This window comes from Armigeres subalbatus, chromosome 1 (assembly GCF_024139115.2).
Source record: "Armigeres subalbatus isolate Guangzhou_Male chromosome 1, GZ_Asu_2, whole genome shotgun sequence".
Lineage (NCBI taxonomy): Eukaryota > Metazoa > Arthropoda > Insecta > Diptera > Culicidae > Armigeres > Armigeres subalbatus.
The window spans coordinates 289415916-289488004 of NC_085139.1; the positions used below are offsets into that span (position 1 = coordinate 289415916).

General features: G+C 43.0%; 1 long non-coding RNA gene across 1 annotated transcript; it reads right to left on the reverse strand.

The window, feature by feature from the left end:
- Positions 1-33805: 33805 nt before the first annotated feature.
- On the reverse strand, positions 33806-34481 carry LOC134215518 (uncharacterized). Its single transcript, XR_009980201.1, has 3 exons — positions 34197-34481; positions 34005-34107; positions 33806-33934 (listed from the first exon to the last, which is right to left on the reverse strand). It is a non-coding gene; the product is annotated as an uncharacterized LOC134215518 (long non-coding RNA).
- Between the last annotated feature and the right edge of the window lie 37608 nt (positions 34482-72089).

Here is a 72089-nt window from a genome sequence, read left to right on the forward strand (position 1 = left end):
TTCTTTTACCTGAGAGCGCTCGGTTCGTGACTTTTGCTGATATCTCAGCTGAAAAGCAATTTGTTTACAACGGCTCTCAAAGGAGGCGCCGTAATCATACGTCCATTCAGTTGATATTTCAGCTAATGAACCTTAACTGAGATTTGCACAGCCGAGATCGGTGTAAAATTTTAAGTGTGTAGGTTTTATTTCAATTGAAATGAGATTCTTGAATTCTGAAAAGATGAGGTAAGAAGACGAAAGACAGTATCGAACCAAGCGTGCCAAGCTTTTTTATGGACACCTAAAATGAGTAGAAGAAATGAAAATATGTTTAAATGGAACAAATGATTGAAGATCAATCCATTTTCAGGGACATGTTCGAATTTTGAACAAAATTATGACAGTTTAATGCTTTCATTGAAAATTTTAACTAGTCACAGTTAGCAATCTGTTTGATCCATTTCTTAAAATTATAGTGGACACAGCATATGTCAAAAGGGGTGATTCAAAGCATTTATAGCACTGTCGCGTAAAAAGCTGGATATTGAGATCTGTACTCAAGGACTGCTTGGAGTATCGTAGATATTGAAAAAGTTCTGGACAGGCGCAGAATTTTATCATTAAGCATTTCAATTTCAATTATTTAACAAGAATATGGTAAGGTATGGTGTCGATTCCTGTGAACATAAAAATTACAACTCAAGTATATATATGTACTCTAGTATGGATGCTCTAGATTATCGTAGTGTCCGTAACCTGACCTGTGCAATATTTTTCCTGGATGGAGCAGTTAATTTTGAACATTTTTGCTGGAGAAAGCAAGGCTCTATCTCTTAAAACTGATTTTTGACAGCTGATTTTCGTTTTGGGTCATATATGACCCATCCGTATTGAATCGGTAAGTATGCTGGTGAGTCGGGAGCGCATTCAAAATATCAGGCACTGCGTACGAATGGCTGCCAATGGTGATCCAATGGGTTTCCCTTATTCTTATAGAACAAGTTGACTCGTATTTTAAAACACATGAAAAAACCGAAAAAACAAACAAGCAAATGAGGAAACATCGGCAAAATTCCACCCTTGATACATATTACATTGAGGAAATGATGTCCGGTCGATATCACTTACATAAAATGTGAAAACAAGGCTACCGCATTACGGGTGATTATGGTCTCCTACACAGGACCAGCAAACTCACCCGAGAGTTATCTTAATTCCAACGATTCGACGCGGAGCCTAGGCCTCCCTGTAGAGTCTGCGTTATCCGAATGTATTCGTTCCGCTTCGGATCCGAACAAATGGGATCATGCAAACATTCGAAATAAATATGTCGAACCGGGCACTCGCCTCCCTGTCCCTGCAGTCTGCAGTCAGCCAATACGGCGAAATGGATGCTCTCCAATTTGCCTTATCGGTTGGTTCTTTTTATGTCTCGGGGTTTTTATGTTTGTTCTCCATTAGACCGGATATCCATCTCTCTCTCCGGCCGATGGTGGTTTACCTATTCGAGTGTCTTGTCCGTGCCTCGAGTCATCGTCGGATGCAATTGTCGTGTTTGCAGATGATGGAACCACATCCCAATGAATGTCACGCGGTGCAACGATCGGAGAAAAGGTAATTTATTGTTTGCTTTTCGGATTTTTGACATAACTTTGCGGTCGTTGTCGGTGCTCCAGTGTCGAAATTCTAGGGCAGAGGAAGCGTACATTTTGAATGAACGAATAATGATTCATACCGGTGAGTCACTCCGCTATTGTAACGCGAAGTAGTTTAAAGAGGTTTTGGATATGCCTAGCTTGTAACTTTCCTAGGATTGTAACTTTCGTGTACTCACGGTTTTTACAAAAGAATTAAAAGAATAAACTCCAATTTAATACATTTATCACAACGTCTTTCTATATTGCTTGGCAGAAACCTCATGGCACAAACAAGTGACAAAGAATTAAAATTCGAAACGCACATGTTCCAAATCCCGTTGCATCCCATTCGAGCAACGGAAACTCCATAAAGTCAGAACGCACAGAGCAATCAACATTAATTTTAAGATCAGACAGAGGAAAGGATCACAATAAAAGAAGCAGAAAAATGTGGCAAAAAGTTGTAGTAAGAAAAAATACTACAACCTGAACGCGTGCCACGATCGGGAGTCGCATCAGCTGATGGTTGTTCGTTGAAGGTAAAAAAAATAACAAAATAACGATGATCTTCTGCGCCGGAAAGGTGAAGATCGCGGCGATCAAACAGGCTGCTGCTGCAGCAGACGATGGATGGGGAGACAGACAAAAAAAAAGTGAAAAGAACCTTAACCGAAGCAGGTGGTTTTCCCGTCAATAAGCTTCAGAAGCTGCGGCACAATGATGAGCGCGTGCTCGCGGTCTGGCGATTCTCCCCGGTCGTCATGTGTGATTTCGATAGGAAAATCTGAATCAAGAGGAAGGAAATTTGGGCTGAGAAAAAGACAATTATTGGACAAAGTAGCCGCAGCTGATCGAAGTAAGCCGGAAATTGTTGTGTCAATGGTGAAGCTTAATCCGCAGTGAATAAAAACTAAATGTAATGATAAAATATGTGTCAGAACAATATTTTTCATCCAACAAATTTAGAGGGGCTGTTATTCGTTATTAGCTAGACTAAGATGACGAGACCATCTCCTCTTTCCTGCCTCTTGACACGATGTTGTCTCGGGCAGATTCTCTCGCAGTAGTAAAATACCCCAAAAGGAGAATGACCGCACAACTCTCCTGCTGAAAAGGCAGACGCGCTGTATCCTTGAAGCGAAGCTATACACAAACGCTCAGTTCCCCTCTTCATCGCATCACATCCTATCGGCCAAACGACGAGAGCTCATTTATAAGCGCAGCCGGCTGCTGTCGCCGCCGGATCTTTTCCTGATCCGGACCCCTTCGACGCGTCGCGTCGCCCCCGGAAACTCCGAATGAGAACACCAAATTAAAGATGAATAAATTTTGTTACAAAATATAATCATTAGCTATTATCGCGGGCAGTCAACCAGCGCAGCAACGCAACATAAAGGGGAACTCCGAGAAGAGAGAAGATCAATCCTGATGGTATTGAAGAACGAAAAAAAAGTTGTATGCTGCTGGATAGCACCTGACGACTATCGGAAGACAGGAGCTCGCGCACGCTGCGCTGTTTCGGCCGGCGATCAATGAATCGACTGCTTTGAGCGTGCTTACAGCGGCACACTAGGAGTTAACTTTCTGAAATCAGTATGGCGAAAGGCATCTAAGGTTCGATTTCTCGAAATTAAGCACTTTAATCGAAAAACATTTGGTAGGCGTTGTAGCGGACACCATCCCTCATAACCGGTACCAAATAGTTTTTCATGAAAAGTTCCTAATTTTAAGAAAACCAGCGTTAGATGTATTTCGCCATACAAATTTCTGGCGGTTAACTCTTGCTGGCTATTTTGTGCATATACTATAGCGCCTGGATGTGGCTGCGGTGGGTAGAAAATCAGCCACTGCCAATAATTCATTAAGACAGTTTGTGTGCGGTTTCTCAATCAACCTGCCGACGATCAGCAGCGTCTTCCTCATTTCAAATTCATTGACATCGTTTGACACAGTCGTTTTACTTGTCGTTGTCATCATCATCGTTTTTTGAGTGTGACAAAGCTAATGAAACATGACATTTTTTCTGGCGTTTGGGCTTTGATGAAACTTGTTTGATCAAATAATTTTATGCAGATTGGAAAATTGGCCGTTTTGGCACGTGCATTTCAGCAGTGCAGAAAATAATTAACGTGTTTGCTTTTTCAGCTGTGGAGTTCATATAAATATTGATTCTACAATGATGTAATAGATATTTTGGAATACAAATTACATATTTTATGTTTTATCATTTTATTCATGAAAAATGATCAAACCGCTCTTACACAATTCTGTCTGACGCACCTTAAGTAAGCAGAATACATTAGTCCTGTCTATTTTTGGTATCCATTCAACCATTCCAACCTACTTCGAGTCCGTTTGTGTTTGTGTTAACTTCGCTCGAAACAGATTGGAAGTTGGAGGAGCTGTCAGTTTGAGTGGAAAAATAAAAACATTGTCGTCCATTAACGAAAGAACCTGAAATAGCTTGAATTCACTTGACTGCTCTTTCCCAGTCAACACAAAATCGTATATGATGCAACATAAGATGCTAAAGTGGAGGCGATATACGTACATATTGTATGGGGAAGTACCTATATGGCCTCCACTTTAGCATCTTATGTGACATCATATACATCTTATGTTGGCTGGGTTGTTACTTTGTTACTTCGAGTCATTAGACAGCACTAATGTTTGAACCGGCTACTCTCGGATAGTCCCAGACGTAACAAACAGGATGTTCAGCTTTTACCACACTGAAGAACGTATCGCCGTCGTGTTTGCAATGAAAGTAAAAATGTAAATCTTTCGTCAGGTTATGGGTTCAGATTATAACGGATCGGTTGCTGCTAGAGGACAGCCAGCTTCCGCTTCCGCGAAACAGTGTGCACGCGAACGATGTATATAATGTACTCAAAGGTTACCAACAGAAGACCACCCCCTCGATTCTCGTATTACTGCTGAAAATACTATGCCAGATAATTTGTGTGATAAGGTCATGCAGAAAACATTTTCAAGAGTTTGACGACATTTTCCGATCGACTGTTATTCATACGCAGATTTTTATGCTGCTTCGGAGCCTTCCTATACCCTTCAATTGCGTAGTCGTTATATATGAAAGAAACAATATTCTTATAGGTATTATTATACGCCGCCGCCAGTCTCTTCAATGTATCTTGATAAGGAGAAACCTTCACAGCACATGCGTGGTGGCTTCAGCATATGATCGTCGACCGAAGTGACGCGCTCTACAGTAGCGCGATCTATCAAGCGCCTTTTATTACATTGTATATTCCGCTACGAATAGAAAAACTAACACCTAGTGGCTTCTGCATACTGATGATCATGTTCCATTAACGCATACTGTAGAAGAATGATCAATCAGACACTATTTTTAAGCTACAGAATAAAAATAGTCGACTACTTAGAGGGAAAGGTGGAGTTTCAAGGAAGAAAGTTGGTTATATGTGCTATAGTGATGACAAGCTTAGCTGGGTAGCGCGAATTTGCCACTTTTGCTAGAAAAAGGGACACATTAAACAGGATTGCGGGAAGTGTTTATAGCACAGAAGAGCGGAAGCTTCTCACGGCAAGAATCAAGCGGCCATTCGAGGGCCAAAGCGGCGCAGAGTGTCGCATTCGTTGTTGACGAGAAAAGTTCGGTGAGCTGGCCAAAGCGCCATTTCCGGTCAAAAATTGTATCTCGTTTTATTGGCTCAGTCGATTCTTTGTCAACTTTGTCAAAGAACCCATATTTTAAAGCCTCTAACTATTTTAAAAATCGAAAACAAAACTCAAAAAAGTGCTGCGCGTGTGAACCGGCCTGAAAAATTCACCCGATGTTTGTTCAAAGTTGGGCAAATGTTGGGTCAATCTAAAAAACATCTCTTGTTCGATTTTTTGTTTAAAATTTCAAAAATACTTAGAGGCGTAAAAAAATATGGGTTCTTTGGAAAAGTTGACCTTAAATAAAATAAAGAATCGATCGCTTATAAAATTCATCTAACCAACCATAATTCGTTAATTCGGCCGAAAATTTAATTTAAACCAAATGGTCATACGACCTAATATCAATTCGACGCAATGTCCGTCCGACCAAGTGTCATTCGACGAAACATTCACCAAAGTCAATATCCTGACGGGAATATCTAGCGTTCTCCTATCATTTATTATTTTATGAACTCTTCACTCTTTGGACAATATTGGAACAATAATCATTATGCTTTTTGAAATACTGCAATAAATAATTTGTTTTTTTTTAAATTATTATTGACTATTCCTGTCTTCCAAATATTAATTTGACGGAACGGCGTTCGACTAAATTTAGCATGATTATTCATTCCAAAATCAACTTTCGACCTCATGTTCATTCGACCAAATGTCCAAATGTACGAAGATTCTTTATTCTAAAATCTGATTTCGGCTAAATGTCCATTCGACGTAGTGTCCTTTCAACCAAACGTCATTCGCCCAAATGTCCTACGCCTTTAATGGACTAAAAATCAACATGAAGGTCTTCGATGTCTGAACTATTTTCATGAGTTGGACTCTTGTAAGTTAGAGTTTAGCTTAAGTAGGAATATAGAACATGCGACACACCTTTGGACTCATCCCAGGGGCAATCTAGCTTTCCTAGCCGAGTGGAAATTTCTACATTGGGAGAAGGGCTTCTCCTTTCTGCCGCCTGCCGTTGTAACCGTGTCACTCCGCACTATCGATTAAACTCGACCCGTTCACGTGTTTCTTCCTTGGACGAGGAGGTATTCCGACAACGGGAGAACACGAAATTTCACAATTCCACAACAGTTTTGCACTACGGGAGATGTATAGGGAAATTTTCACTCGTGAATGTTATCCAGTATTTTGCGCTCGGTAATGGCGGCCAAGTGAGTGCCCTTTTGACATTCAAGAGGTAGAAAATATTTACATATTGCAATCAATGTAGGCCTCGATTACATGAAAAATATTGGCACTCATCATGTCTGCCTTGAACGGATTATTTTGTTTACCATCATAAGTCAAAAATTTCCTTTTTTGATTTGTTTGTTATTTTTTTATTCGCTTGAAATCTATCCTGTTTTTAATTATGCATTTTTATTTTCCAGCATTAGAATTCGATATATAGGCATACTTTATTGCTTCGTATTTAGCCTGTTCTCCTTGTATGTTGCAGCGAATTGCAGCCGTAACTGAAAACTGAAGATGCAGCCGTCAGACGGACTAGATGTTCTTAACGGACGGACCAAACTTCGAACACCCGAAAACCTGGGAGAGCTTGACGAACATTAGGCTTTATTTGTATTCGATGATTTTCGTTCAACGGACTTGCACATGCTTGTACAGGCAAGAACAACATAAACTTTCTCAAAACTCAATTTTAAGTTCGCGATTTAAAAAAGTATTTTTCATTAAAACTACAGAATCTACATACAGTCATGCAGAATCAATACTTTGGGCAAGTGAATTCAGCATTGCTATTTCAAAAAATAATTGTCCTTCAAGCTCTGGTGTCTATTGATAAAAGGGAATCCATAAACTCGCCTGTATCTGTGTTATTTGTGTCCGTTGTATTCAAATAAATGACCATCATTTTAGAAAGAACCAGCAGTGCCAATAATCTACGTCATGGCAGGTGTTACTACATCAGGGTACACCATGTGCCTAGATTCAACAAAGATTTTATTACTATAGGAATTATTATTTTAATATAAGAAACAAAAAAACATAATAAAACGGATATATTTAAGAGAGAACAAAAGCACTTAGCGTAACTTGAACAAATAAGATTATGTACTAGACAAAATTGAAATGAATTTCACCTCTCTAAATATCTACAGATACCATTTCTTTTTATTTTCAGATTATATAGTGAATTTATACTGAAAGTGGTTGTATTCTTGCAGCTTCTATTTATGAAACACGATTCTCACAAATTATTATGTTTTGCTTAGTAGTATTGAACAATACTGACTCTCCAAGTTTTCTGCTAGTTGTTTTTTAGTTGTGGGTGCATTTCACTGCTACTGTGAGTTCAGGTTCAGACAAAACAAAGGGAGTTCGGCTGCATATTGCTTGTGGTTAACGAATTCTTCAACTAGAAAAGATGAATATTGAAATTAGAATCCTGGCGAATGAGGGAAACAAACATATCAAGGAAGTTTTTTGACGTTTAGGGAAACAAATTGTTGATTGTTGAGCGGATGAGTGCCAATAGTTTTCATTGAATCGAAGCCTACCTTGATTAAAATAGGTAAATATTTTCTACCTCTTGAATGTCAAAAAGGCACTCACTTGGCCGCCATTACCGAGCGCAAAATACTGGATAGTGATTTTTGGCACTGCCTCGTGGATCTTCAACCACGCCCTATGGACCAGTCTCTTCCACGATCGCGTGGGGGTTTTTGCGTTAGTCACTACACTCGTCTGATAAAACCCCTGGTTTTGTACAATTCGCGAATAAGAGGGCTCTTCACTTGTAGGAAACACCACGTCGGTCACGAAACGGAACGATCTCACCAGCAACTTTTTGTCCTACTGGTCTCCGAATGGTGAAGGGGGGGTTTGGGGGTGGATAATAAAAAATAATATTAAAATGAATTGTAATTAATTTCCACTCCGGGTAGCTTAATACCCGGCATATAGGCAATTAACTTTGAATGTACTGATCTCGAGTGGCGATCTCTCTTCGCTTGTGTGGTCGTGTCGGGATCTGACGACCAAACTGGCACAACCTCACACAACCCTACTTCATTGAGCGCCGTTGCTGATGAAGCAAGTGTGTAGGAGCCGGACAATACTAAATACTCATCCTACTTGGTTGACATGTGTACAAAAATACATTTGAGAGAGTTAGTTCTGAAAATGTATTGCGAGAGATCGGCTGGTACCTGGTGCTGGGAATTTGGTTTCATCAGTACCCGCTAAGCTGCGGTGGACGACGGAGGTCCTTCGTAGCTTAGTAGGGAAAGCACCTGTCATGCGAACTGGGGTCGTGGGATCAAACCCCACCGAAGGGCGGTTACCCTCCAATACCTTTTCCGAACTAAATCCATCACATGTTGTACATATGCATAATAAAGTTTCAGACATAGTAATTAAAATGAAAAAAAATCAAAAAACTCCTCGAATTTGTTAAGGTGGTTATACAACAAAGCCACAAATCAGCCATCTTGGAAACCACGTGCTTTTTCTAGTGATTTTTCAAGAGCACATATTGAGAGAACAACGACGCCCATGGGGATCACAACATCTGTAGATCGTTTGATTACTAATGCTAAGCAATCGACTTTAATTTCAGCATTGTACAAAAAATATTACGCTGGTTTTGAACTTTTGATAATAGGAGTAGAAAACCGTGTGGTGAATTTGAAATTCACCACATGGTTTGATTGTATAATCACCTTAAGGTGATTATACAATAAAGCCAAAACCAGCCATCTTGGAAACCACGTGCGTTTCCAATGATTTTTCAAGATCACGAGCTGGGAGAACCCTATCACGCATTAGGCTGAAAAAAATTGTAGATTATTTGCTTACTCATGCTGAGCAATCGACTTAAATTTCAGCACTCTGAGAAAAATATTAAGTCCTAAATGGGCTTTTAGAAATAAGAGTAAAAACATGTGGTGAATATAAAATTCACCACGGGATCCATTGTATAATCACCTTAAAGAATATTTTGAAAATCCTCAAAATAATCCGAATTTTATTTTGTTGCCCTCTCAAAATATTATTTTTTGGCAAAAAATCCGAAGGGGGAAAGACAAAATAGATTTTAACTATTTGTTTCCGCCTAATAGGTTTTAGATAATTTTAAGTTTGTTATTATGGGACATTTGTTGAAATGTAGCAAGCTCCAAGGAACTTCATTACACCATTAAATACACATTACAGAATTCGATGAACATGTACGACACTCCAAACTGTCCTCAGATCCTTACATTCAAATCGATCAACAAGAAGATGGACATTTTTTCGAAAATTAACTTTTAGTCCATTATAGACGTAGGACATTTGGTCGAATGGACATTTAGTCGAAATCAAATTGTAGCATGAAGAACAATCGTACATTTGTGCGAATAATGTTTGGCCGAATAAAATTTGGTTAAAAGCGGATTTTCGAATGAATAATTGAGCATGAGCATGATGACCCTGCCATTCGTAGTTGCTACTCCGTGATCGACCAGAACAATCGCAATTGCACAGGGAACCAATGGATGGAAGCATGGGTTTTTGTTCTCCACTCCAACAGTCCACAGTCCGAGAGGTCTAGTATTTTTTTTTTTTTGGAAGGTCGATAACGGGCGCTGGCCACGTCCTCATGGTCATCGGGGATGGGAAGGAATTAATGATGCAGTTACTAGCCCACTGCAAGCCGAGAACACCTTTGCACTCGCCACGAGTTCATGCGGAGTTTTATTGGAATCTGGGGATTAGGTTTTATGGCAGAGGTTCGTCTTGGTTAACGGGTTGCTAATGTTTTGCTCATTTGGAATTCTAACAGTTACCTGCTAGAACTAATCATGTTGTAGGTATATGGATAGAAGATGGAAACGGTATGAAAGCCCATTTCCAGTTCTAGCGATTGCTAGAACATGAGAAATATATGAAAAGATACAAAATAGGAGGAATGGAATGGGCCTGGGATTGAACCCACGACCTCCTGCGTATGAGGCAGGATTTTTGAATGAATATTTTTGATACATTTAGACGAATGACGTTTCGTCGAATGGATATTTGAAAACCCAGATTAATCCACCTAGCGGTGATGGTGCCTTTCTCGCGCAAATAGGTAATAAATGCAGCCTTTACGCTTACTCCTCGATGATGTACGAGAAAATAGGTCCGCAACGCCAAAGCTCCGCAAGAACGTGGTAAGGGAACGCTAAACTTGGGGGAGGGGGCGCCCAGGTACCCCACATGCTCCGTTAGCGGCCTGCTATTTATTTCACCCCTTGGCACGGGTCGTTTGATACCGTAGGATTAGGGGTTAGGGGACGTCATATCATTAGCTTATTTTTGAAAGTAATTTGAAGGATATTTAGCCATTCTTCCGGGCAGAGAACAGCATTTACTCGCGGAAGGTTCATGTAGTCCTTAAATATCTTCACAGCTGTAGGGACTCCAAAGGTTACCCTCGTTATCGTCCTTTCTTGGATTCCTGGAGATATAGTCTCCAGTTCTTCGTTATTTACATCTCCCTTTTTATAAAAATTTGGTCACTAAAATAATTTAAAGGTTTTCCGTCATTTGTATGTAACCTGTATAGTCGGATGTTGCCGAGTGGACTGTTTCATTATCGCTCTCGTCATTTTCATCACCAGAAGATGATGAGGTTTCTTGTTGTTGTTGTTCATTTGCATTTATCTCAGGTTTCATTCATTTATTTAGTTTACATCTAAACAGATAACACTGAATCGACAATTTTACGCCACAATACACTGTTCGAGGCCGCATCTCTCCATCCTCGGATACGCCCCACGCTCGCCAAGTCGTTTTGCACCTGGTCTGCCCATCTCGCTCGCTGCGCTCCACGCCGTCTCGTACCTGCCGGATTGGAAGCGAACACCATCTTTGCAGGGTTGCTATCCGGCATTCTTGCAACATGTCCTGCCCATCGTACCCTTCCGGCTTTAGCTACCTTCTGGATACTGGGTTCGCCGTAGAGTTGGGCGAGCTCGTGGTTCATTCTTCGCCGCCACTCGAATACTCCGAGTGCTTGCAAGTCCTCCTCGAGCATTGTCCATGTTTCATGTCCGTAGAGGACAATCGGTCTTATTAGCGTCTTGTACATGACACATTTGGTGCGGTGGCGAATCTTTTTCGACCGCAGTTTCTTCTGGAGCCCGTAGTAGGCCCGACTTCCACAGATGATGCGCCTTCGTATTTCACGGCTAACGTTGTTGTCAGCCGTTAGCAAGGATCCGACGTAAACGAAATCCTCGACCACCTCGAAGGCATCCCCGTCTATCGTAACACTGCTTCCCAGGCGGGCCCTGTCGCGCTCGGTTCCGCCCACAAGCATGTACTTTGTCTTTGACGCATTCACCACCAGTCCAACTGTTGTTGATAAGAAAATTATTTTGAGCTTTTTAGTGGAATGTCTTCACTTGTCCTAAGACGAGTTTATACCATCCCATTGTATCTTGACAGATACGTATTTCGACCTCAACAGTAAGGTCTTCAGTGTCTCGTACCTGACTCGACTTGAAGTAAATGATCGCAGCTTACACTATTCATACTATGCGTAGGTATAATAATTTATCTAGGTACTTATCTAGTTACATTTACTACGGTACGGTGCTTACTTCTACTCGCTTGTTGCGCTTAATGCTTAGGTATAAACTTGAAGAGCCAGGAGCTACCATTTCCTTGATCTTTATTCAACAACCGCGTTTGCACCTGTCAGTAGATTTTTCAAACTCTCAGCTACATCAAGTTTCCATGACGAAGAGACATTTCTTAAAATTTTAATGTTTGATGTCGTAATTGAATGATTTTCTTGATATACATGTTCAGCTACCTTAGACCTAAACTCATAATTCAATCCCTTATCAGTTTCCCTCTTAGCCTTACTTACTTCTGCAATATGTTCTTTGAACCTTACATCTAACGATCTTTTTGTTTGACCTACATATACTTTATCACACCGTGAACAATTAATTTGATAAACCCCGGCCTTATTTAACATTTCTACTCTATCCTTTGTAGAGCCCAAAAGTTGCTTCAGTTGATTGCTTCTGCTGGAGAATACTAAATCGATGCCGAATTTCCTCAGACGATGGCGTAGCTGGTGGGTGATGTGTCGGTCATAGGGGACCGATACTCTCTTCAGCGGTTCATCGATCGGTGTCAGTGTTGTCAGTTCGTTTTTCCGTAGGTTCCTCTGCTTTTTGTTGATGATTGCTTGTATTGTTCTTTCCTTGTATCCGTTGATCCTCGCTGTTTCCAAGATGTGTTGTAGCTCCTTCGTTTTTCCTTCTTCGCTCAGGGGAATCGTCTGCATCCTGTGGATCATGTGATGAAAAGCTGCCATTTTATGCTGATACGAATGATTTGATGTGTATGGGATGACTCTCATGGTGTTGGTGGGCTTCCTGTAGATTTCGAAGTCTAATGTTGCATTTGTTCCCTTGATGGCCAGTAGATCCAAGAAAGGTAATTTACCTTTCTTTTCCTCCTTGTGGGTGAATTTGATGTCCTTATGCACGTTGTTTATCGCTTCCAAAATCCTGGGTAGATCTTTCCGGTTGATGATGCTGAAAATGTCGTCCACGTATCTCCACCATTTCTCGGGTAGTACTCCTTGTTCCTCTAGGTTGTCCTCCAAATTCGCCATGAATAATTCGCACAAAAACGGTGATAACGGATTTCCCATAGGTGCACCCTTCGTTTGTTTGTAGAAGCTTCCACGGAATGTAAAGTAGTTCTCATTCATACATAATCTTGCAAGCTTGAGATACATCTTTACTTTTTCTCGCCCTGCTGTATCCGTCCGTTGTTCTAACAGCCAATCCTCCAAAAGGTTCAGAGCATCCTTCGCTGGAACGCTTGGGAACAATGCCGCTACGTCGAATGATACCATGATGTCCTCATCTCCGATGTTTCCTGACTCCAATATCCTTTTGGTGAACTCGGCATCGATTTAGTATTCTCCAGCAGAAGCAATCAACTGAAGACACTTTTGGGCTCTACAGAGGATAGAGTAGAAATGTTAAATAAGGCCGGGGTTTATCAAATTAATTGTTCACGGTGTGATAAAGTATATGTAGGTCAAACAAAAGATCGTTAGATGTAAGGTTCAAAGAACATATTGCAGAAGTAAGTAAGGCTAAGAGGGAAACTGATAAGGGATTAAATTATGAGTTTAGGTCTAAGGTAGCTGAACATGTATATCAAGAAAATCATTCAATTACGACATCAAACATTAAAATTTTAAGAAATGTCTCTTCTCCGTGGAAACTTGATGTTGCTGAGAGCTTGGAAATCTACCGACAGGTACAAACGCGGTTGTTGAATAAAGATCAAGGAAATGGTAGCTCCTGGCTCTTCAAGTTTATACCTAAGCATTAAGCGCAACAAGCGAGTAGAAGTAAGCACCGTACCGTAGTAAATGTAACTAGATAAGTACCGTCAACTGGGGGGAAGATGATCATTGAGGTGGAGATGATCATTTGATGTGTCAGTCAAAAGTGCCAAATTTTTAATGAAACGGTAGTCAACAATATTCTCCGTTCAAGTAATGTTACCGCTAGGTAGAAATCCGAGTTTTTCGATTATAATCATGAAAATGTATTTTGTGGAAGAAAGAGAGAGATAGTCATAAATGACGCTATTTTCGTTTCAAATATTGACTTCTTAGACTTCTTTACGTAGTAAATTCAACATTCATACAAATAACCTAGTGTATTTTGACTACTAGGTCATAATGGTTTTAGTAGAGCTGTCTTGATCAACTTCACCCCAAACCAGATTATTCAAAAAATGTGTGATAATTTAATTTATTTTAATAAATGCGAACGCATTTCAGAAAACTAAAGTTGTTGATTATTGCAACGTATAGCAGTACATGTTTTAAAAATATTTGTTTCGATTTAAAATGTAAACACACATTGTTATTGCATGTTTTGTCTTAAAAATGATCATCTTCCCCCCAGTTGACGGTACCTAGATAAATTATTATACCTACGCATAGTATAAATAGTGTAAGCTGCGATCATTTTCTTCAAGTCGAGTCAAGTACGAGACACTGAAGACGGCCTTACTGTTGAGGTCGAAATACGTATCTGTCAAGATACAATTAAGTGGTGGAATTCAATGGGATGGTATAAACTCGTCTTAGGACAAGCAACTTTTGTTGCTTCACGTTTCAGGCGGGTGTACAGTTCGGCCGACAATGTCCATGTCATCCGCGAAGCAAATAAATTGACTGGATCTGTTGAAAATCGTACCCCGGCTGTTACACCTGGCTCTCCGCATGACACCTTCTAGCGCAATGTTGAACAACAGGCACGAAAGTCCATCACCTTGTCTTAGTCCCCGGCGCGATTCGAACGAACTGGAGTGTTCGCCCGAAATCTTCACACAGTTTTGCACACCATCCACCGTTGCATTGATCAGTCTGGTAAGCTTCCCAGGGAAGCTGTTCTCGTCCATAATTTTCCATAGCTCTACGCGGTCTATACTGTCGTATGCCGCCTTGAAATCAACGAACAGATGGTGCGTTGGGACCTGGTATTCACGGCATTTTTGAAGGATTTGCCGTACAGTAAAGATCTGGTCCGTTGTCGAGCGGCCGTCAACGAAGCCGGCTTGATAACTTCCCACGAACTCGTTAACGAATGGTGACAGACGACGGAAGATAATCTGGTATCACTTTGTAGACGGCATTAAGGATGGTGATCGCTCGAAAGTTCTCACACTCCAGTTTGTCGCCTTTCTTGTAGATGGGGCATATAACCCCTTCCTTCCACTCCTCCGGTAGTTGTTCGGTTTCCCGATTATGACTATCAGTTTGTGCAGGAAAGTGGCCAGCTTTTCCGGGGCCATCTTGATGACCTCAGCTCCGATACCATCCTTACCATCTGATTTATTGGTCTTTAGCTGTTGGATGGCATCCTTAACTTCCCTCAAGGTGGGGCTGGTTGGCTTCCATCGTCCGCTGAAGTGACGTAGTCATCTCCTCCGCTGCCTTAACTTTCACTGCCTGTACTCTCAGCGCCATTCAGATGTTCCTCGTAGTGCTGCTTCCACCTTTCGATCACCACACGTTCGTCCGTCAAGATGCTCCCATCCTTATCCCGGCACATTTCGGCTCAAGGTACGAAGCTTTTGCGGGATGCGTTGAGCTTCTGATAGAACTTGCGTGTTTCTTGAGAACGGCACAGCTGTTCCATCTCCTCGCACTCCGCTTCTTCCAGGCGGCGTTTCTTCTCCTGAAAAAGGCGGGTCTGCTGTCTCCGCTTCCGTCTATAACGTTCCACGTTCTGCCGGGTACCTTGCTGCAGCGCGACCGCCCGCGCTGCGTCCTTCTCCTCGTTCCGTCGACTTCGACCCATATACCCGACGTTGTTCTCCGCTGCGTCGTTAATGGCTGCTTTGACTGTATTCCAGCAGTCCTCAAGAGGGGCCCCATCGAGCTCACCCTCTTCCGGCAACGCTGCCTCGAGATGCTGCGCGTATGCAGTGGCGACATCAGGTTGCTTCAGTCGCTCTAGGTCGTACCGCGGCGGTCGTCGGAACCGAACATTGTTGATGACGGATAGTTTTGGGCGAAGTTTAACCATCACCAGATAGTGGTCAGAGTCAATGTTACCGCCACGATATGTCCTGACGTCGATAATGTCGGAGAAGTGCCGTCCATCAATCAGAACGTGGGCGATTTGTGATTCTGTCTGCCGGGGGGAGTTCCAGGTGTAACGAAACGGGAGGATGTGTTGTAGGGAGATGCGGCGAATGACCATATTCGTGGAGGCAGCGAAAACAATTAGTCGTAGGCCGTTTTCGTTCGTCAGCCGGTGAGCGCTGAACTTCCCAACAGTCGGTCTAAACTCCTCCTCTTGGCCAACCTGAGCGTTCAAATCTCCTATGATGATTTTGACGTCGTGGCTTGAGCAGCTGTCGTACTCACGTTCCAGCTGCGCGTAGAATGCGTCTTTATCATCATCAGTGCTTCCGGAGTGTGGGCTATGGACGTTGATTATGCTGAAGTTGAAGAACCGGCCTTTGATCCTCAACCTGCACATTCTTTCATTGATCGGCCACCACCCGATCACGCGCCTTTGCATATCGCCCATCACTATGAAAGCTGTTCCCAGCTCGTGTGTGTTGCCGCTTGCCGCAGCTCTGGTAGATGGTATGATTACCTCTAAACGTTCGCACCATTGATCCCTTCCAACAAACCTCCTGCAGCGCTACGATGCCGAATCCACGGTCCTTGAGCACATCGGCGAGTATGCGTGTGCTCCCGATGAAGTTGAGAGATTTGCAGTTCCACGAACCGAGTTTCCAATCGCTAGTCCCTTTTCGTCGCGGTGGTTTTCGCCGATGGTTCCGGTCTGTACTCTTGATTGTTCGTTGCGTGAGTTTTTTTTAAGGCTGGCTTGCAGGGCCTGACACCAAACCCCCTAAATTTCCGGAGGACCATTCCTTTTTATTCCCGGTGGATCATGGTGCACAGTTTCACTTAGAGTCCCTCGCTGGCACTCGGACGATGATCAGCCGCCCCTAACATGGAGAACAGACGCTGTTGTGAGCCGATCCTGACATGGAGAACAGACGCTCAGTAAGATTTGCACCTCCGAAGAGGAGCACGGGGAGGTAGGGATAGCAGTTGCTTGGTAAAAGGACCTAAGGCTAAGGACCGCGAGATGGGGTCTATTTTATTCCTTCAGGTACGCGACCGGTAGTTCTCTACGGACACTAGACCTGGACGATGCTCGTGGAGGACCAACGCGCACTGGGAGTTTTCGAAAGGAAAGTGCTGCGTACCATCTATGGTGAAGTGCAGAGGGCGGACGGATCGTGGAGGAAGCGAATGAACCACGAATTGCATCATCTGTTGGGAGAACCATCCATCGTTCACACCGCGAAAAAAATCGGAAGACATGGCGTAGGCCGGGCACGTAGCCAGTATGTTGGACAGTAACCCGGTCAAAATAGCTCTCGACAACGATCCGACGGGAACAAGAAGCCGAGGAGCACAGCGGTCAAGGTGGATCAGGTGGAGGACGATTTGCGGACCCTTCGCAGACTGCGTGGTTGGCGAAGTGCAGCTATGGACCGAGCTGAATGGAGAAGACTTTTATGTGCATACTCATACTCCTTCGGTGACCACCCCATGATCACAATCACCTGACTCGGCAAATACACTCTGTATTAAAGCGTAAACAGCTGACAGGATACAATCTCGGTAGCCAGCTTTCGGTCACCAACTGTGACTCTCAACTTTTGGAACCGCTGTAATTACGCTCAAAGCAGGTGATTCATTAACAAGGAATGCGATGAACACGTTATACGCAAAGCAAGAATCCGTGCAGATACGAATAACTGGTGAGTGCCGTTTGCTTCCAATGAATCACCTGCTTTTAACGTAATTACAGCGGCACACTAACAGTTAACTTTTTGAAATCAGTATGGCGAAAGGCATCTAAGGTTCAATTTCTCAAAATTAAGCACCTTTATCGAAAAAATATTTGGTAGGCGTAGTAGCGGACACCTTCCTACATAACCGGTACCAAATAGTTTTTCATGAAAAGCTCCTAATTTTGAGAAAACCCGCGTTAGATGTCTTTCGCCATACAAATTTCTGGCGGTTAACTCATGCTGGCTATTTGCGCATATACGATAGCGCTTGGATGTGGAAGCGGCGAGTAGAAAATCAGCCACTGTCAATAATTCATTTGCAGATACTGGTAACTCAGTGATTGGCAAAATCACGGATGAAAAGGGAAGCCCAAAATGTATGGTTTGCGTATCGTGTTCTCACGTGTGACGAAGACAAGTTGTGGTATTCATAACTGAGCGGCATCTCAAGCGAAAGATGATGCTATGTAGGAATCAGTAACCCTGCGAACGAAGTTTACAACAAATGTAAATCGAATAGGGTTACTGCTCCTGGACTTTATCTCATAGCTCCGATATTCATCCCACGAAAAAAAAAAAAAACAAAGCGATGTAAAGGTAGGGGGAATGACGGCTTTGGCAGGTCTTGTTCTATTATTGGCAGGGGGATTTTTATGACTGACTAGGCTCAAATTTGGCCTAAGCATTCTTTGCATATCAAAGAATATTGTGACCAAATTTCATAAAATTTGATCGACAAAAACCCCCCTGCCAATAATAGAACAAAACCTGCCAAAGCCGTCTTTCCCCCTATTTGATTTTTTTTTCTTATTTTGGCGGTTTTTTCAGCAGTCAGCACGCTTGTTAGCAAAAAAAGCGAGAAATTGGTGCCGTTTTTCTTTGTTTCGCGATGAGATGATTATATGTTCAGTGAGATGGAAAACGGAGCAGTTCCCCTAGTTCTCATGCTGCAAAATGCATAAATCACAATGAATGCAAAAAAGGCAAGCTTCCTCAGCCGTCATCATAGTTCTTTTCATCCCAGGAACAGCACATCATTCAATCAAAATTCAAATTAATTGATATGGTCCGACAACGCCCGATCTCCCGTCCTCTCACCCGAACCCAAAAGACGCTGACCGTATCGAAGCAACTTCCCTAATCCGTAAGCGTAAAACGACACCCCTTGAACCTCCGGAGAAGATCTCACCGATATTCCTGAAAGGGTGATTTCTACTCTGACCTCCGACGATGACCTCCAGGGGGAATCGAGGAAAACGAACTACCTGACGACCGGACATCCATCAGGGGTCAGTTTATCCCTCTTTATGGGAATATCCGAATGCGGATCCAGTTTTATGAGAATGACCACCACTTTCGACAGCGACGACGACGCTACTGCGAGCAACAGCGCGTGTTCCGTACATAACAAAGTATAATTGTTTATTACGCTCCGGGACCCGCGCGGGCTGCTGCTGTCCAGTTGGCAACGTCAAGGGGCGATCCTTGTTTGTACCTGCTGATCCGTTCAAGTTGCCCGACGCATGTACATAAGGCCGAGGTAGTGGCCGTTGTTTTTGTTGTTGTCCTCGTTGCGCCATCGGAGGGCGCAACAAGGGGTAAGTGTAATTTAAATTAGACCCTCAGATTAGCATATTTTTAGGGTGAGCGGTGATTCTCGGTGATATATAAAAGCGGTGAATTTGGGTCGAGAGGATGTCAGAGCTTCACGCAACGCGAAATGAAACGCACGGTCACTGATCGATCTAAGCAAACGGTGAACGGCTGCTTCGATTTGGTCACCACGCACCCGCCCGGTTGAAAAGCGAACCGAAGTAGGCGTTCGACCAATACCAGAAGTGGTCCGAGTAGTGTGCGGTGGATTGGATCATCTTTTTTCTAGTGTCTCCCTCCACGTCTTGGCATAACCAAACAGCCCGCTGGCCACAATGGAAGAGATAGAGGGTGCGGGCAATTCATGCCTCCTCGTATGATTGATGTTCGTCGCATCTATCGGGTGATGATGTGATGGAGCGAGCGGTCGGGCACGGGCTAGTCTGCTGGCTCTAGGGGGGACACAGCCAATAATTCAACTGTAAAAATTCAGAGACCGCGTCTTTGGCAGATATGGGTTTGGACGGTTGGAGAAATGAGCTGTGGTTGGTACCCCTAACCTCTATCGACCGCAAATGTATAGGAAGCGAAGAAAACGTGTAATTTGGAATTCCATCACATAGTAGGCCACCGGTGGCACTCCATCGTTGCTACTGTTGGGACGGGTTGTGGACGGAGGAAGCTTCGGAGAGCTATGCCAATGCTGGGTATCATCATTTGCCGAACGGCGATGGCAATCAGATTTCTATGGTCACAACAGAGTAGTTGTGGATGACCATTTCGGATTGCGTATATGGTAGGATGGACTAATAGTTTCTGGGGAAAACAATTATAGTGAGACGGGATGTAATTAAGAAATGGCGTCTTTCGCAAGCAAAACAGATTCATTTAGCAGATTTAACAGTACATACATACGCGTTTGAGAGAAATACTATGTTCTTGGCTTGAGCCAATTCTTAGCTTAGTAGTTTGAACCTCTACGGTTATTCATTGAATTCTTTCGGTGCTAACCAGTAATGCATGAAAGTGTATTGTGGCTTGCAACAAAATGACAATTTTGTGATCATTTTTCAAGACTCTCATAGATGTGAAAAATATATCCGCAGTTCTAATAGCACATCAAAGTATTCATCGGGGCAATCCACCACGTGGCGATCAAATTTTCAAAATATTATAGTAGCTTTTTCCAGGAGGTATGTTTTCCTTGTAGGCGACAATCTGGCGCTGATTTTTGTTGCGACTAAAAATAAGCGGAGGAGTAGATTTTTATGAGCGGTATAATATATATGATGGCAAATCATAGTAGGTAACTGTGTTGGGGCCCTCCTTAGCCGTGAGGTAAGACGCGCGGCTACAAAGCAAGACCATGCTGAGGGTGGTTGGGTTCGATTCCCGGTGCCGGTCTAGGCAATTTTCGGATTAAAAATTGTCTCGAGTTCCCTGGGCATAAAAGTATCATCGTGTTTAGCCTCATGGATATACGTAGAAGAAAGAAGAAAGAAGGATATATGGTGTTGGGAGGAATTTCGTTCCGGACGAAGAGCAAACACCTCTTGCAAGCAGGTCTTTTCGACACAGCTTCAAAGCTGAAATTTAGTTTATTTAGTTCATTATTTAATCCATTTTTTAATAATTGTTAGCACTTACATTTGGTGTTCTTTGTGTTTTGTCCGTTTAGGTAAAGCTATGCTTTCGTTTTTTTACTCTTCCTTTCCTTTTAAGACTATTAATTTAAGTAGATTTTAGAACTTTATTTAATTTTAGGGATGATAATAACTTCTGCTCTTTCCTCACTGCATGTGTTAAATCAGTTGACATCTACTTATTCAGATGACGGTTCGTAGCCGTCAAAGTATGATAGATGGTTTCGATAAAGGGCGTACTCGGGACTCACTTCTCATGTTCGAAAAAGACGAGGGTTCTCGCCAACATATGGATATAAACAATTATGATTTTTTAGTTTTACTTTTGAAGGGCTATTTTACCGCTGTAGGATCGTAGTAACCTATGTGTATCACGAACTGCAATGTAATGACACTTTAGAATAAATAAAATCATTAATCCACGGTATACAGAAAACAAGGTAGAGCATCGTCTCGGTCCAGCTTGTGCGAAGATAGCAGTGACGTCACATGTTTACATTCAAACTGAATGTTTACATACGTGATGAGCCTGCCTTGTTTTTTTGTATGCCGTGAGAATAAATAAATCATTAATCATTCAACCCTCAACCAGAGTAGACGTCTCTACAAAATTGGCGACGAGGATAAAGAAAAACCAACCCGAAAGAAGAGAGGAAGACATGGCATGGCCTATGGTATGTAAGAATATGTAGAAATTTTCTACGGATTCTAAGGGATGATACCCAGAATCTTAGGGATGAAATCCATGCGAGAAGGTTTGGACCCAGGAAAATACGCATAAAGGAAATGACAACTCTTAGGGATGATTCCAAAACTCCTGACGGTGGAACCCGGGTTCATATGGGTGAAATTAAACCTGGAACCTTAGGGATGATATCCACACGAAATGGTTTGGACCCGGAGTATAAACAAGGGCCTGGTTTCAATTCGATGGGGTAAGTGGCGTGAACATTTTGACGCATTATCTCACATGGAAGCAAATTGAAGACCATGAGGACAAATTCAGGACGCTGATGATGTTTGGCGGTCCAGATGTACGGAAAATAATCGACGAAGTCCGCGAAATTGATCATGCAGCAGATGATCGATATAGAATTGCAGTCAATCTTCTAGATCAGCGGTTCTCAACCTGGGGTACATGTACCCCTGGGGGTACCTTTGCTAGCCCCAGGGGGTACCTCGGACAAAAAAGCGTATTGGCATTTCTACTGAAAAATATTGATAATGTTCTGATAATTGTGTATTTTTTTTATTTCAAAACTTTGTCTGCATAGCGAAGCCGATTGAATCCTGATCTCCACAACCAAGGATAAATAACAAAAGCTTGAACGAATGATCAAATTTCTTCTATGCAGCCTACTTCGAAATCAAAACAAAATGTTGAAGAATATGTTAAGAATATGCTTCTTAACTAAAATCTAGGATTTAAGGGTTCGGAAGCCTTCGTTTGAGGGGCATGAAGGTTTTTTTTTCATTACAAGAGGATTAGCAGCATCTTTCTACGCTTCTCGGAAGTGTTCTTCCAAGCTACTCGAAAGCCGCCTTTCAAGAGGCTTGGACGACTCCTTTCAAGATGCCTGGAGGACTCCTTACAAGAGGTCTGGAAGTATCGTTTTAAGAGGCCCGGGGACCTCATTTCAAGAAACTCGAAAGGTTCCTTTCAAAAGGCTCGAAGGGCTCCCTTTAGAGGCTCGTGAGCCTACTTCTAAGAGCCTCCTTTCAAGAGGTCCGCAAGCCTCCTCTCAAGAGGCTCGAAAGCTTCCTTTTAAGAAGCCCGAAAGCCTCCTTTCAAGAGGCCCAGTAGCCTCGTTTTAAGAGGTCCGGATGCTTCCTTTCAAGAAACCCGAAAGCCTCCTTCCAAAAGGCCCGGAAGCCTCGTTTAAGGGGCCCGGACGCCTCCTATCACAAGGCTTGGAAGCCTCCTTTCAAGATGCTCGGAAGAAGCCTCCGTTCAAGATGCTCGGAAGACTTCAAAAGGCTCGGAAGTATTCCTAAAGTAGCCCGGAAGCCTCCTTTCAAGAAGCCCAGAGGTCTTCTTTCAAAAGGCCTAGAAGCCTCCTTTCAAGAGGCCCAGAAGCCTTCTTTCAGAAGGCTTGGTCGGTTGGAGGTTGGTTTAAGAGGTCGAAAGCCTTATTGCAAAAAGCTCAAAAGGCTCTTTTCAAGAGGCTCGGGAGGTTCCTTTTAAGAGGCTCGGAAACTTCCTTTCAAGGGCTCGCAAACCTTCTTTTACATGAATCGGAAGCCTCATTTCAAGAGGCTCGGAAGCCTCCCTTCAAGAGGTGCAGAAGCCTACTTTCAAGTGGTTCGGGGCTCAGATGCCTCCAATAGTTCTGTAGGAAGCTTGATGGTTAAACTTAATGTGAATTGGAAAGTTGCACGGAATAATAAAAATTTCAGCCAACTTTATGGAGAGCCGTTAGGGATATATACCGTTAGTTAACTATGGGATATATGGCGTTAGTTTTCAGGTCCATTTTCAGTTACGCTTATTTTAATTCATTAAAAAATTGGGGGTACCTCAATTAATGCAAAAGTTCGAAGGGGTACCTCCCATGAAAAAGGTTGAGAACCGCTGTTCTATATGATTATTTCATCCCAAGTGTATCGAAAACATACAAACGTTTGAAGTTCCTTCAAGTTACTCCAAAGGAAAATGAAAAGTTAGATACATTTGTCATACGATTGAAGCACCAAGCAGCATTCTGCGATTTCGGAAACCAGCTGGAAAATGTGGTCGTGGATCAATTTGTGGCGACTACGAATAATTCGAAACGGAAGTGTTTGGAAAAGGATCTTACGTTAAATGAGGTACTGGCTATTGGAAGCATAGATGAATCGGTACAACTTCAATTCAAGGATTGGGCAAACCAAAATACAACAACATCCGTACTTGAAGAAACAACGTCAGATCCAGCAAAGGATAATCTATTGAAAGTCAGCTCAAAGAACCATGTACCTAAACGCATTAGGTGCACTCGCTGTGAAGGAAGACATAATTCCAATGCGTGCCCAGAAAGGTTGAAGAAATGCAACATGTGCGGTCAAATTGGCCACTTCAGCCGATGTTGTTTAACGAAGCGGAAAAGGTTCAATGGATCTACACCATCCACCCGGATGGTTCACCAAGACAGAAATAAACGATTTGTTCACGAAATTGAGAGTTCCAAAGAAAAAGCGGAAGAGGAAATTTTCGAACTATTCCATCTTGGATCAGGAAAGCGATTTATCAATGTTCAAGTTGGAGGAGTAACAGTACCGTTTATTGTCGATACGGGAGCTGATCAAGATGTATTATGCGAAACCGACTGGAGAAGTCTGAAAACAACTGGATTTACAGCATACGCTGTTCGAAAAGGTAGTCAGAAGATTTTCAACGCATACGGTTCTATCAATCCACTTGAAGTCCTTGGTGAAGTTGATGCAGAACTCGTGTATGGGAGCAAACAGGTTGATACAACGCTGTACGTGATTGCCAAAGGGAAGTGTTCACTATTATCTGGCGACACCGCTGTTAGACTGGGCATTATCAAGTTCCTACAAAACATAGACAACGAGTTTCCGAAAATTAAGGGTAAGAACTAATTTGTACTACGCAATTTATAAATAATATACACAATATACAGAGAAATTGAACAAAATAAAATTTTAATATTGGCATAGTGGCTAACATAAAAATCGATAAAACTGTTCCCCAGGTCCGTCAAGCGTTACGTAGAATTCCCTTTCCGCTAGAACACAGCCAAGGCATTATAGAACGTGTTAACGAGGCTTCCGAGTGGGTTTCTCCAATGCTTGTTAAACGCAAAAGTCAAACTGTAGTACTAATTATTGTTGATCTCCGCGAAGCTAATAAGGCAATTGTGCGAGAAGTACATCCTCTTCCAACACTCGAACAAATTACTAGGAAGATTGGTGGTAGTAAGATTTTCACAAAACTCGATATTCGGCAAGCGTTTCACCAAGTTGCTCTGAGTGAAAAATGTCGCTATATTACAACCTTTATCTCTCCCATCGGATTAATGAGATACACAATATTGATGTTTGGCCTTTCAGCCACTCCTGAGTTATTCCAAAAAGCAATGGAAACTATTTTTGCAAATTTTCCTATATTATATTTTTCTATATTATTGAAAGAAGAAATTCTTGGTTTTTATAATCCACGTATGTTATCGCTGACGGAAGTCCAGTAGGTCTAGTTCAGGCAGTTTTAGTTCAAAAGGATAGATCCAACCAGTACCGAGTCATATGCTATGCATCCAAACCACTCACTAGTACCGAACATAAATACGCACAAACAGAAACGGCAGCACTAGCTTTAGTATGGGCTTGTGAAAAGTTTTATTACTACTTATACGGAAAATCATTCTGGCTAATTACTGATCACAAATTTCTTGTGCTAATATTCGGTGAGAGTTTAAAGCCCTCTCCGCGCATAGAATGCTGGAAGTTACGACTTATGTCTTACGATTATAAAATTATTTACCGCCCTGGATAAGTAAACATAGCGGATCCATTGTCTAGACTTTGTCAGTCTGTTCCTGATACTTACTGGACCGTGTTACGATGATGAATCAGAGAGGATTGTTAAATTAATGGCACTAGCTTTATCTACAGAAGAGATTGCCACAGCAACTAAAAACGATATGGAACTACAAGAGCTTATCCAATGGCTGCCATATTCCCCAAGACGTTGGCTGAAAACATTATCAAGATATAAGCAATCAGCAAGTAGCATAACTAGCTGATTGGCGATGTTGTATGCAACATCGAGTATTGTGTTTAGCTCATGAACCACACCTCGGCATATCATCCATGAAGTGTCGGCTGAGAACTAAAGTCTGATGGAGCGGCTTGGATCAAATATCTGATAGATCAATTCATCGAAAGATGCACTGGCTGTATTTTAGTGTCCATACCAAATACAGCTCCAATCTCAAAACAGATCTATTTAACAGACCATGGGTGAAAATCGCTATCGATTTCACTGAGGTTCCAGAAGGATATCATTTACTAGCAGTAACAGACTATTTCTCTAGATCAGCGGTTCTCAACCTTTTTCTTGAGAGGTGCCCCTTCAAACTTATGCTTTCAGTGAGGTACCCCCTATTTTATTTTCGATGTAAATGGAAATGTGCATATTTCAAACGATATATTAAAAACAAACCACAAAACTAAAAAATTGTCTAAAGTTTTCATTGTCCCGTGAAACTTTCTGATTCAACTTGATTTTATACGTCAAGCTTCTCACAATACTTTTGGATGCTTCCGAGCCTCTAGGAAGGAATCTTCCAAGCCTCCTGAAACTAGGATTACGACTTACGAACCTCTTGATAGGGAGTTTCGAGTCTCCGATCATTGAGGCTTCTGAGCCTTTTGAAAGGGGGGCTTCTGAACTTTTTGAAAGCAGCCTCTGAGCCTCTTGGAAGGAGGCTTCTGAGCCTCTTGGAAGGAGGCTTGAGCCTCTTGGAAGGAGGCTCTGAGCCTCTTGGAAGGAGGCTTCCTGAGCCTGTTGGAAGGAGGCTCTGAGCCTCTTGGAAGGAGGCCTGAGCCTCTTGGAAGGAGGCTTGAGCCTCTTGGAAGGAGGCTCTGAGCCTCTTGGAAGGAGGCTTCTGAGCTTCTTGGAAGGAGGCTCTGAGCCTCTTGAAAGGAGGCTTCTGAGCCTCTTGGAAGGAGGCCTGAGCCTCTTGGAAGGAGGCTTCTGAGCCTCTTGGAAGGAGGCTTCTGAGCCTCTTGGAAGGAGGCTTCTGAGCCTCTTGGAAGGAGGCTCTGAGCCTCTTGGAAGGAGGCTTCTGAGCCTCTTGGAAGGAGGCTTCTGAGCCTCTTGGAAGGAGGCTTCTGAGCCTCTTGGAAGGAGGCTTCTGAGCCTCTTGGAAGGAGGCTTCTGAGCCTCTTGGAAGGAGGCTTCCTGAGCCTCTTGGAAGGAGGCCTGAGCCTCTTGGAAGGAGGCCTGAGCCTCTTGGAAGGAGGCTTCTGAGCCTCTTGGAAGGAGGCCTGAGCCTCTTGGAAGGAGGCTTCTGAGCCTCTTGGAAGGAGGCTTGAGCCTCTTGAAGGAGGCTTGAGCCTCTTGGAAGGAGGCTTCTGAGCCTCTTGGAAGGAGGCCTGAGCCTCTTGGAAGGAGGCTTCTGAGCCTCTTGGAAGGAGGCTTGAGCCTCTTGGAAGGAGGCTCTGAGCCTCTTGGAAGGAGGCTTCTGAGCCTCTTGGAAGGAGGCTTCTGAGCCTCTTGGAAGGAGGCCTGAGCCTCTTGGAAGGAGGCTTCTGAGCCTCTTGGAAGGAGGCCTGAGCCTCTTGGAAGGAGGCTTCTGAGCCTCTTGGAAGGAGGCTTCTGAGCCTCTTGGAAGGAGGCTCTGAGCCTCTTGGAAGGAGGCTTCTGAGCCTCTTGGAAGGAGGCTTCTGAGCCTCTTGGAAGGAGGCTTCTGAGCCTCTTGAAGGAGGCCTGAGCCTCTTGGAAGGAGGCTTCTGAGCCTCTTGGAAGGAGGCCTGAGCCTCTTGGAAGGAGGCTTCTGAGCCTCTTGGAAGGAGGCTTCTGAGCCTCTTGGAAGGAGGCTTCTGAGCCTCTTGGAAGGAGGCCTGAGCCTCTTGGAAGGAGGCTTCTGAGCCTCTTGGAAGGAGGCTCTGAGCCTCTTGGAAGGAGGCTTCTGAGCCTCTTGGAAGGAGGCTCTGAGCCTCTTGGAAGGAGGCTTCTGAGCCTCTTGGAAGGAGGCTTCTGAGCCTCTTGGAAGGAGGCTCTGAGCCTCTTGGAAGGAGGCTTCTGAGCCTCTTGGAAGGAGGCCTGAGCCTCTTGGAAGGAGGCTTGAGCCTCTTGGAAGGAGGCTTCTGAGCCTCTTGGAAGGAGGCTTCTGAGCCTCTTGGAAGGAGGCCTGAGCCTCTTGGAAGGAGGCTTCTGAGCCTCTTGGAAGGAGGCTCTGAGCCTCTTGGAAGGAGGCTTCTGAGCCTCTTGGAAGGAGGCTTCCGAGGCCTCTTGGAAGGAGGCTCTGAGCCTCTTGGAAGGAGGCTTCTGAGCCTCTTGGAAGGAGGCTTCCTGAGCCTCTTGGAAGGAGGCCTGAGCCTCTTGGAAGGAGGCCTGAGCCTCTTGGAAGGAGGCTTCCGAGCCTCTTGGAAGGAGGCTCTGAGCCTCTTGGAAGGAGGCTTCTGAGCCTCTTGGAAGGAGGCCTGAGCCTCTTGGAAGGAGGCTTCTGAGCCTCTTGGAAGGAGGCTTCTGAGCCTCTTGGAAGGAGGCTTCTGAGCCTCTTGGAAGGAGGCTTCTGAGCCTCTTGGAAGGAGGCTTCTGAGCCTCTTGGAAGGAGGCTCTGAGCCTCTTGGAAGGAGGCCTGAGCCTCTTGGAAGGAGGCCTGAGCCTCTTGGAAGGAGGCTTTGAGCCTCTTGGAAGGAGGCTTCTGAGCCTCTTGGAAGGAGGCTTCTGAGCCTCTTGGAAGGAGGCTTCTGAGCCTCTTGGAAGGAGGCCTGAGCCTCTTGGAAGGAGGCCTGAGCCTCTTGGAAGGAGGCTTCCTGAGCCTCTTGGAAGGAGGCTCTGAGCCTCTTGGAAGGAGGCTTGAGCCTCTTGGAAGGAGGCTTCCTGAGCCTCTTGGAAGGAGGCCTGAGCCTCTTGGAAGGAGGCTTCTGAGCCTCTTGGAAGGAGGCTTCTGAGCCTCTTGGAAGGAGGCCTGAGCCTCTTGGAAGGAGGCTTCTGAGCCTCTTGGAAGGAGGCTTCTGAGCCTCTTGGAAGGAGGCTCTGAGCCTCTTGGAAGGAGGCCTGAGCCTCTTGGAAGGAGGCTTCTGAGCCTCTTGGAAGGAGGCCTGAGCCTCTTGGAAGGAGGCCTGAGCCTCTTGGAAGGAGGCTTCTGAGCCTCTTGGAAGGAGGCTTCTGAGCCTCTTGGAAGGAGGCTTCTGAGCCTCTTGGAAGGAGGCTCTGAGCCTCTTGGAAGGAGGCTCTGAGCCTCTTGGAAGGAGGCTTCTGAGCCTCTTGGAAGGAGGCTTCCTGAGCCTCTTGGAAGGAGGCCTGAGCCTCTTGGAAGGAGGCTCTGAGCCTCTTGGAAGGAGGCTTCCGAGCCTCTTGGAAGGAGGCTTCTGAGCCTCTTGAAGGAGGCCTGAGCCTCTTGGAAGGAGGCTTCTGAGCCTCTTGGAAGGAGGCTTCCGAGCCTCTTGGAAGGAGGCCTGAGCCTCTTGGAAGGAGGCTTTGAGCCTCTTGGAAGGAGGCTTCTGAGCCTCTTGGAAGGAGGCCTGAGCCTCTTGGAAGGAGGCTTCCTGAGCCTCTTGGAAGGAGGCTTCTGAGCCTCTTGGAAGGAGGCCTGAGCCTCTTGGAAGGAGGCTTCTGAGCCTCTTGGAAGGAGGCTCTGAGCCTCTTGGAAGGAGGCTTCCTGAGCCTCTTGGAAGGAGGCTTCTGAGCCTCTTGGAAGGAGGCTTCTGAGCCTCTTGGAAGGAGGCCTGAGCCTCTTGGAAGGAGGCTTCTGAGCCTCTTGGAAGGAGGCCTGAGCCTCTTGGAAGGAGGCTTCTGAGCCTCTTGGAAGGAGGCTTCTGAGCCTCTTGGAAGGAGGCTGAGCCTCTTGGAAGGAGGCTCTGAGCCTCTTGGAAGGAGGCTTCTGAGCCTCTTGGAAGGAGGCTTCTGAGCCTCTTGGAAGGAGGCTTCTGAGCCTCTTGGAAGGAGGCTCTGAGCCTCTTGGAAGGAGGCTTCTGAGCCTCTTGGAAGGAGGCTTCCGAGCCTCTTGGAAGGAGGCCTGAGGCCTCTTGGAAGGAGGCTTCTGAGCCTCTTGGAAGGAGGCCTGAGCCTCTTGGAAGGAGGCTTCTGAGCCTCTTGGAAGGAGGCCTGAGCCTCTTGGAAGGAGGCCTGAGCCTCTTGGAAGGAGGCTTGAGCCTCTTGGAAGGAGGCCTGAGCTTGGAAGGAGGCTGAGCCTCTTGGAAGGAGGCTTCTGAGCCTCTTGGAAGGAGGCTTCTGAGCCTCTTGGAAGGAGGCTTCTGAGCCTCTTGGAAGGAGGCTTCTGAGCCTCTTGGAAGGAGGCCTGAGCCTCTTGGAAGGAGGCTTCTGAGCCTCTTGGAAGGAGGCTTCTGAGGCCTCTTGGAAGGAGGCCTGAGCCTCTTGGAAGGAGGCTTCTGAGCCTCTTGGAAGGAGGCTTCCTGAGCCTCTTGGAAGGAGGCTTCTGAGCCTCTTGGAAGGAGGCTTCTGAGCCTCTTGAAGGAGGCTTCTGAGCCTCTTGGAAGGAGGCCTGAGCCTCTTGGAAGGAGGCTTCTGAGCCTCTTGGAAGGAGGCTTGAGGCCTCTTGGAAGGAGGCTTTGAGCCTCTTGGAAGGAGGCTTCTGAGCTTCTTGGAAGGAGGCTTCTGAGCCTCTTGAAGGAGGCTCTGAGCCTCTTGAAGGAGGCTTCCGAGCCTCTTGGAAGGAGGCTTCTGAGCCTCTTGAAGGAGGCCTGAGCCTCTTGAAAGGAGGCTTCTGAGCCTCTTGAAAGGAGCCTTCCGAGCCTCTTGAAAGGAGCCTTCCGAGCCTCTTGAAAGGAGCCTTCCGAGCCTCTTGAAAGGAGCCTTCCGAGCCTCTTGAAAGGAGCCTTCCGAGCCTCTTGAAACTAGGATTAAGACTTACGAACCTCTTGATAGGGAGTTTCTGAGTCTCCGATCATTGAGGCTTCTGGAGCCTTTTGAAAGGGGGCTTCTGAACTTTTGAAAGCAGCCTTCCGAGCCTCTTGGAAGGAGGCTTGAGCCTCTTGGAAGGAGGCTGAGCCTCTTGGAAGGAGGCTTCTGAGCCTCTTGGAAGGAGGCTTCCTGAGCCTCTTGGAAGGAGGCTTCTGAGCCTCTTGGAAGGAGGCTTCTGAGCCTCTTGGAAGGAGGCTTCTGAGCCTCTTGGAAGGAGGCTTCTGAGCCTCTTGGAAGGAGGCTTGAGCTTCTTGGAAGGAGGCTTCTGAGCCTCTTGAAAGGAGGCCTGAGCCTCTTGGAAGGAGGCTTCTGAGCCTCTTGGAAGGAGGCTTCTGAGCCTCTTGGAAGGAGGCCTGAGCCTCTTGGAAGGAGGCTGAGCCTCTTGGAAGGAGGCTTCTGAGCCTCTTGGAAGGAGGCCTGAGCCTCTTGGAAGGAGACTTCTGAGCCTCTTGGAAGGAGGCTTCTGAGCCTCTTGGAAGGAGGCTTCTGAGCCTCTTGGAAGGAGGCTTCTGAGCCTCTTGGAAGGAGGCTTCTGATCCTCTTGGAAAGAGGCTTCTGAGCCTCTTGGAAGGAGGCTTGAGCCTCTTGGAAGGAGGCTTCTGAGCCTCTTGGAAGGAGGCCTGAGCCTCTTGGAAGGAGGCTTCTGAGCCTCTTGGAAGGAGGCTTCTGAGCCTCTTGGAAGGAGGCTTCTGAGCCTCTTGGAAGGAGGCTTGAGCCTCTTGGAAGGAGGCTCTGAGCCTCTTGGAAGGAGGCTTCCTGAGCCTCTTGGAAGGAGGCTTGAGCCTCTTGGAAGGAGGCTTCTGAGCCTCTTGGAAGGAGGCTTCTGAGCCTCTTGGAAGGAGGCCTGAGCCTCTTGGAAGGAGGCTTCTGAGCCTCTTGGAAGGAGGCTCTGAGCCTCTTGGAAGGAGGCTTCTGAGCCTCTTGGAAGGAGGCTTCTGAGCCTCTTGGAAGGAGGCTCTGAGCCTCTTGGAAGGAGGCTTCTGAGCCTCTTGGAAGGAGGCTTCTGAGCCTCTTGAAAGGAGGCTTCTGAGCCTCTTTGAAAGGGCCTTCCTGAGCCTCTTGAAAGGAGCCTTCCAGGCCTCTTGAAAGGAGCCTGAGCCTCTTGAAAAGGGAGCCTTCCGAGCCTCTTGAAAAGGGAGCCTTCCGAGCCTCTTGAAAAGGGAGCCTTCTTAGCCTCCTGAAAGGAGCCTTCTGAGCCTCTTGAAAGGAGCCTTCGGAGCCTCTTGAAAGGAGGCTTCTGAGACTCTTGAAAGGAGGTTTCTGAGCCTCTTGAAAGGAGGCTTCTGAGCCTCTTGAAAGGAGGCTTCTGAGCCTCTTGAAAGGAGGCTTCCGAGCCTCTTGAAAGGAGGCTTCCGAGCCTCTTGAAAGGAGGCTTCCGAGCCTCTTGAAAGGAGGCTTCCGAGCCTCTGGAAAGGAGGCTTCCGAACCTCTTGAAAGGTGCCTTCCGAACCTCTTCAAAGGAGGCTTCCGGGACTGTTGAAAGCTTCCGAACATATTGAAAGGAACCTTTCAAGCCACTTGACAAAAGCCTTCTGGACCACTTGAAATGAGGCTTCCAGAACTGTTGAAAAAGGGCTTCCGGGCCTCTTGAAAGGAAGCTCCTGAGCGTCGTAAAAGGAGTCTTCCGAACTGCTTGGACGAAGGTTTCCGATAAGAGTAGAAGGATGCATTCAATCTTACATCAAAGGAACAACTTAGCTTTCCGAAAAAAGCCTTCATGCTTATCAAATGGAAGCTTCCGAACTTTAGACTCTAGATTTTAATACAGAGGCATATCCTTACAAATTATTCAACATTTTGTTTCGATTAGGTAGATTGCACTAAAGATTTTTTTAAATTTGGGTTTTCGACGTTTCTCCTTTTGATCGGTTGTCCCACACTGCCCATGATGTCATAGTTGTCGTATCAACTTTTCGAAATTTCAGCGAATTTGACTTATTACGCGCTTATTAGAGTGATAAAACCGCTGCAACATCGATACGATGCTTGTTCCAAGCATTATTTGCTGGTTGGAAAGATTTTAGTTTGCGATGTTTGTCCCTAAATTATTCTAAATACAAACGAAAATGCAATGATTGTTACGTCAACTGCGAAATCATGGGCAGCACAGCCCTTCATTCATTGGCCTGGTTGTGGAGGGCAGAATTCAATAGGCTTTGATTTACTGATCCCCATGCAAATTGTGTAAAAGAAATAGGGAAAGACGGCTTTGGCAGGTTTTGTTCTATTATTGGCAGGGGGTTTTGTCAACCAAATTTTATGAAATTTGGCCACAATATTCTTTGATATGCAAAGAATGTTTAGGCCAAATTTGATCCTAGTCAGTCACAAAACCCCCCTACTAATAATAGAACAAAACCTGCCAAAGCCGTCATTCCTAGTTGAAATTAAAATAATTCATTTTATAAATAGGTTTTGATTGGAATTGTAATACTTCCGCCATAACGAATTTTTGTCCGAGGTACCCATTGGGGCATGCGAAAGTACCCCAGAGGTACATGTACCCCACGCTACCAGTCTGCAGCCACTGAGTAGGACAACCTGGGCATTTCCAAACCCGGAGGTGCAGCGCGCTTCAATTTATCCGAAATGTACACCGTCGAAAGCTTAGGGCTACCGGAACAATCGTTGGACTTTAGAAACCTATCGGACGAGTTCAAGCAGTTGCGGCGTCTTCCAGTCAAGGGTTTCCAGAAAGCCGCACCTGGATTGCTCATCGGATTGAGCAACTCGCACTTGGTAGCAACAACAAAGTTTCGTGAAGGAAAAGATATGAACCAATCGCCGCAAAACCCGTATTGGATGGGTTGTATGTGGGCGAGTACAAGGAGAGCACGTGTGGGGCCCCGCTTTCGCTGAGCAAGCTTATTGGCTTGGCTGCTTGCGTGCTGTGTGTGACGTCCATCGTTTTGGGTGCTCATTAAAGAAGGGCCAACTCATGGCCTGCTATTTACTAATGAAAGTCTGCCGAAAATGCGTTATACACACTTAATTTTATTTGACGGGCCCGGTAATTAAATTACCGATTTCTCAACAGCTGAGCTCTCGGTAGTCTCCTCGGTAGTCGAATGATGATGAACTGTCAAAATATACCGAGCAGATTTGTATTACTTACTGAGCTCTCGGTAAAAAAATACTGGTGGATCTGTAAAAATGTAACCGACGGCTGTAATTCAAAGAACCGAGTAAAATCTAATTTAAGTTTCATTTTTATCATTAATAATAAAAAAACCAATGGAATATCAGCTCTTTAATAATCTTTTGCTTTATTTAGAAACATGTATAGTATTTCGCGGGTTAGGCAATATTAGGTGTAATATTTTTCATCTCCTGTCTTCCTCTAGTAGCGCTACTTCGTTCACACCTCGAGAAGCTACCTTTCAGATGGTGGCATAGCACCGCATTTCCGTCCAGAAAGTTTGTATCTAGAATTGTAGAATGTAACAAGTTCAAAAACAATCTAAGAAAAACAGTAAATTAATAGAAATCACATACCTGCCGTGTTATTACAGACCAGGATCTAGAACTTAGACGAAATTAACTGGAAACGAATTATCAGCACCAACGGCGACATGAAATACTGGTTATGAATATTAGCCTGGAAATTGAAGAAATAAAATGATCAACAAAACTCTGAAAGCTAGAAAAATATCTTAATAAATGCTAGTAAAATATATTAGAACATACCTGAACATTAAGTTAGGATCATATTTTTCTGGTGCCACTATTCAAATGCGAAACAAATTCGTGTAATGAAATTGATCCGATTCCGAGTCGTAAAAATGGCGTCACATCAGGAGGCATGTAGTCGGAAACAGAGCTCGGTATTTGTTTGAACGGGTGTCCAGTAAAGCACTTTTGATTTTACTGAGTGATCGGCTTATTTTTTGACAAGCGCAGAACATTTTCTTAGAACAGAGTAGGTCGGTAATACTTATTACCGGAACTCAGTATTCTGTTTGGAACTACTGAGACAGCTGTAAAAATGAATGCAGAAATCAGTAAAAGCTTATCAATTAACTGAGCTCTCGGTTCAATTTTTCTTTTACCGAATAAAATCAGTTAATAATATTACCGAACTGAAATTCTCGATTTAAGTGTGTACGGAAGAGAGATCCATATCTATCAGTAATACACACTGAGTGTGTATTACCCAATATGCAATATATTACATCCTCACATTCCCCTTCTTCTCTCATTAAAAAGAGAAGTAACCACTATGTTTTTTTTGTCTAATATGTGTCTCATTTGGATTGTAGTTGTAACACATTTTCATACAGTAATACTAATGACAGACTGGTGGTATTCGTACCATATTTCTACACAAATCAATCAGGAATTCCTCCAAAACGTCTTTCTCTTTGGATGTTTTGTCTATCGCGATTAAAAATCTGTTTTGAATCTCATCTTTAGCATTGCAAACCAATACCAGGTCCCAACCAGTACTGAAAAAGGTCGTGATCGTCTTACGACAGAGAGCAAAGCGCCTTTTCTATTTCGGTGACCAAATGAAAGAATCGTGGGTTCTTTGATTAATTTCGCATTAGAGGCAGTCATGGAAGGTTGTTCTGCTTTACTTTAAAATTAAAATTTCTAAGTTATTTTAATAGATGTTTGCGAATAATAGTAATGTAACATATGACATGTCCCATAGAATTAACATTATTATAAAATATATGCAATTTTCTTAATGATAGGAGTTAGAATTAAAATAGTTAAAATCCCTTTTGAAATTGCCCTTTCAACACACCGTCACTGTGTTCTATCCCCACGATACGCCTACGCGTACGCCTACGCTTACGCACCAGGAGGTAGAAAAATGGTCCGAGTAGAGGAGATGCAAAAAAGATAAGAGCCGATGAGGAGATAATAAAAGGCACACGGACGCTCTGGTGGTTCTGCTGGCTGTAACCGTTGTTAAGAAAGGTGCGCGAGTGTGATTAGATATTCGGTTGACCATTGTATAAGTGTCTTAACATAATCACGGGGATAGTGAAGAATAATTTCCCAGTAAGCCATACACGAATCGATCACGATAGTTAGCCAGTAATGCGCCTTATGGGCGCTTGTACCAACCGGGAGGTTAAACCTCGAGAGTGTTAAGGTGACGTGAACCCCTTTTATGACGAAGCCGCAAGTGTAAAACAGTGTCTAACCTTCCTCCTATAATCCATTTACCCCAACGCCAAACGGGGATTGAATAAAAAGCGCATAGTGGAAAATTTAACCCCTCGAGACAAACCCAGCTGCCAAGAACGGTGTGGGCCATTGTAGCCCCCTTAAACTCTCATCAGGCTAGGTGCCCCTGGGATGAGATAAAGGGAAGTCCTTGGTCTACCGCCTATTAGTACCTAAATGCTAACTTACAGTAAGTAGTCGATAAATTAATCATACTCCTTTAATTCACCGAGTTGAAAGTGGTAATAAACACAAAAATAAAGCAGATATTTCACACTTTCATGCCATGTCACCGCACAAATATTTTTTTGAGATTTTTGTAGCATGCCATTCATCCTTCGCGTTTCTATAGATATTAAAAGGGGCAGATATGTAAACATCACGTGATATCTCTCATTGAAAATGAAAAATTACAGTACTGGTCCCAACGCACCATGTGTCATGTACAAGACTCTGATAAGACCCGTACTGCCGCTAACCGCAAGTCGAGCGCATCTGTATATGAGCCTCCATATACAGATGTGCTCGACTTGCGGTTAGCGGCAGCGTAGTCCTCAAGAAAAAGATTAGAGATCCAAGTACTCCTTTGATCAACACTCACATCCATCGATTGATTTAAAATCGGTCCGAGGCTTATGAATGTTGGAAACGCGATAAGGGGAATCAGCGTAAATGGAAAAATTTCACTTGTCTTCGTAACTTAACAAACCAAGAGGTCAGTCGTACAAAACGTCAATATTTTACCTCACAGTTAAGTGTTGACCTTCCTGCTAAGCAACTTTGGAAGAACATTAAACGATTAGGCTTAAAACAAGCAAACACTTGTATGGGTGGAGGGATGTAAACTCTGATACGCTGAACTCATTCTTTGTTGCTCATTACACTCAACTTTCATTCAATCAAAGTGACGACGTTGAACCACACCTGAACTTCTCATTAGGGTGTGTTACAAATGAGTTAGTTAAATCTTCTTGTTAAACGACATTAGAGAAGCGTTAGACAAGAAGATGGTCACTAGGGTGGTTCAAAAATCGATTTTGCTCCACAGCGCTTGATTCTTAATCATGTTCTGAGTGTCTTCTGAAAATTTGAGCTCATTTGGAATAAAACTGATTTAGCACAAGCCGTTTCAAGTTTGCATGCAAATAAGTATGGGGAAATTTATTTTTTCATTATACTTATTATGGCGCTTCCTCATTAGGCGCAGGGTAAAAGAAAACCTACATAGCTAGAAGGAATACTCAAAAGCTATGCAGACCACTGTCAATTCTCGCTAAACTTTTCAAAAGTGACCTAAGTAACATTTTTCATGAATTAATTTGAGTGCTGCAATCAATAGCTTTCATGCTGTTCTGTTGATTGTGCTATTCAAATTAATTCATGAAAAAATGCTACTTAGGTCCTTTTGAAAAGTTAAGCGAGAATTATACATATCTGGGGTCCCTGGCACAATATCTGAAACGGTAAATCGAATGAACTCTGACATTCAGAGTATATAGCTATTGTGCAAGCATAACGGCCTGATTCTTAACGGAGGAAAAAATGATTATTTTCCACACAACACGTGCCGTGTTGTCGAAAGTACCATCAGTTAGAGTGGGAAACGATATAACTGAATATTCTAATGTTGTCAAAAATCTTGGTTCAATGATGGATACTAACTCAGGTTAATGCCGTGTGCAGTAAAATTTATAATGCCTTACACTCGCTTGTATTATTGAGACGTTGTACTCCCCAACATATCCGGATTCAACTGGTCAGGTCTCTTTTAGTTTCTCTCACTGTTTGATTATGGATATATTTTGTTTGGCCTTGTAACTGAGAAAAACACGAAAAACTAAATCAAGTATTCAACACTGTTACACGATATGCTTTTAATCTGAAAAAGTTTGATCATTTATCTAATTATAAAGTGGAAGTGATTTTACAAATCATTTAAAGTTCAGAATCTGTATCCAAACATTCAAAATTATTAACAACCCAATTTATATTCGAGATGTTTTCAGATATACTCGTTCATCGCGAAGTTCGTTACTTATCGTTCCTAGATGTTCCAAAATAGTTCAAAAGACTCCTTCCACCCACGAGCTTTAACCAAATGGTTCGATTTACGAAATCATAGGTGCGAAAGACGTTTTCTCTATTTAAGCGAAATCCAAATATCTTATTCAGTATGTAGTTATTGGTATTAGACGTTGCATAGTAGCATAAGCATTGAAAATCATATATGGTAATTGTTAATAAATAAATAAATGAAAAAATGCTAAAAGAACAAAGTAATCAAACGGTAGGTATACTTAGATCCGTTTTTTCAGTCCTCTTTTTGTCATAATTTTGGTAAAATGTCCTCCTTTGTGAAAATTCCATATGATCACCCTACGTTTTACGGAAGAGAGATCCATACAGTCAATCGCAAAATCAAGCATACACCTTGGATTATATGAATGCATTAACAATTTTAAAGACAATTAAATATTTCTCAAATGTATTTGCTGTATTTCAATAGTGTTTTTCATTCTGTTTTCAATAACGGTATACAGTGAATTCTCCCTAACTCGATGTTCTGTAGCTCGATATTTTCCCTAACTCGATGAAATTCAAAGTCCCTTGAATCTACCTGAGTAGCACACTTGTCATATACCAGTCACTGCGACTCATATGAGACCAAGTCTAGTCACATTGAAGTTGCTGCAACAAAATCGATCTGAATTGTGCTACTAGGGTAGCATACTGGGATCGCTCCGTAAGTCGATATCTCCTTTACTAGATAATCTCTAAGTCGAAGTAATTTTCCTGTTGAAAGTGAAAAGTGATAAGCGAGAAGTGAGAAATAAGAAGTGAAAAATGAGAAATAAGAAGTGAGAAATGAGAGGTGAGAAGCGAAAAGTTAGAAGTGAGAATTTCAAAGTGAGAAGTGATAAATGAGAAGTGCAAAGTGAGATATGCAAAGTGAGATGTGCAAAGTAAGAAGTGAGAAATTTTAAGTGAGAAGTGAAAAATGAGTAGTGAGAAGTGAGAAATGAGAAGTGAGAAGTGTAAAGTAAGAAGTGAGGAATGAGAAGTAGGAAAGTGAGAAATTAGAAGTGAAAAGCTTGAAGTGAGAAGTGAAAAGTAAAAAGTGAGTAGTGCAAAGTGAAATGTGAAGTCAGAAGTGAGGTATCCGAAGTTGTAAGTGAGAAGGGAGAAGTGAAATGTGAAAAATGACGAGAGAGAAGTACGAAGTGAGAAGTGGTATGTGTGAAATAAGAAATGAATAGTGAGAAGTGAGAAGCTTGGAGTGAGAAGAGAGTAGGAAGAAATGTGGACCGGAGAACGAGAAGTTTCTGAGATTCACTTTCCTCCTTACTTTTTCTTCTTCCGTCTTGTATCTTCCTTCTTCTTTCTGCCATATCTCTCCACTCACTTCTCAAGATCTTGCTTCTCACTTCCCAATTATTTTCTCTCATGTCTCACTTCTTGCTCCTGTTTATGTCACTACTCACATCCTACTTCTCACTTTTCACCAATGACTTCTCACTTCTCATTTCTCACTTTCCACTACACATCTCACTTCTCACTTCTGTATTTCTTTCGAACATTTCATTTATCACTTCTCAGTTCTCGCTGTTTATGTTCACTTCGATCTTCTCACTTCTCACTTCACTTAATAATGGTTTCCTTAACTACTTGGCCAACCGGTAATCGAACAAATATGAATGTGTTTCCCATCTTGATACCTCCCTAACTCGTTTGTTCCTTCAATATCGAGTAAGGGAGAGTTCACTGTAAAAAGTTTGAAATTTTATTCCGATGTGTAGTTATTTGAAAGTTATCGCGAAAAAGGTCTATAAGATGCCGCAAAATTGAGCATGCACTTAATTTTTTGTATGAAATCTCTTCCTATAAACATTATCAATATTATTTAAAGTTCTTTTTATGACAAGGCATAAAATAATAAATATATTCTACTTTGACATTCATTGTTTTGAAAAAGAGAGAACAGCTCGAGTTTTGATCGAAATGGCGAACAAGAGAAAGGTAAGATCGTTGCTTTCTAAAAATTCATTGTAGCAAAAAAGTTACAATATATTGTAAATATCTTCACAAAACGGTCTTACATATGCTAGATAACCAGAAACAAGTTGAGCATATGAAGAAATTGTGACAACCCAAACAGTAGCTAGTAAACATACATGTAAATATGCTAAGAAAATGTCAAATATTGAGAATAGTATAAATAAAATGCAGTAGAACTTTATCTAAAATATGTTTTAAATATTGATTATAACTTCAGAAGTCTCGTAAATAAAGATGGTACTAAATCCAGTCACTCACAGACACATTATTAATAAATATTTAATTGTTTTTGAAATTGTACACTAGATGTGTATTACCCAATATGCAATATATTACACCCTCATAGTGTGGATAATTCCGAGAGCGACCTTCACGAATACGTACGCGAATTCTTCACTGTGGAAAGCTTTGGAGTTGCGGTAGCTTTAAACTTAGGAGAAAGTAAAGACCAGCGAGCCCGCAAAATCTTCGAAAAATAACGATGCGAACAGAATGTGGAAGATTTAACACCGAGACTTTGGAAACAGGATTTCTTTGAGTTCCCGAACAGTTGGCTCATGACCGAACGTTGTTGTAAATGCCTCGAAAGGCGTATAAAAAACTTCATCTCTACTGCTGTTCGGCAGTAGAATGCCGATTGCTTCGCAGCATGCGTGAAACAATAAAATGGCAGTTATGCATTGCTTCTGTATTGCGTGGAGTGCCCTTAAAACGCAAGTGCAATCAGCTTTGGATCTCGTGAGGATTGTCCTTAAGTGGTACTTTACTCAAACGCTCATACCTCGGTGAAGGCATAAGCGTAGGTGATGAAATTGGTTTCTAAATCAGCAACTTCATCGTAGGATTTTGTGAGTGGGAACAGACGGAAAAACGCATTGATATGAATTACGAGTTTGGGCAAATCAACCCGTTTTCAGAAACATCTCCAAAAACATAATTGGTGTCATGTTACCGTGATTCAAATCACGGTGTATTCTTGCTCACTCACATATTTGGGAATCTACTCCATTATAAACAGATTATCTGTTTTTGTACAGAGAACCAACATATTCATGCTTAGGATTAAAACTTATCTTGGATTTTGCAGTTTAAAAACAATTATGGTAGTCGCCATAGTCACAGCGAGCGAGATGGGCAGACCAGGTGCAAAACGACTTGGCGAGCGTGGGGCGTATCCGAGGATGGAGAGATGCGGCCTCGAACCGTGCATTGTGGCGTCAAATTGTTCATTCAGTGTTATCTGTTTAGATGTTAACTAACTAACTTAGTCGCCAGCTTATCATAAATCTCCACATAAATTTTGTTAGATTTTCATAAGTCTTGTGTTTGGCATTCACTTATTACCTCGAATCTTCTCAGTAACCAGAAAAATGGGTTGGACAATTATTTTTTAAAAGTAGGTAAAATTGAACTTGAAGGCGTTTTTTTCAGGAATCGCTACAGTTACTTATTTGCAAATTTCGTATAAAAAGTAAAAACAATGTTTTCAAATAATAATCAAATCACTTTTCATTGCTTCCTTTTTATTGCAAACACCATTGGAAGTGTAGCAGATAAACATTCTCTCGTGAGTATTTTCCATATCTTTTTTACAAAACATTCAAACAAAGGGTATTCTCGTAAAACAATCTTCAACAGATAAATTATTACCATCATTCTTTTGTATAATTTGCATCACCTTTCCGATGTCCTTTTCCTTAAAATATTCTTACCTGCAATTCTATAATGCAAACCTTTTTTCATTTCCACACATTGCCTCACGTGGCCGCGTACAAATTTTTATTAAGATTAAAAATGATGCTTAGCGCTTGCATGTTTGGCGGTACCCATCCTCTACCTGAACCCATCCATTTGAATCCTTTATGCAAATATTCCTTCCTCGGAACCAATTTCTTCGGGTAAAGGATCTTAACCGTATCAAAGAATAAAGAAGTCCCAAACCTTCATCGTGGTCTTTGTTCGTTTCGGTCCTATGCAAATGAGGCGCAATCTGACCGCCGGCCGCTAACCGTCCTGGCAGCGTCCCACCGACCGATCGTTTCGCGTCCATCCAACGTGCAGTCAGTGGTCATCTCGGCGCTACCTGATAGGGAAAAAATGGACCGCGGGAAAACTGACCTGCCCGTTTTCCCCCGTGTGGTGGGACCCATGGGAAACGGGAGAGCCTTCCGTGTGGCGATAAATCAACCCCGGTAATGAGAAGATGATTTCCAAGGCGGTAGCTGTCCGTGTTGGTCAGTCCCAGCGCAGGTACCTGACCGTTCGGCGATGGTCATCCTGGCCGGCTGCGACGCAATTCCATCCGGAATGGGAATCTGAGGTCCTGGCGGTTATGTACATAAGACGAACGTTACTTTTGGTATATAAGAGAAATTTCTTTCATATGTAGAGGCGCATTTATTGGACTAGATTTGATTCGGTTTTAACCGAATTTGGGTCGAGTCGAAGTGACCGTTGGAAAAACTGCTACACACTGGTCAATCTTTGTCCGAAGAACTGGACTACTTTGCGACGGTTGTCAACAAAAAACTACCTGGAGAGGAGTTAATTTGCAAAATGATCCTGGGCGAAGTATGAAACGAAGATGGCGGGGAAATTTGACCGTTGAAAAAGGATGCATTCGACCTATATAGATCAATCTAGTCTTGGTTTTCTTGGTAGAAAACGGTCAAAGTGACCGTTAGTGGTATCCTTTTAAAACCAGATCTAGACCAGCGGAAAAATGGCGCAAAGTATCAGCTATCAACCGATTTTCCATTTTGGCGCGACAAAACTTCCCCATTCCTCCTTTGTCTATATCCTCCCCTTCACCCAAGTAGTCAGTCACCGCTTCACACCTCAAACGGAACATAAACATTTCAATTAATTAATTGGGCCCGAGCTAAACGAACTCGGCATTAGCTGGAGCGAGAGCCCACAGAGAAGGTAGCGAAGTCAAAAAAAAGTGAAAACAATTAAAATCAGCGCGCTGGCGCTGCTGCGCTTTGCACCACGTGCTAAACACATTCGCTTTGGCAACCAATTGCTCTTGGTCTTGCTTGCCACGGGTCTCATGCACCGCTGCACAACCCACAACGGCGCACTTGAAACCGCTTTTTTCCCGCTTCCAATCCAACAATAGAGCAACAATAACAAACGGCGGCCGCGCGCCCGTCGCCGGTGCATGCAATTCGATTCGGATCGACCAGGCCCAGGCCTACGCCAACTAGATTATGTTTGTTGCCATTTTTTTCTTTTTTCGCTGTGCCTTTCTTCATAATTTTATTAACACTTTTCATTTCGTCGCCGTCGGGATGGAAAATTGCTCATAGGTAGGTGGTACCTGGCGCGGATTAGGTGACTAAATACCTGTACGGTGTGCAGTGGAAGGGGGACAGGTGGACTGAGGTGGGATTGCCACCCACCCACGGCACGCGTTTGCCAAACGGTTGGTGTTTGTAAATTGCACTGTTTTATGTTGTTATGCTTGTCATGTGCGCGCATAAGCTTCCGCTTCTGCTGCTGCTGCTTCCGTCTATTGTGGATTAGCTTTATGCTGGGGCTTATCTTGGCGGACATGCAACGTCGAGCGGCGTTAATTGGATTGTTTTGATAATGGTTTAACAGATCCTATGCTACATGTTGTGAATATGTAAAGATTAACAGAAGGAAGCAAGGAAGCAACCCACTATATATTATTAACACTTGAGGATATTGATAAAAAAAATCTCAAGTGCTCTCAATCAACTGTGTCAATCAAATCTGTATTTTGTTTTTAAGAACAATCCTCACAGAATCCAAACTTTAAAGTACTGTCATTTTTATTACTTCATGCATGGTGCTACGCAGCAAAGCGAGTATTTTTAAACTTGGATTCCGTGAGAATTGCCCTTAAACCTCTCGTCACCAATCCCCTTTTGAAAATAAAACAGAAATCTTTTTTGCTGTAACTTTTGTCTGTCACCTTTTTTTTCGCGACTTTCACCAAATGAAATGGAATTTATTCAAATTTCAAGGATTTTATAAATTTTCATTTGAGACAGGCAAAATTTTTGGAAATTCGATTCAGCATAATTTTGCATAGAATAATCCGGATAAGATTAAACCGGGACTATCGGCCGCGGACACTCTTCTAGTATTCTCCCCATCCAAAACCACAGATTGACCCTTGGCCATCGGAGATGTTTCAAGTTTTCCGAGGGTTTGTTAAAATGCATTTTTTTCTCCTGTTTATCATTTTATGTGACCTTTACTTTCATCATGTTATATTTTTATAAACTATAACTTATATGCCGACCAATGCTGGCTGTTGATCGAGAATCTCAATAAAATACGTAGAGATATGGCCATTTCCGTAAACAAACGATTTCGGGAACATGATGAAATGATAACAGATCGGAATAATGCAAATATGGGTATTTAACTTCATGGCTTTGCGATACGGTGATTATAGACACATTTTCCAGACCGCATCGTGCTTTCGTGCTGTGCGGTTCTTTCTCTCTTTGCGGAAGGAAGTTTTAATACTACCCGAAGCTATTTTAATTTCAACGGTGCTTCTTAGCGCTATTTCTACCCACTGATCCCGTTACGATCTTTGCAAGGACCCGTGCCTTCGTTTTACGTTGGACCCGTTTGCGGAAGTAAAATTCCGACAAGCGGTGGTAATCCTGCAGGGACACCGTTCTGGGAAAAACCTCTTAGAAGGTCACGTCTCCACGCTCAGCAATGAGCATTAATAAAAACAAGAGGAAGGGGGAGTCTCTGAATTCTCCACTTCCTTAAAAAAAACAAGGTTTCAAGACCGTCCTGCCAAAGCGCGGAAAAAATAGAAGGAAGCTGGAGAATTCAGATATTCCTTCTAACTCTAATATCGGAAATAATTCTTCTCCAATCGAACTGAGCAATCAGTTCGATTTGATTAATGATGAAATTGAGCAAATCGAATATACCTCTAGCCCAGGTGATTCGATTCATGCGAAAAAGCAAAGGATTCCGCCAATTGTGGTATCTGTTGCCGAGTTTTCTGGCTTCCGGAATGAGATTTTGAGTAACCTTCAGGGATCAAGGTTTCATTTCAGATTGCTAGGAAGGGTGACTGCCGCGTTTTGCCGGGATCCTTTGACGATCGCAAACGTCTTCTTCAGTATTTAACTGAGAAGCGCCATAAATTCTTCACATTCGACGACAAAACTGAGCGATTGTTCAAAGTCGTCTTGAAGGTCTCCCCAGTGATGATAAATCACTGGATGAGATTAAAATTGAAATTTCTCAATTACTTGGATTTTCACCAGTCCAAGTAATTAAGATGAAAAAGAAATCCCACTCTGGTACTTCCCAGAGGGCATTTCTCAAGAATTTTATTTAGTTCATTTTAACAAAAGTGAACTAAATAATATGAAAATTTGGAAAAGGCCTGTATTATGTCTCATGTCCGTGTTACATGGGAACATTTCCGCAGGCCTGGAAATTTCCAAAACCCCACCCAGTGCCGTAAGTGCCAAAAGTGGGGTCATGGAACCAAACATTGTCACATGGATGCTAAATGCATGATTTGTGGTGGAACCTCTCACGCCAAGGACGCATGTCCTGTGAGAGAAGATTCCAATAAATTTAAATGTGCAAATTGTGGAGGCAATCATAAATCCAATTTCTGGGAATGCCCTTCACGCAAAAAAGTTTTGAATTCCCGTGCAAAATTGATGACGGGAAATTCCAATCGGATCCCAGATTCGACGGGTAGAAATTTTTCAAACGCTCAAATTTCGAAACCAGTTACCGGTCGAGCAATTCATACCCACCACAATTCACAAACAAATTTTGCCGCTCGTCAACGGGTAGCAAGCACTTCAGTAAATTGCAATTCCAATTTTTCGAATGTACCTACGTATGCAAACATCGCTGCTGGTAGACAAAATTTCTCTTCTCAAAATGAGGTTTATACCCATGTCCCAACGGAAAATAATGGTCATGTTGCCGATTCAGGTAGCATGACTGCTTCCGATTTTGATTTTTAACTGAACAATTGCATCACATGATTGATGAAATGTTCAAAGCAAATACCATTCCTGAAGCTGTTCAGGTTGGTATAAAGTACACACAAAAATTGTTATCGGTCTCCGTTTCAATGGAGCTAAATAATTGGGTGAAAGTTCTAAATTGGACTGCCCGCTCCCTAAAGGGTCAGGAAGATGAATTATTCCACTTCCTAACAGTTCATAATGCGCATATTGCCATTATAACTGAAACCAATTTAAAACCAGGACTCTCCATTAAAAGAGATCCAAATTATTTTATCTACAGAAATGATCGTCTTGACAGCGCCTGTGGTGGGGTCGCAATTGTCATTAATAGACGTATCAAACATAAATTATTTTCTTCGTTTGAAACCAAAGTTTTTGAAACCTTGGGAGTTTCTGTTGAAACAAATTTTGGTCAATTTTCCTTCATTGCAGCCTATTTGCCTTTTCAATGCAATGGGCAGCAAAAGAATTTGTTGAAGGCTGATCTTCAAATTCTGACTCGCAACAAATCAAAATTCTTCGTAATTGGTGACTTCAATGCCAAACACCGTTCATGGAATAATGCTCAAAGCAATTCCAACGGCAAAATTTTATTTGAAGATTGTTCTGCGGGATATTATACTATTCAATATCCCAATGGTCCAACTTGTTTTTCATCCACTCGAAATCCTTCGACAATTGATTTGGTTTTAACGGATTCAAGTCAGCTGTGTGGCCAATTGGTAACTCATGCTGACTTTGACTCTGATCACCTTCCTGTGACATTTGAAATCTCACAAGAAGCCATTTATAATCCAATCAGCTCTACTTTCAATTATCATAGGGCTGAGTGGGATTTATATAAAACGTATATCGATAGGAATTTTGATGTTGATATTCCTCTCGATACCAAAAGTGATATTGATAATGCTCTCGTATCTTTGACAAATTTAATTGTCGAAGCCAGAGGCATTGCAATTCCTAAATGTGAAATTAAATTCAACTCCATTATTATTGACGACGATCTTCAGCTACTGATCCGTCTTAAAAATGTGAGGCGAAGGCAATACCAAAGAACTCGCGATCCCGCGTTGAAAGTTATTTGGCGAGATTTGCAAAATGAAATTAAAAACGTTTCGCTATTCTGAGAAATACCAACTTTGAGAATAATGTCTCGAAGTTGGATCCCAGTTCGAAACCCTTTTGGAAATTAACGAAAATTCTTAAAAACCTCAAAAGCCAATTCCAGCGCTTAAAGAGGGAAATAAAATTTTATTAACAAATGGCGAAAAGGCTCAAAAACTTGCTCAGCAGTTCGAGAGTGCCCATAATTTTAGTCTAGGTCTCACTAGTCCAATTGAGGATCAGGTTACACGAAGCTTCGAAGACATTCTCAACCAAGATAATGTTTTTGACCCTTCGTTGGGAACTAATTTGGATGAAGTGAGATCTATTACTAGAAAATTTAAAAATATGAAAGCCCTGGGTGATGATGGTGTTTTCTACATACTTATCAAAAACTTCCTGAGAGCTCTTTATCCTTTTAGGTGAATTTATTTAACAAATGTTTTCAATAGGCATACTTCCCAGATAAATGGAAAAACGCCAAAGTTGTTCCAATTTTGAAGCCGGACAAAATCCTGCTGAGGCTTCTAGTTATCCTTAAACAGTTTGCTTTCTTCAGTAAGCAAACTGTTTGAAAAGATTATTTTAAATAAAATGATGGTTCATAGTAATGACAATTCTATTTTTGTTGATGTGCAATTTGGTTTTTGCCATGGGCATTCAACCACTCATCAGTTAATAGCTACGAATTTAATTCGGCTCAACAAATCTGAAGGATATTCGACTGGAGTTGTTCTTCTTGATATAGAGAAAGCATTTGACAGTGTTTGGCATGAAGGTTTGATTGTAAAATTGATGAATTTTAATTTTCCTCTGTACATTATTAAATTGATCCAAAATTATTTATAAGATCGCTCACTGCAGGTAAACTATCAGTATTCTAAATCTGATAGATTACCTGTAAGGGCTAGTGTCCCCAAGGCAGCATACTGGGGCCCATTTTGTATAACATTTTACTTCTGACTTACCTGATTTACCACCAAGGTGTCAAAAATCTTTGTTTGCAGATGACACAGGGCGAAGCCTTCGTGTCATTTGTAGTAGTTTGCAAAAAAGTTTGGATATTTTCTCCACTTACTTGCGAAAATGAAAAATGCTTCCAAAACTCAGCTTATAATTTTCCCACATAAGCCGAGAGCTTCTTATTTGAAACCTTCTAGCAGGCATATTGTCACTATGAATTGGGTTCCAAATAATTGGTCTAGCGAAGCCAAATATTTAGGACTTCTGCTAGACCATAAATTAACTTTTAAGAATCACATTGAATGCCTTCAAGCCAAATGTAACAAATATATTAAGTGTCTATATCCACTTATAAACAGAAAATCAAAACTTTGTCTTAAGAACAAACTTTTGATTTACAAACAAATTTTTAGACCTGCCATGTTGTATGCTGTGCCAATATGGACTAGTTGCTGCAATACCAGGAAGAAGGCACTTCAGAGGATTCAAAATAAAATTCTGAAAATGATTCTGAAGTTGTCTCCGTGGTATAGTACCAATGAACTTCATACAATTTGTAATATTGAGACATTGCAACAAATGTCCAAAAATAATTTCAATTTTAGACAAAAATCGTTGCAATCTTCTATAGCAACGATTAGCTCCTTGTACCCTTAGTATAAATTAGGTTACGTTTAGTTTAGTTAAGTTGAAAACATTGTAATTCCTACATGGTTCAATTCAACCAGAGGCCAGAGACAATTGAAATGTATTAATAATAACTAAAACTGTAACATAGCAAATAAGGATGATAGTGTTAAGAAAACACGGAACACCTAGTCTAAGAGAAGAATACATGTATTAGATAATTAGCAAATAATAAATAAAAAAAAATAAAAAAATAGACACATTTTCCAGTTTGAAACCCTTTTGGAAATAAACGAAAATTCATTTTAAAAAACCTCAAAAGCCAATTCCAGCGCTTAAAGAGAGAAATAAAATTTTATTAACAAATGGCGAAAAGGCTCAAAAACTTGCTCAGCAGTTCGAGAGTGCCCATAATTTTAGTCTAGGTCTCACTAGTCCAATAGAGGATCAGGTTACACGGAGCTTCGAAGACATTCTCAATCAAGAGAATGTTTTTGACCCTTCGTTGGGAACTACATACTTATCAAAAAACTTCCTGAGAGCTCTTTACCCTTTTTGGTGAATTTATTTAACAAATGTTTTCAATTGGCATACTTCCCAGATAAGTGGAAAAACACCAAAGTTGTTCCAATTTTGAAGCCGGACAAAAATCCTGCTGAGGCTTCTAGTTATCGCCCAAACAGTTTGCTTTCTTCAGTAAGCAAACTGTTTGAAAAGATTATTTTAAATAAAATGATGGTTCATAGTAATGACAATTCTATTTTTGTTGATGTGCAATTTGGTTTTTGCCATGGGCATTCAACCACTCATCAGTTAATAGCTACGAATTTAATTCGGCTCAACAAATCTGAAGGATATTCGACTGGAGTTGTTCTTCTTGATATAGAGAAAGCATTTGACAGTGTTTGGCATGAAGGTTTGATTGTAAAATTGATGAATTTTAATTTTCCTCTGTACATTATTAAACTGATCCAACATTATTTATCAGATCGCTCACTGCAGGGAAACTATCAGAATTCTATAAATCTAATAGATTACCTGTAATGGCTGGAGACTTCCAAGGCAGCATACTGGGGCCCATATTGTATAACATTTTTACTTCTGACTTACCTGATTTACCACCAGGGTGTCAAAAATCTTTGTTTGCAGATGACACAGGTCTCTCAGCCAAAGGGCGAAGCCTTCGTGTCATTTGTAGTAGATTGCAAAAAAAAGTTTGGATATTTTCTCCACTTACTTGCAAAAATGGAAAATTTCCCCGAATGCTTCCAAAACTCAGCTTATAATTTTTCCACATAAGCCGAGAGCTTCTTATTTGAAACCTTCTAGCAGACATATTGTCACTATGAATGGGGTTCCAATTAATTGGTCTAGCGAAGCTTAATATTTAGGACTTCTGCTAGACCCAAAATTAACTTTGGGCTCATTCACAAATTACATAACGCCCTGAGGGGTGGGTGGGTACCCAATATTCCGTTACAAAATGTTACGGCTTGTCTCGGGGGTAGGTGGGTTTGTTCAGTTCTGTTACGGGTAACGAATAATATAAAAAATTAAATCACTCATTAAATTCAAATTTGACAGCATTATTATTAACTATGTAAAAAGTTAAAGTAGAGTTCATTAAAAATATCAATTAATATTTTTTTGTGAATTTTTAGTCCGATGTTACGCGTCACCGAAGGGGGTGGGTATAGAGAAAATGTTACAAACAAGTCACAGAGGAGTGGGTGGGGTTCAAATCTGTGTTTTTTGCATTATGAATTTGTGAATGAGCCCTTTTTAAAATCACTTTGAAGGCCTTCAAGCCAAATGTAACAAATATATTTAGTGTCTATATCCACTTATAACAGAAAATCAAAACATTGTCTTAACAACAAACTTTTGATTTACAAACAAATGTTTGGACCTTTCACCTTTGTATGCTGTGCCAATATGGACTAGTTGCTGCAATACCAGAAAGAAGGCACTTCAGAGGATTCAAAACAAAATTTTGAAAATTATTCTGAAGTTGCCTCCGTGGTATTAGTACCAATGAACTTCATGGAATTTCTAATATTGAGACATTGCAACAAATCTCCAACAAAATAATTTCCAATTTTAGACAAAAGTCGTTGCGATCTTCTATTGCAACGATTAGCTCCTTGTACCCTTAGTATAAATTAGGTTAAGTTTAGTTTAAGTTGAAAACATTGTAATTCCTACATGGTTCAATCAAACCAGAGGAAAAATCCTAACTGCCAGAGGCAATTGAAATGTTTTAATATGTAATAACTAAAACTGTAACATAGCAAAAAAGGATGATAGTGTTAAGAAAACACGGAACACCTAGTCTAAGAGATGAATGCATGTATTAAAATCAGTTAAAAAAAAAATAAAATAAATTGACACATTTCCAGAATGATACTGTCCATTGCCCCCCTTATTCCAGAGGTCTTCGAGGAGGGACCGGATTTGCAACCATCTGGTACCATGCCGTGTAAAATTTCATGTTTTTCCAAGACGATACAAATATAATGTACATGAAAGATTCATTTGGAGGACTGTAAGGCTCACAGGCCAATTTATAACAGGTTCCGGGTGTTCATCTGTTCAGTTGACATCTGTTCAGGGTGTTGGCCAATCCCGTACCCTGTTCACAGAAATGGCTATTTCTTCTGCGTATACCTGACGGATTGCATTGGTCGGCATTTTAGTTCTAGTTTCTGGGGAAAGCATAAAACATGATTAGTAAATTAGTAAACGTCACATAGAATGACAAGCAGGAGAAAAAATGCATTTTTAATATACCCTCGGAAAACCCGTAATATATGATCGCAGCAAGCATCAAACGCGCGTGGATGTGTTTTTCAATTTTAGCTGTCTAATTTTTTGTTAATATTTTTGGCTGAAAAAGGGCTTGAAGAAATAAAGTTTAGTGTAAGGTATCAGGAAAGTGATAGTTTTACGTTCCAAGAGTAATTCGAATAAAGTGAATTTTTTTACGCATAAAATCGCTAGATTTCAAGTGGAGTTCGCGCGTACCGATTTTTTGTGCTGTACGGAAACTAATTAGTCGTGTTGTCGTGTTACACGAACAGATAGTTCGCGCGGTATAGTTTGTGCGGTTGATATAAAACGTTGTTGGACGTAGAACGTTCACGCGATTATCGAAACATCATATTCTGTTGTGCGGGCGAATAAATTAAAAAGAAAGTAAAATCATCAGTGCAGGTGAGCGTAAGGATGGTTGGGAAAATATGGTAAGCTTTATTGTAAAACTGTGATTCAAAAATAATGCTTTCTATCACTAAATACACGCCAGAATCAAATTGATTAAATTTTGATTCAGGAAGTGTGAATACACTTCAGATATCATTATGATATGTGGGTGTAATCATGCGGGGCTTATTGTACACGAATATAGCTTCGGAATCCATGCGTTCTTAAGATGGGCTAAAGGAGTTTCAATAGAGCTATCACCTTCTAGCTCCCGGATCTAAGATTCTTGCAATTATATAAATAAAATGGTTGCACGGATATTCTATCCATAATGCCACTGCCAGACAGTGGGATTAGATTGTAAACACACACACACTCGGAAAACCCATAATATCATCGGTGTCCAAAGGCAGATCTGAGAATACAAGAGTGTCCGCGTCCGATGGTCCCAAGCTTATCGAAATCGGATTATTCTATACAAAGTAATGCTGATTTGAATTTCCAGAAAATGTTGTCTATCTTAATCTTTTTGTCTAACCCCTGTATGTCAAATTTCGGTCAGCAATTTGATCCCTGTATTCCGGATTCTGGCCGGAACCTGTTGCAGGGTCGCTTTACGGAAATAGACGAAAATCATCATGCGACGTATCAAACTTCATTATTCCAAATAATATGGCACTCTATGGTAGTTTTGTACTTCCTGGATCATGTTTGACGAGGATTATCGAGGTACTCTTCCCGTCCCGTCCCACACGTTCTTGGTCCGGCGTTTTGGGTGCGGTCGAAATAGTGGCTCCGGTGACGATTGAAGAGTTACTCGCGGTGGCTAATTCCATGGCAACAAACAAAACCTGTTGTCTAGGCCTGATGGAGTTCTGAACACCGCCCTCAAGGCAGCAATCATAGTGAACCCGAACATGTTAAGGCTAGCTATGCAGAGAGGCGAGTATAGTTTTTCTAATAGATGGAAAAGCCAGAAGGTTCTGTTACCGAAAGCCAGGAAGCCGCCGGGCAACCCCTCGGCGTACAGACCAATCTGTCTAATTGACACGACGGGCAAGTTGCTGGAGAGGATCATCCTCAACAGGCTGACCCCGTACTCAGAGGGTACGGACGGCCTGTCAAGCAATCAGTTCGGTTTTCGCAAGGGTAAGTCCACGTTGGACGCTATCAACTCAGTGGTAAAGACCGCTGAGATAGCGATCCAACGGAAAAGGCAAGGTATTCGATACTGCGCGTTAGTGACACTGGATGTGAAGAATTCCATTCAACAGATCAAGCTGGGATGCCATCGTGCTCTCGTTAAACCGACTGCCTGCCAATGGGCCTGTACCGGTTTTGGAAAGCTATTTCCAGACCGTCTACTATTACCGACCGATGCGTTCCTATTACTGCAGGAGTTCCGCAAGGATTACGTAGCTATTCGAAATTGATGGTATATGCCATGATAATTTGTGTCTCTTTATTAACATCGAGCAAACTGCTCGAAGGACAACTGAATCATGAAGTCGAATAGTTGCTCCCAGTTAGATGGACTTTGAGTCTCCAACCGGGGAATTAAAATGACTCATCGGCCGCATCGCCGCTGAAGCCTCTCGACTGGCTTTCAGTGGAGGACATCACAATCCTAGAAGACACCATCCTCAAAAATGTCCGGAATAAAGAAGAAATATATTTATTTGAAACGTTTGATTTCACCCGCGATGGAAGCGTACGTGGCAAAGTGAGGAGAACTTCAAGTATTAATTACACACAGTCCTCGTTGATTTGGCCTAAGCCTCGCTAAGCCTCCACCTTTTGGAATAAATTTCCAGCATTGCCACTGCTACCTACGCCTTCGTGCTGCTCTGTCCGCTCCGCTGCATCGAATTTTGTGGAACCACTCTTTGCGGAATCCCGGTCAAAATGGCTCGCGCACGACTTGACTTAAATTCGTTTATTTCTGATTTTCGTTTGTTACATTATTTTTAACATTTCAAGTGTTTGGTCACTTGGCCCTTCATCTTTGATTCGGTTCAATAGCAATGGTTAGGATTTAATTTACAAAGTTTATCTAATGTATCTGAATAGCCTTAAGGAGGCATTGATTAATTTAGAAAATTCGATAACCTATTTTTTATGTACACAAATATTTACAATAAAAAATTTGTAACCTAGTTTGGAACTAGCGCCCTAAGCGCTTCTTGCTCCGAGTGCAGGCAACGGACCCTAAACTTTTCTTTACACTTTTCTTTTTTCTCCCGGCCAGGCGGTGAACCTCGGATGTTCTTGTCCTGGGAGGGGTGTTGAGGATCATCCTCAGGAATTCGTCTTGGACCCGTTGAAGTTAGGGGTGGAGGTGAACAGATTGCGCGATTGTGCCGACCGAAGTGGTAATTTCGATACCGATCGCCTCGATGACACTGAGCTGGAAGCTTGGAAGCAGACGACAGTTAATGTTGTAGCGAAGAGCGATGGCCACACCGCCTCCCTGGTCGGCCGGTCGAGTCGCGGAAGTCCGGGATCTTGATGTTCACCTCCGGTTTTAGGTGCGCTTCGGTGATGAACGCCACGTCTATTTCCTTCTCCTCAAGGAAGTCCTTCAGCTCAATAATTTTGCTCTTTAGCGAGCAAGCGTTCCAGTTGGCCAGGCCCACCCTAGCAGCCATTTTCAATGATGAACATGCCAAGAGTGAAGACCTGGTCGAAGCGGGTTTTGCAGCCGCGCAGCCGAGTGGCGAGCTGCGCGAAGATCGGCATCAGTTGCTCCGGAGTGTACAGCGGAGCAGATTCTTCCGGTGGGACGGCTTCGTTCTCCGACTGCCGACGGAACCCAGGTGGAGGGAGCGGGGGCCATTCGCTGGTGGATGGTGCCGACGATGCTGGAGCTTGGACCGATGCAGCTGCCGCTGCCAGTCGCTTGTGCGGCTGTAGCGGTGGGAGTATTGGAATCACACGACGGGGAGCCGGGATGGCTGGAAAGTTCACCTCGTTGATTACAGGAACACGGTTCTTCTTCGGAATGGTCCTGGTGGAAGCCTTCTTCCGAATCTCCAGAAACTCGGCTCGCTTTGGGCCCTCCTTAGCCGTGCGGTAAGATGCGCGGCTACAAAGCAAGACCATGCTGAGGGTGGCTGGGTTCGATTCCCGGTGCCGGTCTAGACAATTTTCGGATTGGAAATTGTCTCGACTTCCTTGGGCATAAAAGTATCATCGTGTTAGCCTCATGATATACGAATGCAGAAATGGTAACTTGGCTTAGAAACCTCGCAGTTAATAACTATGGAAGTGCTAATTGAACACTAAGCTGCGAGGCGGCAATGTCCCAGTGGGGGATATAATACCAATGAAGAAGAGAAGAGAAGAAGCTCGCTTTGGGCAGTCCTTTGTGGTGGCCCGATGTTTCTAGCCACAGTTGGCGCACTTGGGATCGGCCACCTTCATTTTGTCGCACTCGTCAGTCGGATGTGGTTCGCCACACTTGTTGCAGCGCGTCCTCATGCGGCAGTTACTGGTGCCGTGCCCGAAATTGAAGCAGTTGGTGCATTTTTTTTTTTTTTTACAAGGGAGAATGCATTTACACACTAACCCAGTACACGTGCATTGTAGTTGCCAAACTACCACACGGAAGTGTACTGGAGTGTCGGACTCGACCATACCGGAAATACCGACTAAACTCCCTTGGGCTCCACCATCGTTTCCCCAGGAACTGCCTCGCAGTACTACTTCTGGGGGGATGGCAGTACTAAGCGTACTCGCTCATTGTCGCTCACACAGGCACTCGTCCCACGCGAGACTGACTTGGGTGCTCGCACACCATTCACTCCATTTGAGTCTTACTTGGATGCTCTCCCGGGCGCTCCGCTGCCATGCCTCGAGGTGTCAATAGCGGTAACTGCCTGGGCCTACAGATATTACGCTACGACACTCCTGCCTCAGCACGAGCAGATCAATCACACCACTGCCGAAGCAGACCACACGCTACCCTGCCGAAGCAGGGACACTCCCCATGCACCACATGTGCACAACTGTAGGTGTGTGGGTACAACCCACTACTACCCTGCCGCCGAAGCAGCTTCTCCAAAGACCATTCGCTCCATGTGACCCTTTTCGGGTGCTCACTCTAACACTCCACTGCAATGCCTCGAGGTGTCGATGGGTACCTCGACTCCTACCTCAGCATGTGCAGTCCATACTCAGACTTCTGCTGCGCTTCGAGGTGACAATAGCGGCGACACGCTATGACACTCCTGCCTCAGCACAACCAGATCACTCACTCCCTGCCGAAGCAGCTCACGCGCTACCCTACCGGAGTAGGGACACTCCCCATGCCAATTGGCACTCCCTGGGCTTGTGCTTTTGAAGCGGCACACAGTCGCTTTGATAGAGTCTGCTTACGGGCACTTGTGGTTTTTTTGGGAGGGATTTTAGCAGAGCCCACTGCTAAATCCCACCACGCCCTAGGCAGTTCTCCCAGGCAGTTGGTGCACTGCGTGACGTCGCGATGCACGGGCCGATTTCGCTCCCAGTCAACGACGGTGTAATTTATAACGCCGACCAGCTTCAGACCATTCCAGGTAGTGGAGCCGTGCTCCATATGGATCAGGTAAAGCTGGTCGTGATATCTCCTCGACTTTTCGTGACGAGCGATCTTGTGCACGGCTACTGGCTTCAGTCCGCAACTTTCAAGCTCTGCTTGGAGCTCTTCCTCCTTCATGTCGTGAAGTCCTCGCAGCAAAGCCTTGAGCGGCTTCGTGCCGGGGTGGTCATGAGTGTAGTACTCATACTTGTGGACCTCGAGGAACTCCACGACGGATTGATGATGGTCCCTGTTTGCCGGCATCACTTTCACGCCCTCGCTGCAGAGCCGAAAAGTACATTTCAGCCCCTTAGCGATCAGCTGGCGAATTTTTGGGCGTAAATCCGGCGGATCGCCCTTCACAAACACGGGCGGGCACTTCTCCTTCCGCTCCGGTTGCACCTGCGGCAGCTGCGATTGCTGCTTCTTCCTCTTTTCGGCGAATTACCGGCGTCATCAAGCGGCAACGGCGAGAACACGTTGCTCTGCAAAAGCCTCTTGGAGGGTTTACCGCGCCTCCAAGAGCAGAGCGCTTAGGCACTTTTCGTGCGACCGAATCGGCCACCGATTCTCCCATGGTGGGTCCGGGAGAAAATAACGCCAACGCGAAGAAGCGAAAACGTAAAAAACGAACGAACGCGAAAAACACTTGGAAAAAATGCCTGAGCAAAAGACATGTGCGTACGTGCTGCTGTCTGGAACTGGAATGTGACCCGAATAATGTGTTTTTTTATCTTTATTTAAGTGAGCCGAATAATGTGTGTTATTGCATTGTAATATTATTTCTGTTGCGGTACAACCAAGCTTATCAAGTGTTATGCCTATAATTGCATGCTGCAAATATCGATAGCATTCAATTAAAATCAATCGACTTCGACAACCATCAACTGCTGATAATTCCAGCTCCAACGAATCGTCGATCTGTGAACAATGCTGTACTTCTTTCGGGGAAGGGTCGTTTGGCCTAAACCCATTCGGCCAAAAGCCATTTGGCCGAATGCCACTAGCAGAGGCGCATCCATGTTCCGAGTCGTGGGTAGGATAAATTGCAAATGTCGATTTGGGTCGATTTCTGGTATTAGCTTTAGCTTAAATCGGTTCGCACAAATTTGTGGGTGTAACAAGCCTACACTTTGGTATGAGGATAGCATCACTTCCATCCGTTTCCATAGATAACTGCATCCATTGGTGCAGAGAACTCTACGACCTCTCATAAGTGCCACGGGAGGTTTTGGAGCTGTTAGTGTGGAAGGTATAATAGTAGGAATCGTTTCGGTGTAACGTGAAACACAGAAAGAACTTATACAAACAGATTAATAAAGCAACGAGCTTGCGATCGAACCCACGACCTCCTGCTTAAAGGCAGTAGCGGTTGCCACAAGATCAGTGAGTTTGTCTCCGGAATCGATGCACATTTTACCAATATTGCCGCTAAAAGCGTAACAGTTACTGTCCCATGTCAATTCATATCAATATGAGACAGGTATGCTTGCAAAAAACAACTTAATCAGTTCTAAAAACAATCAGGACTTGAAGGATTTTTACGGACAGAATACGGTACATAATTTGAGAAATTTTCTACCAAAGGACAAAAGGTCGAAAGACAAAAGGTCGAAAGGACAAAAGATCGAAAGACAAAACGTCGAAAGACAAAAGGTCGAAGTGACAAAATGTCGGAAAGGACAAAAGGTCTAAAGGGACAAAAGGTCGAAAGGACAAAACGTCGAACGGGACAAAACGTCGAATTGGACAAAAGGTCGAAGGAAAAAAAACAAGAAGGTGAAAGAGACAAAAGGTCGAAATAGACAAGAATCTGAAACGGCGAGAATCAATCTCGCACCAGAGTTGGCCTACACAATTGGCAAAACTCTTTTATTTTTCACAATATTTAACAATTAAATAAAATTCATTCAGACAGAACAACTAATAGATGGGTTTTTGAGTTTTGTAAATGTCACTTCGTTCTCTCAAAATAACGCACGCCGCACATCAAATACACCACACCATTACATACACAATTTTAATTACACGCGTCTGCGTGGCTGAGGCGTGCACTGTTTTAACAGATTTAAATGACATTTAGAAAACCTAGATATCCATCTATTATTTGCACTCATTGAATGAATTTTATTTATTTGTTAAAAATAGTGAAAAATAAAAGGACAATTTTTTGCTGTATAGAACAACTCTGTCTCGATCTATTCGAGTTTTATTTATTTCCAAATTCAACAATCTATTTCATCTCTAACAGAAATATCTAGATATTCATAATATTGTCTTATAGTAATTACTCCTTTGAAAATTGCTCATTCTTCAACTTTGATTGATGAGATAAGTGTGTTATTTCTGCTTGAATTTCACAATTTCCTTTGGAATACACAAAACTTGTAATCAACTTGATCAACTTGATCGACCTTTTGTCCTTTTCGACCTTTTGTCCCTTTCGACCTTTTGTCCTTTTCGACCTTTTGTCCCATTCAACCTTCTGTGCCTTTCGACCTTTTGTCCTTTCGACCTTCTGTCCCTTTCGACGTTTTGTCTTTTCGACCTTTTGTCCTTTCGACCTTTTGTCTTTCGACCTTTTGTCCTATCGACCTTTTGGCATAGATTCGTTTTTCCGAGATTGTATGAGGATTGCTCTCCTTAGCCGTGCGGTAAGACGCGCGGCTACAAAGCAAGACCATGCTGAGGGTGGCTGGGTTCGATTCCCGGTGCCGGTCTAGGCAATTTTCGGATTGGAAATTGTATCGACTTCCCTGGGCATAAAAGTATCATCGTGTTAGCCTCATGATATACGAATGCAAAAATGGTAACCTGGCTAAGAATTCTCGCAGTTAATAACTGTGGAAGTGCTTAATGAACAGTAAGCTGCGAGGCGGCTCTGTCCCAATGTGGGGATGTAATGCCAATAAGAAGAAGAAGAAGATGAGGATTGCTCAGAAGCATGACATACATCTTTGAATTTTTACGATTGTCGAACATTTTTTCAAGCTTCCAGTAGAGGTCATGGATCACAGAAATTTGTAAAAATATTCGTTGGGTTCAATCAATTTTTTTATTAACATTCAGAAATGGTTTTGGATCTACCGATTCAAAGCAAACATTTAAGAAATCGTATGATTGTCTAAGAATCTTTATGGGAGCTCAGAATTCATGATGAAGCAGATCTGTTTGTGGTTCTTCAGTTTTCAATTATTCTTTTGAGGCTTGTAGAGTCCATAGCGTACAACACATTTCGAAATTTAGCCTGAACATCCTTGCTTTAAACATCCTGAGTACTATGGGGATTAAAAAGTGCCTATAGTCCTAAACAACAATTAGTACTCTATTCCTTTAGAATCCCAGAAACTTCTATGATTATTCTAAAGACTCCAAACTTTGAAATCACCATTTGGTAACTCACAGATTCTTGCCAGTCAGTGACTTCATATGTTCTTACCGTAATCATGGGTAGGACAATGCTTTGATTGTCCCACCCAGGCAAATTTATGCATAGGACATGTCCTACTTGTCCTACCCACTCCCGGCGCCACTGGCTACTAGGCCGCAAGTGGTTTGGCGTCTCACTACCCACTTCGCACTACACACGTCTCACTTCTAACTGTGAAAAGTGAATAGTGCGAAGTGGATAGTGAGACGTCTCACCACTCATTTCACGCTTCACACTTTTAACAATGAGAAGAGAAAAATAAAGAGTGAGAAGTGAGACGCCTCTCTTCTCATTCCTAATTTCTCACTTTTCAAATGACATATTCGGCCAAATAACCCTTTCGGCCTAATGACCCTCTCGGCCAAATGATCCTTCCGTCTAAACGACCCTTTCGGCCAAACGACCTTTTCAGCCAAACGACCTATTGGGCCAAACGACCCTTTCGGCCAAACGACCTTTTCGGCCAAACGATTCTTCCAGCCAAATGACCCTTTCGGCCTAATGGCTTGTTCGGCCTAGTGGCATTCGGCCAAATGGCTTTCGGGCGAAAGGGTTTCGGCCAAATGACACTTCCCCCATTTGGCCAAAAAGGTCATTTGGCCGAAAGGGTTGTTTGGCCGAATAGGAAAAGTGAGAAATTAGGAATGAGAAGAGAGACGTCTCACTACCAACTTCCAAAGTGCATCTGAACACGAGAACGCGTGTTCAAAACGTTCTGAACACAGCACACTGTTCAAGAGCAGTGACCTAACATAGTAACTTGTATTCAAGAAAAATAAATTCAAGTAACGGCATGCTACACATTTTTCGTCTAGTAATGAAACACCTGGGCATCTAACGGATAGAAATCAAGCATGCTCGTATGTTTTCACGTAGTTACAACTCTAAGAAATCTTAGTTACCATGATTGTTTTGCTTGCGTACTAAACTAGTGCACACTGAACTGTGTTAAGAGTTCAAATCTAAGAACAACAAAGCACGCTCTTGACTCATGTTCAGGATGCATCTCTGCCCACTTCGCACTACTCACTTTTGACAGCGAGAAGTGAGAAATGAAGAGCGTCTCACTTCTCACTCCTCATTTTTCACTTTTTGCTGTAAGTGAGAAGCGCGAAGTGAGTAGTGAGACACCTCACTACTCACATCGCGCTTCTCACTTTTTACAGCGAGAAGTGGGAAGTGACCCTTTCGGTCAAATGACTCATTCGGCCAAATGACTCATTCGGCCAAATGACACATTCGGCCAAATGACCCATTCGGCCAAATGACCCATTCGGCCAAACGACCCTTTTGGCCAGATGGGTTTCGGCCTAATGGCTTGTTCGGCCTAGTGGTATTCGGCCAAATGGCTTTCAGCCGAATAAATTTCGACCAAATGCCCCTTCTCCTGAAATGTGGTTATTCCACGCCTAGAAAGAAGCTCTCAACCGCCTGAGAAAAAGGTTTTCTTCAGGCATTGCAATATCATCTGAGCACAGGATATCATCTTTGCTTATTATCCCTAATCAAAAAGCACTCCGGAAAGATATTATCATTTGAGCATTTGATGATGATCCTGATAGCCAGCGCGGCTCGGGGTTTGTTCACGTTGCGAGGGCGTTGCTATGGCGAACATTGCGCTTTGTTTACTGAACAGATAGACAACTAAGATCGATATCCCATATCTGGACCGGGACGATGCTTTACGGTCACAGCATGCTTACTTTTGTACTCCAACATGTGGCGATAAAATATGCGTCCCATTCGAAATGTCATTTTTTTAACGAGCCTACCTTGTTTTCTGTATACCGTGACCCCAGCATATCATCAGTATCTTTGCACAGAAGATCGAATGATGGGATAAATTGCAATGCCTGGTTTTCTTTCTTTCTTCTTCTCTACATTTCAACTGGAGCTTGGCCTGCTTTTCAACTTATCTTTTCTATGCCCGCCAATAATGCATGAGTGTGTATCTTGTGTGGCAAGTACAATGGATATACAATGCACAGGAAGTCGAGAAGTTTCCCACCCGAAAATACCTTAGACCGGACTGAGAATCGAACACGCCACCTACGAATGGGAAATCCTACCCCTTTGCTCGCAAGGCTAACTGGAGACTCGGAAAGCTTTCCTGTGCAAAAAAAAAAAGACTTTTCAGCGCCAAAAAAAGTAGCTTCCCAGCATCTGAATACAGAATTTCCAGGGTCTGGAGAAAGACTACGCATTGTTTGGAAAACGCTTTCTTATATCTGAAAAAATCCCCTCAGCAGGAATAAATTTATTTGACATCTTGAAAGAAGCTTTCTAGCGTCTGTAAATAAGGGAAAAAATATGTTTTTCCAACGCCAGGGTAGAAGCTTTCCGGTGGCTAGAGAAAGGCGTTACAGTGCCAACGAATAAGTCTTATCGTTTGGAAAGGGCCTGGATGAAAAATTTAATCGTTAGGAAAGAAGATTTCCAGCGTCTAGCAACGTTTGGTAAAAGGCTTCTTTGCGCTTGAAAAGTGGAAAGAGACTATTCCACGTCCAGAAAGAAAAAAAAGAAGCCTACAAGCGCCTGGAAAAATGCTTTCCTGTTCTAAAAAATGCTTCTTAAATGCATCTGTAAACAATCTTTTCATCGTCTCGGAGAAGCTTTCCCTTATCTGAAAAGAGGCTACCCAGCCGCTGGAAAAAAAAAGTTTCACATCTAGAGAGAAGCGTTCCAGCGCCTGGGAAGACGATTCCCAGAGCCTGGAAAGAAGCTTTCCATCTCCATCGTTTGAAATTGAATTTTAGCCATTTGGAAAGAAGTTTACCAACGCCAAGAAAGAAGCTTTCAAGCGCCAAGAATTTGGCTTGCCAACGTTGGAAGGAGGCTTTCCAGTATTTCAAAATAGGATTCTCGACGTCTGGGAAGAGGATTTTTATCGTCTGAGAAGAGACTATTTAGCGTCTGCAAAGAGGATTTCTAACGGCTCTAAGAAGGCTTTCAAGCGTCCGAAGCAGACCTCCCAGCAGCTGAAACAACAACAAAAATTCAATGTCCGAAGGGAAACTTTACAGCGATTGGGAATCAATGCATCAAGAGGCCGGTCAGCGCCTGGAAAAAAGTTTTCCAGCTCCTGGAAAGAGACTTTTCAAACATGACAAATGTTGTGACTTGGTAAAAATTGTGTTACGGTTTGTTTTAGTTTATGGGTGCAGTTCCATTGAGTCTGTATCATTTGTGTGAAATTGTAAAGATTCTGTGTCTAGATTCAAGTAGAAAGCCTTAAAGTAGGCAACAAAATATTAAGTAGTGATGGGCCCCAGGCATCGAATCGTTGATGCCAAATGGCATTAATTGATTCCAGATATGATTACATGTTGTTACATGTTACATGTTTATTGTTTATCTTCGTGCTTGTATAAAAGATTGCTACACAATGGCGCCCAGCTTGGTGCCCGGCAAAACAGCCGATTACAATGGCGCCCAACGTGTTCCAGGGAGAAGTTTTCTTGCGTCTCGAGAGAAACCTTCCAGCGCATGGAAAGCATTTTCGAAAGCATCCAGCAATCATGAATCCTGCAAAATTATTTTCAATGGTCCAAGCTTTTTTTACTGCTTATTTTCCGACATGCCTTTCGGATCAATGATGTTAATTATGTAAATGGTCTATAATCGTACTTATGTTTGCGTTTTAAAATCGCTTCAAAATGCAAGCACTGGTTCCAATTCGTCACCCGTTCCAGTTCTAATTTCCCTAGTTCTAGAACGCACACAATCAGGTTGGTTGCCTCCGTCGCCTGTAATCAATCGGGGTCAAACCATCGCAACATTCCCGCTAATTATTACGTCGTTCAGTGCTCAAGTATCAATAAAATGCGCAAAAAAAAGTCCAACAAATGTTTGCCAAACGTTTTATGTATTTAAACGGCGCGTCGTCATTAATTGGTAACTCACATTTCACCACGGTTCAATTAACTCGCCACCGTCGTCGTCATGATCCTCTCAAACCAACGGCCGTATTTGTGTGCTTTCTCTGTCAAACTGTGTCTCATTACGGCATAGGAAGGCATATACACAAATAACCTCGAAAAACAAGGTGCGAGCAACTATCTAGACGTTAGCTCGACGGGGTAATTAAAAAGCACTGTTTACGCAAAAAGCCATTCGTTTTGGGTCTAATTCGGAACAGTTTTTTTTTTGGCGATGCGATCGCAGCCATCTTCCACTGAACGATCGTCGTGTTTCGAAGGTGCCATGTGTGAGCAATGCCTACTTTTGTGATTAGAGCACTGTCGGTGGCCGTAGTTGACCTGGATTTGTTTTTGAATATCGCAGTCCGTTGAATGGCGGGCGCCGATACCTGCTAAGGATGGAAAATGATAGCGCAGCGTCGAACTTGTTGGAGTTCTCGGGTGCCTAATCAGTATTTCCATATAACTGTAAACTGGTTCGGTTAGAACTTTTCCCATAACCTAGTTACATGCGTAATTCAATGAATTCGTTGATAGTAGGCCGCTTTATCAACTTTAAATCCTCCGTCAACAATAAGTGGCACAGCCAACTGTGTAGCAAAATGATTTGCTTTTTAAATTCGGGTTTGTTTTTATTGAATTATTGCAATGCAACATCAAAACACAGAAGAAAACTTTAAATTCGATTACTTCGAAACGGCCAATCACATATGTTCCTCACGAAAACAGTGAACTCGCGCCAAATTGCCACCCCTCTCAGATCCCAGTCCTAAGAAACGACTGAAAATCGTTATCTGTTAAAAGTTCTTTTTTTTCCTTCACGGTCGGTTGCGTCTTCTGCTTTAAGGACCAAGGACCTCGCACATTCGTCCTCTATAATACGTGTATGTATCATTCGGCAGCAAGGAGAAAGCTGGTGGACGTAAACAACATATGCTCCCCGCAAGGCGCGTGCTCAGCACCGTTGAAAAAAGGAGGCAAAAGAGGACGTTTTTTAAATGTTCCACATTTCTTGAATAGCGACAGATGAATGCTGTCTCTTTGGTCTGTCTGTTGGTGTTCGAGCTGCAATTATCCGGAATTCCTTCTGTTTGATATCCTTTTGAGGAGCTCACGCAGCACGCATGTATAACGTTATTCCCGCCAGTCCTAACGGTTATTCAACATTGATGACGTCTCCAATTTTCTTCATGTATGAAATGAAAAAAATATAGGCGAGATCAAAATGGAATATATTTTGTATCCTAATTAGATCAATGGTGGTATTGCCCTCCGGGATTACCTCCCCTTCTGGAAAAGGTACACGATAATGTATGCAACCAGAGCATACGAGTTTTTTTTTCGTTTTTATTAATCCCATTCAACCTATGTCAAACTGACCATTGGTCAAGCGGCAGAGAGCATTCGGTCGTCGGCCCCTAGGGCAGTATGATTTCCCGCCTTTATTATTTGTCGCGCTAGGTTCCTTGAAAAAAAAAAGTGATCCCTTTATTTCGTCTTATATACTTCACTCCAGATGGACACTGCTCTACTTTAAAAGGAAATTCCTTCAAAAATCAACATGTGTGTAAGCGTATTAGAATGAACTTCGTCATTCGTTCTTTGGCATTCGAATGATGAACACGATGGCTAGTAAGTTAGTTCCTGACCCATGCGGAATAATATGCCATACGATTACGACAGGAACGCCTATAGCTTGGACATTGATTTGTAATGAATTGAAAAATAAGAAAATCTTCGAGTATTTAACAAGTTTGAATGCAACTGGTGGGTTAATCACGGTAGTGAAAATGAACCATTGCGACGGCGACACCGTTGAAAACATTTTGCAATGTCTATATTTTGCAATTACAAATTCATGAGAATTTAAACAAATTAATTCATTTTATCCAGTAGCCTTGCGTGCAAAGGCGTTGGGGGACTAGGGACTAGGATGTTATCGGGAGGGAAATATTCTCGACTCCCTGGGCATAGTATATCCATTACCACACAAGATACATACTCATGCAATGACGGGCATAGAAATGCTTCCAATTAATAACTGACGAAATGCTAAATTACTAATTTGAAAAACAGGCCAAGTTCCAGTTGGAATGTAGAGCCATTGAAGAAGAATCAATTTTTAAAATGTTATAGCGGATATTTTTAAAATTTTCCACCTTCCTACGTTTAGAACTACATCCTTTTGCGAAACAATGGATCGCTTCCAAGAATAGAGGTAATAAACCATAGAAGATGATTGTCGCTGTGGTTCCCTTTGTTCTCGTTCCTAAACATGTTGGGTACACAACTGTCAAAACGAACTGATTTTTCCGTTTGTTGACATTTAGCGCCTTAGGGGCAAGCCAGAGTAAACGCGACGAGCAATGCAACGCAACTCACGGAAAAAAATAACATGAATCATTATCAACAGGCTGTCAAATTGCACTGTCGCGTTGCGTCGCATCGCACGTCGCGTTTACTCTGGCTTGCCCCTTACACGGTGCGGCAGAAAATAATGCGAAAATTGGTTCTATTTCTTTCAACTCCCATTTGAACTCCTCCAAGCAATAATCTCAACATTTTCGAGGTCAGTTATCATTATAAGGTCCTTTTAAACAAAGTCATTGAATGTGTGCTTGATTTCTATAAATAATATCCTCAAGACGACGCCGGAGCTAGAACACCCCTTTCGAACCCAGTTTTCCAACATGGACTGCCATGTGCATGTTATGGCTGACGTTAGGGTCTTCACACAAGGGTGAGATGGTTTGCAGACTCGTGCTTCAACATTCGCCCCAATCGTATGTATAATCCAATGGGTCAAGATCCGGACTGCTAGGGGGGCACAAATATATCGACCAAAATATCATGTTGTTCTTCAGCCATTGTTGGATCGATTGGACGTGTGACATGGCGCCCCCTCATGCTGTAGAACAACTTTTTGATTCTTGGAGAATTCGGCGTTCCCCCAGGCAAGTACTTGGTCCATTAAGATACCAATAAAAAAATCGGTGTTGATTATAATCAATGAAAACAGGCGGCAGTTTTAAACCGTTGGACCAAACATCATGACACCAGCCGGATTGTTTTGGAATTTGAACTTCATTTTCTCCAGAACATCCGCAATTTTCTTCGGTGAAATTAAACAGTCCAAAATTAACCAGTGAAATAACCAGTTAACAGGATTATAATTTTTCTCTTCTTCAACAAAGAAAGAAATCGTTTTGAATGAGTCACTCGTGAACTCACTAGTTCATATACCCGGTCCGTAATCAAGTGGCGTTTTACTCAAGCTTTGGAAGGTATATGCAAGTCTTCTTTGATGATTTCGCAAGGATTTCTCAGACATTTTGACTTCCTTGGCAATGTTTGTGGTGGAACGCACCAGGTTGCGAGCAATCTTTCCACGAGCCGATTTGATCATGTTTGGCATACGAATTGGTTTGCTCTGAAATGTTTACCAGGCGTGTAAAAGCTAAAATTTTTAATAGTTTGACGTTCATAATCAATAGTTTTAATTCATTTCATTTATTTAGTTTACATCTAAACAGATAACACTGAATCAACAATTTGACGCCACAATACACGGTTCGAGGCCGCATCTCTCCATCCTCGGATACGCCCCACGCTCGCCAAGTCGTTTTGCACCTGGTCTGCCCATCTCGCTCGCTGCGCTCCACGCCGTCTCGTAGCTGCCAGATCGGAAGCGAACACCATCTTTGCAGGGTTGCTGTCCGGCATTCTTGCAACATGTCCTGCCCATCGTACCCTTCCGGCTTTAGCTACCTTCTGGATACTGGGTTCGCCGCAGAGTTGGGCGAGCTCATGGTTCATTCTTCGCCGCCACACACCGTCTTCTTGCACTCCGCCAAAGATGGTCCTAAGCACCCATCTCTCGAATACTCCGAGTGCTTGCAAGTCCTCCTCGAGCATTGTCTATGTTTCATGTCCGTAGAGGACAACCGGTCATATCAGCGTCTTGTACATGACACATTTGGTGCGGTGGCGAATCTTTTTCGACCGCAGTTTCTTCTGGTGCCCGTAGTAGGCCCGACTTCCACAGATGATGCGCCGTCGTATTTCACGACTAACATTGTTATCAGCCGTTAGCAAGGATCCGAGGTAGACGAATTCCTAGACCACCTCGAAGGTATCCCCGTCTATCGTAACACTGCTTCCCAGGTGGGCCCTGTCGCGCTCGGTTCCGCCCACAAGCATGTACTTTGTACTTGACGCATTCACCACCAGTCGAACTTTTGTTGCTTCACGTTTCAGGTGGGTGTACAGTTCCACCTTTGCAAATATTCGGCCGACAATGTCCATGTCATCCGCGAAACAAATAAATTGACTGGATCTGTCGAAAATCGTACCCCGGCTGTTACACCCGAACAACAGGCACAAAACTCCATCACCTTGTCTTAGTCCCCGGCGTGATTTGAACGCCCGTGTTCGCCCGAAATCTTTACACAGTTTTGCACACCATCTACCGTTGCTTTGATCAGTCTGGTAAGCTTCCCAGGGAAGCTGACCTCGCCCATAATTTTCCATAGCTCTACGCGGTCTATACTGTCATATGCCGCCTTGAAATCAACGAACAGATGGTGCGTTGGGACCTGGTATTCACGGCATTTTTGAAGGATTTGCCGTACAGTAAAGATCTGGTCCGTTGTCGAGCGGCCGTCAACGAAGCCGGCTTGATAACTTCCCACGAACTCATTCACTAATGGTGACAGACGACGGAAGATGATCTGGGATATCACTTTGTAGGCGGCATTAAGGATGGTGATCGCTCGAAAGTTCTCACACTCCAGCTTGTCGCCTTTCTTGTAGATGGGGCATATAAACCCTTCCTTCCACTCCTCCGGTAGCTGTTCAGTTTCCCAGATTCTGACTATCAATTTGTGCAGGCAAGTTGCTAGCTTTTCCGGGGCCATCTTGATGAGCTCAGGTCCGATACCATCCTTACCAGCTGCTTTATTGGCCTTTAGCTGTTGGATGGCATCCTTAACTACCCTCAAGGTGGGGGCTGGTTGGCTTCCATCGTCCACTGAACTGACGTAGGCATCTCCTCCGCTGCCTTGACTTGCACTGCCCGTACTCTCAGCGTCATTCAAATGTTCTCGTAGTGTTGCTTCCACCTTTCGATCACCACACGTTCGTCCGTCAAGATGCTCCCATCCTTATCCCTGCACATTTCAGCTCGCGGCACGAAGCCTTTGCGGGATGCGTTGAGCTTCTGGTAGAACTTGCGTGTTTCTTGAGAACGGCACAGCTGTTCCATCGCACTCCGCTTCTTCCAGGCAGCGTTTCTTCTCCTGAAAAAGGCAGGTCTGCTGTCTCCGTTTACGTTTATAGTGTTCCACGTTCTGCCGAGTCCCTTGCTGCAGCGTGACCATCCGCGCTGCGTCCTTTTCCTGCAGAATCTGTATGCAGCTTTCGTCGAACCAATCGTTCCGTCGACTTCGACCCACATACCCGACGTTGTTCTCCGCTGCGTCGTTAATGGCTGCTTTAACTGGATTCCAACAGTCCTCAAGAGGGGCCCCATCGAGCTCACCCTCTTCCGGCAACGCTGCCTCGAGATGTTGTGCGTATGCAGTGGTGCGCTTCAGTCGCTCTAGGTCATACCGCGGCGTTCGTCGGTACCGAACATTGTTGATGACGGATACTTTTGGGCGCAGTTTCACCATCACCAGATAGTGGTCAGAGTCGATGTTAGCGCCACGATATGTCCTGACGTCGATGATGTCGGAGAAGTGCCGTCCATCAATCAGAACGTGGTCGATTTGTGATTCTGTCCGCCGTGGTGATCTCCAGGTTTACTGATACGGAAGGCTATGTTGGGAGTAGCTGCTGTGAATGGCAATTTCCTTGGAGGTGGTGAAATCAATTAGTCGTACGCCGTTTTCGCTCGTCAGCCGGTGGCCGCTGAACTTTCCACTACACAGTCTAAGCTCCTCCTCTTGGCCAACATGAGTGTTCAAATCTCCTATGACGGTTATAACGTCATGGTTTGGGCAGCTATCGTACTCACGTTTCAACTGGGCGTAGAACGCGTCCTTATCATCATCAGCGCTTCCGGAGTGCGGGCCAGGGACGTTGATTATGCTGAAGTTGAAGAATCGGCCTTTGATCTTCAACCTGCACATTCTTTCATTGATCGGCCACCACCCGATCACGCGCCTTTGCATTTCGCCCATCACTATGAAAGCTGTTCCCAGCTCGTGTGTGTTTCCGCAGCTCTGGTAGATGGTATGATTACCTCTAAACGTTCGCACCATTGATCCCTTCCAACAAACCTCCTGCAGCACTACGATGCCGAATCCACGGTCCTTGAGCACATCGGCGAGTATGCGTGTGCTCCCGATGAAGTTGAGAGATTTGCAGATTTTCGAACCGAGATTCCAATCGCTAGTCACTTTTCGTCGCAGTGGTCTTCGCCAATGTAGCCGGTCCGTACTCTCTTGTTGATTGTTCGTTGCTTGTTTTATTTTAAAGGCTGACTTGCAGGGCATGACACTAAATCCCTAAATTTCCGGAGGACCATCCCTAGCAGCACAATTCACGTTGATTTGGTTGCAATAACTCATATATGACCAAATTTGGTCATATATGAGTATCATCAACTGATTTACAACATGTGTGTTGCTCGGGATTCCTCCATATTCACGGTGGACCATGGTGCACAGTTTCACTTAAAGTCCTCGCTGGCACTCGGACGATGATCAGCCGCCCTAACATGGAGAACAGACGCTGTTGTGAGCCGATCCTGACATGGTGAAAAGACGCTCAGTAAGATTTGCACCTCCGGAGAGAACCAAACCACCCCCCCTTTTCCCTGTCAGCATACGACCATAGTTTCCACCAGCGATCTTCCCTAAGGCTGCTCGTATCCCGGCCAGCACCACGGGGTTGTAGGGATAGGAATTGCTGGGTAAGAGGTTAAGGACCGCGAGATGGGGTCTTTTTATTCCTTCCGGTACGTGAAGTACCAATGGTACGCTTTACCCAGCATTTGCCGTGCCATTTGTAAAGCAATCCATGCTTATGTTTGTAATACATAAAGTTCTGTTTCTAGATTACATATGTTAACTAACACTATTCTATTAAACACTTCACAAGTTATTTTGCCATCTTAACTTTTGATACAAAATTTACTCTATATTTCTATTCGAAATTCCATGTCTTTTCAATATTTACCGAATCATTTGGATCTATACCCATGTTTTGTGTCAGTGTTTTCTTTCAGATGCATCATACAATAAAAACACATAAAAAGAATAGGGGTAGGGAATACGTATTTGTTGCGTTACATTTATATATAATTATGATGCAAAAATATCACACATACATTCAATGAGCTTTTATAACAAAGCATGCAATTATATTCGTCACACGTTTTTGTTTTGTTTACATCCAGTAGTCCGTTTACACTTGGATTCTCCCTTACAATGTATCTCATTGCTTTTCACCGATGAGAAAAAAACAAATAAACGATGTTTGAAAACCGTCACAATGAGAAAATTGTTATACAATTTGTTTTCTCTTCTTCAAAAGCGTAACCAAAGGAGAAAAAACTATCAAGGTCAGGTTGCCCTTTGTATTGAACATAATATTGTATAATATTGTAAGAAGTCTTCTCAATCGTTTCAATATCAAAGCGGCCATATTTATTTTCAATTTGGATTACTTCGTCGTAAAAATCAAATTTTCCACTTGTTTAAATATATTTTCACTCACCTTGTCAGTTTATCCTCGTCGCCAATTTTGTAGAATTGAAACACTGGGCTTTTCTGTATTTTCTAATCTTTATTCTCACTTCTATTCCCGGTACACTGAGAACCATCACCATTCTTTTTCTCTGCTACATCCCTTCTCCCAGTCCCCGTGGCTCCAGATCCCCACTCAGGATTTCCTCTCCCGATTTCTCACAGAGACGTATTCAGGGTAAACACTACACCATCCAATTTTTGACACTCACCATGAGAATGTGCTTAGTAATGTGGTGAAAACTCCTCTCAATATTGAACTTGCTCTTATATAGGGTAAAATGCCCAATAGTGGACCTCCTAGTAGCGAAATCTTGCTCTTTCTGTCATAAGGAGTAGAAATTTTCAACATATTAATTCTGCTTGACATCTAATACCAAGCTCTGCATCTCCTCTTCACGATACATACATAAAACATTCAAATACACGACGTTATTCGTTGAAATTAACATTTTAAAGTCTGACTGTATTCGCTCTATAGTAGACCCCCTGGGGGTCCATAATAGGAATTTACTTCCCTATAGTCGACACTTCATTTGATTTTTATGTTCCGTTTCGGGACGTTCTTCTTCCCTATTATGGACCCCCCAAAATATTCCTATAATGGACGTTCTCGTGTGGAATTTAATAGCAAAATGTTTACATTGTGTTGTAATAATGCAAAAATGGCTGGAGGGTTCACTATTGGTTGGGGGTCCACTGTTGGGCACTTTACCCTATAATTAGGATTAAGAAAAATCTGATATGAAAAGAGAAATATTCTCGCAAGATTCGGACATTCGGTTGATAG